The sequence below is a fragment of the Physeter macrocephalus genome, chromosome 10, assembly GCF_002837175.3.
Source record: "Physeter macrocephalus isolate SW-GA chromosome 10, ASM283717v5, whole genome shotgun sequence".
Taxonomy (NCBI): domain Eukaryota; kingdom Metazoa; phylum Chordata; class Mammalia; order Artiodactyla; family Physeteridae; genus Physeter; species Physeter macrocephalus.
The window spans coordinates 16,351,180-16,423,109 of record NC_041223.1 but is presented as its reverse complement, the minus strand read 5'-3'; the positions used below and the strand labels follow the sequence as shown (position 1 = coordinate 16,423,109).

The 71,930-nt window shown below is 46.1% G+C and overlaps 2 protein-coding genes across 2 annotated transcripts in view; both read right to left on the bottom strand.

The window, feature by feature from the left end:
- Positions 1-19,686: 19,686 nt before the first annotated feature.
- On the bottom strand, positions 19,687-43,673 carry ZC3H12D (zinc finger CCCH-type containing 12D). The gene is made up of 5 exons (XM_024122424.1): positions 43,369-43,673; positions 29,778-29,917; positions 24,825-25,059; positions 21,750-21,856; positions 19,687-20,387 (listed from the first exon to the last, which is right to left on the bottom strand). Exons 1-5 carry the CDS (start codon positions 43,671-43,673, stop codon positions 19,687-19,689), a joined length of 1,488 nt encoding a protein of 495 aa, XP_023978192.1.
- A 25,268-nt stretch (positions 43,674-68,941) lies between these two features.
- Positions 68,942-71,930, bottom strand: part of PPIL4 (peptidylprolyl isomerase like 4) — a 34,999-nt gene continuing 32,010 nt past the window's right edge. The window contains exon 13 of the mRNA XM_007107918.4: positions 68,942-69,472. Within this exon, the coding sequence (XP_007107980.1) occupies positions 69,221-69,472 (252 nt within the window). The 3' untranslated portion in view covers positions 68,942-69,220. The remainder of the gene's footprint in view (positions 69,473-71,930) is intronic.

The following is a 71,930-nucleotide window of genomic DNA, read 5'->3' as shown; positions in this document are numbered from 1 at the left end:
GTCTTGGGCTTTGAGAAGCAGGGGGTTGTTAAACAGAGTGGATGCCTGGTCAGGGCTGCCTTATCAAGAAGCTTGCTCTGGCGGCAAGTGCAGAGAATAGACTGGAGAGGGCAGCAGGCTACTGTGGGGGCAAAGGTCATGAGCAGGCAACTCACAGAGGAGGAAATGCACAAGGGGAGTGATACTAAGCCTCCCTTGTAAACAGGAAAGTGCAAATCAAAACCGCAGTAAAATGTGATTCACACCCATCAAGTCAGCAGCAGTGGAAAAGCTGTCAATACCTTTTTGGTGAGAATGTGGGAAAACAAGGCCTCAAACCCTGCAAGAGGACAATTTAGCAGAATCAAATGAGGTTGCAGATGTGTTCCGTCAGCAGTTCTACTTGTAGGGAGGTGCCCTGTGGACACCATCTGCATGTGAGAGAAGGTGAGTGTAAGAACATTTGAGTCCGCCTGCCGATGCAGGGGACGCGGGTTCGTGCCCCGGTCCGGGAAGATCCCACATGCCGCGGAGCGGCTGGGCCCGTGAGCCACGGCCGCTGAGCCTGCGCGTCCGGAGCCTGGGCTATGCAACGGGAGAGGCCACAACAGTGAGAGGCCCGCGTACCAGAAAAAACAAACAAACAAACAAAAAAACATGGTTTGTAATGCAAAAAGGGCGGGGGGCGGTAACTTAATGTCCACCAATACGGGAACAGATATGTAAGTTTATACCGTGGAATCTGTACAGCAATTAGAATGAACTGGAGCCACACATGCTAACAGAGCTACATCTCAAAATATAATGTTAAGTGAAAAAACCAAGTTGCAGGCAAAAGATTATGTGGCATTTGGTATCACTTATATAACACTTTAAATGCATAATACCCTGTATTTGCAGACTTATATGTATGTTGGAAGTATAAAAATAGAAGGGAGGCCACCAGCTGTAGAACACTGGTTACCCCTGGGGAGAGAAGATGGGTGACAGGATTTAGAGTCATAAAGAGAGTTTCAACTGTATCTCGTATTCTCATTCTTTTAAAAATGTGATGCATTTAATGGCTAATGTTAGCATTTATTAAGTCTGAGTAGTAGGTTGCATAGTTGTATACCATAACTTTTTTTTTTTAATTTATTTACTCATTTATTTTTGGCTGCGTTGGGTCTTCGTTGCTGCACGCCAGCTTTCTCTAGTTGCAGCCAGCGTGGGCTTCTCTTGTTGCGGAGCGTGGGCTCTAGGCCCATGCTTCAGTAGTTGTGGAGCGCGGGCTCAGTAGCTCCGCGGCATGTGGGATCTTCCGGGACCAGGGCTCGAACCCGTGTCCCCTGCATCGGCAGGCAGATTCTCAACCACTGCGCCACCAGGGAAGTCCCCACGTAACATTTTATATGTTGAAAATTCTTTATTAGGAAAGTTGGGGAGGGGCGAATGATTCAATAATCCAGGAGAGAATTCACAGGAACAATCACAGTGGAGACGAAGAAAGGGCAGGTAGGAAGCAGAATGGACTAGCTATTTGATAATATAAAGCGGAGAAGGAAGTTGGTCAAGGATGTCCCCCAGCTTCTGGCAGGGGCAGCCAGGTAGACAGTGGAGAGCATGGAAGGAGGCGGGTGTGCAGGGAGAGCAGATAGCTGAGCAGGGAACACAGATAAAGGGGATTCGAGGGGAGAGTCCTGACATCAGATGTGAGTGTGCTGAGTCCCAGGCACCGGTGAGTCATCCAAATAGAGCTGTCAGGGGGCGGTTGAAGCCCAAGGTGTGTTCTAGGCTGGAAAGGCAGCTACTTGTCAGTGAGGATCAAGCCCGTAGTAAGATTGCCAACAGAAGGGCTGTCAAGTGAGAAAAGGACAGTCTGATAAGTACTCCTGCCCATCACGGTCAGGCAGAGCAGGAGAAGGGGGTGGGGTAATGAAGTGCAGGGTCCCCTGCATTACTCATGAGGGGGTAGATCTGCACGCCTTTTTGCAAAGCAGTTGGGCAATAGGCATCGGAGACCTTAAACTATGTGTTACTTTGCTTGTGCCTAGTAATTCTGCTTGATGTAAATTCTGGAACGGTGAAAGAGCTTTATGCCAAAGATATTTATATTCATAATAGCAAAAGAGAGGAATAAATAATGTGCAATAAATTAAGTAAATTATAGTCTCTCCACTGCAAAAAATATGTAGTTCTAACAGATGATGTTTACAAAGTTTATAATAAGAGGAAGAAATGCTCATGCTGTAATATTATAGGAAAAAAACAGGATTTTAAATTATATCTGGAGAATGATCTCAACTGTACATCTGCAAACAAACAACAGGAACAAAAACTTATATATTAAAAGCATATGAGAAGGAAATACACCAAAATGTTACGTGATTGATTTGATTTTTTTTCCTCGTCATTTTTCTGTATCTCCTGTGTCTTCTATAACGAATATGAATCTCCTTAACAGTGGAAAACACATACACATTATTTTCCAAAGAAGAGTTGGTGTTAAGGAGTTGCACGCAACATGTGGATGTCTGCATTGTCTGGTGAAGAAGTGAGGTGGGGCACAGTCCCCCTGCTTATGAGAAGGGAGCACGAAACAGAAGAACCTGCGGTGGTGGCCGCTCCGGCTGTCATGTGACTTTTCACTGCATCATGGTTTGGGTTCAGCTGCCTATTTATATTTCCGCAGGGAAGGCAATAGTCTTTATCGCATTTCCCGAAGAGTCCATTCAGGGGAATAGAACACAGGAGATAAACCCCGAGCAGCATCACAGTTTGGCCAGCACCAGGCACGCAGCTGGACTTTGTGTAGGACAGCAGCCATGAGCCACGTGTGGCTATTTAAATTTATAATTAAATTAAGCAAATTAAGTAAAATTTAAAGTTCACTTCCTCAGTCACGCTAGCCACATTTCAAATGCTCAATAGTCACACATGGGTAGTAACTACTCTCTTAGAGAGGAACATTTCCATCACTGCAGAAATTTCTACTGGTCCGCACTAATGGAGAAAATTAACGGGCTTTTCCCATATGCAAAGATGGCTCAACATTAATAAATTATCAAAGGAATGCACATTAACAGATTAAAGGGGAAAATTGAATCATCTCAGTAGATGCAAACAAAGTATTCGGAGAGTTCAAGATTTATTCATACAAAAATAAATACACCAAGAAGAGACTATGGGAAAATGGAAAGAAAAAAAGAATTCATTTATAATAATAATAAAGACTACAAGGTGTCCAGGAATAATTTCAATAACATATGCACCCACACCTTTGCAGAGAAAATTGCCAATTATTACTAAAGGAAATAAAAGACAACCTAAATAAATCTAGATATATGCCATGTTCCTAAATGGAAAGATTCAGTATTATAAAGATGTCAATTCTCCATGAACTAATCTATAAATCTATAAATTCAAAGCAACTCTAATAAAATTTCCAGTAAGGATTTTTGTGGGACTTGACAACCTGATCTTAACATTTATCCAGAACAATTAAGGACCAGAGATAGCTAAGACACTCCTGAAGAAAAAAGAAAAAATGAGAAAAGAGATTTGCCCTACCATTTATTCATTCATTCAACAAATACTTACTGAACACCTACTATGTGCTATAGCTTTAGATGCTGGGACTATGACAGTTAACAAAAAGGTCACTGATTCCTGCCCTTGTAGAGCTTAGTAACATTCCAAATGTCAAGACTTGCTCTAAAGCTGTAGTGATGGAGATGGTGTGTACGGGCACAGGTGCAAACAAACAGAATAGAGAGCCCAGAAACAGAAACTTGACATGGAATGTGGTTTGATAGAGGAAAAGGACATCCACATGGAGAAAAAAATTCCTCACCACATACAAAAACCAGTTATAGGTGGATTAAAGACCTCAAGTGAAATGTAAATTTTTTTAATTTTAGAAGAAAATGTAGAAAGATACTTTGGTGACCTCGGGGTAGGGAAATATTTCTTATAAGATGTGGAAATGTTGATAAATTTGACTACATAAAAATTTACTTTTGTCTGACAGAAGTCCCTAGAGTTGAAATAAGCCACAGATTGGGAGAAGATATTTCCAAAGCATGTAACTGAAAAAGAATAATTATCCAGTATATGTAAGAGACTGCTACAGATCAATAGGAAAAGACAGTACTTTAGAAGATGAGCAAAGAATATGAATAGGCAATTTACGGAAGAGGAAATGCGAAAAGCCAATAAACACCGAAAGAGAGAAGTTAGGAAAATGCAAATTAACACAACAAAATAATTACACAAATCAGATTGGCAAAGAAAGGAACAAAATTAAAGAAAATAATATGGCCAAAGAAGAAGTCTAGGGCTTCCCTGGTGATGCAGTGGTTAAAACTCTGCCTGCCAATGCAGGGGACATGGGTTCGAGCCCTGGTCCAGGAAGATCCCACATGCCATGGAGCAACTGAGCCCGTGCACCACCACTACTGAGCCTGCGCTCTAGAGCCCACAAGCCACAACTACTGAGCCCACACGCTGCAACTACTGAAGCCTGTGCACCTAGAGCCCGTGCTCTGCAACAAGAGACGCCACCGCAATGAGAAGCCCATGCACTGCAACGAAGAGTAGCCCCCGCTCACCGCAACTAGAGAAAGCCTGCGTGCAGCAACGGAGACCCAATGCAGCCAAAAATTAATTAATTAATTTAAAAAAAAACACATGGTTTCATTTTTTAAAAAAAAAGTCTACACGCCACTGGTAAGAGTGTAAATTGACTCAACCACAGGAGGCACCATAAAGCAAAAGTTGAGAATTGAAATACACATGCCCATGGCCTTTGCAATTCCACTCTTCCAGGGAGAACTTGCACGTGAGCACAAAGAGACCTGTGTAAGAATAATCATTGCACAGAAAGTAGTTAGTAGCTGCCTGGATGGCCTGGGCCTGGAAATTAATGGAAAATGGGCATGGGGCCTTATTGGGATGACAGTGAAATGTTTGAAACCTGGATTGTGGAAATGGTTGCACAACTTGGTAAATTTACTAACAATCAGTAAATTGTATACTTAAAGTGGATAAACTATATGGTATGCAAGTTATACTCGAATAAAGTTGTTTTAAAATTGTCATTGCAGCCTTATCTGCAATGAGTAAAAAATTGAAAACAGCCAATAATTTTACAAATTGATTGCTGTAGAGATTCACTTGAATACAATAAAGTGGTCCAAGTAAATGAGCCAGAGCTACTTATATCAACATGAATAAACCTCCAAAATGAAAAACAATGGTTGAGGTAGTAAAAGCAACTTGCAAAACAATACACATAGTGCGAATGGTAACATTTACCTAAAAATTGAAAACACCCAGAACGATACTATATAATCTCTATGAGTACATATAAATACAGTGATGGCATAGAAATACACAGGAATGAAAAACACCGAATTCAAGATAGTATTGTCTCTGGAGAGCCAGCAATGGAGATTCAACTGTATCAGCAATGTTTCATTTCTTTAAAACAAACACTGAAACAAACATGGCAAGATGTTACAGTTCAATTCAAATGTTTCTCATAATAGTCTCTGCAATTTTCTGTATATTCAAACTAGTTTACTATGAATTTAAAAATACAATGTAAAAATATATTTTATTTGCCTTTCCTGATGTTCGTGATACCCACAGCTCTTACATCTTCCACTAACAAGGAGCTATAACCGCCAGAGCGCAGTGTAGTGAGTTTTACCTCTATTCTGTAAACACTGTCCACTGTTTACTGGTTACTGGCCTCAGGCCGGGGAATGCTAGATGGTTAAAGCTGGAGCACAGTCAAGTGCCTGGAGTCCAGGTCAATACAAGTTGTGTGCAACAGGGACACCTAATGGTCAGAGAAGGTACTTACCTGCGCTCTTGGGTCTGAAGGACTGGGTAGCAACAGGCCAACGCTACCAGCTGTACTTGGAGGCCCGTTCTTCCGGCAGCTAAGTAAAACAGAACGAAGGATTCTGGATTGGCGTGGATTACAGTTGGTCAGCTCCCTTCTCAGCCGAAGCAGATGAACACACCCCAGAAGACCTAAACTAATTCGGAGAATTTCGATGGTGCTTTTCCTCTCCTTCCAAGAGCTGAGCCAAGTCCTAAGTCGCGAAGAAGCTTTCTTCCGGCATCCTCAACAACACCAAGGCAGCGTCTGGAGCCCTTTGAAAATAATGTCTCAAACCCACATGTGAAGTGAGCTTTGAGGGGAAGAAATGTTTCTGTAGTTGGGTAGGAAAGACTGCATGGGGTAGGGACATGTACTTTTGTCCATTTCAGAGCAAGCTGGTTAGTGATGCTACATAAAAGCGGAGGAAGTAGTTTTCAAAAATCGTGGAGTGTCAGGGCCAGACAAGACCTTGGAGCTCATGTTACCAACTCCCCACAGACACTGGATGTCTTGAAATGGCTGAGAATGTACCTGTGACCAAGAACAGAAGTAACTCAATAACACTAGTATTTCTAGCACTACACGGAGGACCAGTGACCTGTGTGTTCCCCCAGACAATACCCGCAGATGCGCCAGCCTTTCTCCTTCCACAGCCACTTGTATATCCTCTAAGTCTGCACAGTAACAGGCCACAAACAAAACTGACTGCTTATTTGCTTTGACATTGAAATCATCACCAGCCTGAGCCTTTCCAAATTACTAAAAATCAGCATCTCCATTCGAAGGTCGTTAAGTAGTTAGTGCAGGGAGAGAGCTAAATTCATCAGTATGATAAAGGTTCTCCAGAGAAATAGGACCAGTAGGAGAGAGAGGAAGGGAGAGAAAGAGAGAGAGATTTATTATGCAGAATCAGCTCCCACGATTATGGAGGTGGACAAGCCCCAAGGCCTGTAGGGTGAGTCAGCAAGCTGGAGACACAGAAGAGCTGATGAGTTAGTCCCAGTCTGAGTCCAAAGGCCAGTAAGCTTGAAACGCAGGAAGAGCCAATGTTTCAGGCAGAAGGCTGTCCAGCAGGAAGAACTAGGGGGAGGATCAGCCTTTTCATTCTTTCTAGGCCTTCGCCTGATTAGATGAAACCCACCCTTACTGGGGAGGCCCATCTGCTTTACTCAGTCTCCAATTCCAATGTTACTCTCATCCAGAAGCATCCTCACAGACACACGCAGAATACTATCTGACCAAACATCTGGGCACCCTGTGGCCCAGCCAAGTTGATACATAAATTAACCATCACAGTCAGTAAGACTTAATCCCCTGGAGAATGAGGGTAGGCGCTGAGAGAGGCAAGTGCCCACTGCCCCCCAGGTGCCCTGGCCAAGGGCCTGATTCCCTACGGTCCAGCTTCTTGTTGTTTTCTGTTCCTGGAAAATGGGTTGCCAGGCTTGTATCAAAACCCTCCTCTTTCCCTTCTCCAGGACACATTCCAGTCATTGTGGATATCGGAGCAGAGGAGGGTGAAAGCCAATTCTTGTAGCATTTCCGGAATCTTTTGACCTGGCAGTTTGCCTCAGGGGTCATGGATTTGTGAGGAGCTGGGGTGACCAGCTCTCTGGTTTGCCCAGGACTGAGGTGTTTCCTGGGGATGTGGGCCTTTCAGTGCTAAACCTGGAGCAGTCCTGGGCAACCTGGATGACTGTCACCCAAGGAGCCCCGCCTTTTGCCTGAGGGGTTTCAAGTGGCTCCAGGTTCTTTGTCTCCTTTGGTTTAGATACCTTGTCAACCCTGGACCCACAGAAGTGTCCAATGGTCTTGTGGTCAAGCGACTCTGAGAGCGGGGTCAGCTGCAACTTTGGACCCCAGATGTTTTCTTGGTGGTGCAATAGTGATGGAGGTTTGGTGGCTGCTTCAAGTCACTGCTTGACGTGCAGCCCTTGATACTGTGATGGGGCAAAGCCCTGCCCACAGCCCACAGCCAGGCTCAGATTATCGCCAGCAAAGTGCCCACTCCTGGATGAGACCGGGCTGTGCCTGTCTCAGCTCCCAGACAGGCTGCCACCACTTGCTTATTTGGGAAGCATGGGGCAGTCGGTTCCTTGCAGATGCAACTTTAACAGGAGCCCTGAGATGTTAGAAGCAGAAGGGACCCAGGATCTCTTACAGCCAAATATTTCCATGTGGTCCCTTCCCCACTGAGAGATGCAGGAAGATTCAGGATGTTACGCAGACCAGCTTTCTTTCTTTTCCTTTTCTTTTCACTTTGTAACAGCTTTAATGAGGCCATACAACTCACCCACTTAAAGTATACAACTCAAGGTTTTTAGTACATTCACAGAGTTGTACAACCAACACCATGATCTAATTTAGAACATTCTCATCATCCTAAAAAGAAAGCCCATACCCTTTAGTTATTATCCCCTTACTTCTCCCGACAGCACCCCGTTCCCCAGCCCTAGGCAACCGCTAATCTACTTTCCATCTCTATAGAAATATCTTTAGTTACATAACTCTTTCATGTGTACTGTAAAAAATGTAGCTAACATATCAACCCAGGACCTCACAGATACTGCTGCTTGGAAAATGCTAGATAAAAATGGGTAGGTGTACAGACACAAAAATAAACTCCAAATGGATTAAAGACCTAAATGTAAGATCAGATAGTATAAAACTCTTACAGGAAAACATAGAACACTCTTTGACATAAATCGCAGCAGTATCTTTTTCAATCCATCTCCCAGAGTAATGAAAATAAAAACAAAAATAATGGGGCTTCCCTGCTGGCGCAGTAGTTAAGAGTCCGCCTGCCAATGCAGGGGACATGGGTTCAAGCCCTGGTCCAGGAAGATCCCACATGCCGTGGAGCAACTAAGCCCGTGAGCCACAACTACTGAGCCTGTGCTCTAGAGCCCGCGAGCCACAACTACTGAACCCATGTGCCACAACTACTGAAGTCCGGGCGCCTAGAGTTCATGCTCCGCAACAAAGAGTAGCCCCCGCTCACCACAACTAGAGAAAGCCTGCGCAGCAATGAAGACCCAAAGCAGCCAAAAATTAGTAAATAAATAAATAAGTGAACAAACAAACAAAAATAAACCACTGGGACCTAATTAAACTCAAAAGCTCTTGAACAGCAAAGGAAAGTGTAAACAAAACAAAAAGACAACCCACAGAATGGGAGAAAATATTTGCAAACAATGCGACTGACAAGGGAGTAATCTCCAAAATTTACAGACAGCTCATGCAGCTCAATATCAAAAAAAAAATCAAAAAATGGGCAGAAGACCTAAACAAACATTTCTCCAAAGAAGACATACAGATGGCCAAGAGGCACATGAAAAGATGCTCAACATCACTAATTATTAGGGACATGCAAATCAAAGCTGCAATGAGGTATCACCTCACACCAGTTAGAATGACCATCATCAGAAAATCTACAAACAGTAAATGCTGGAGAGGGTGTGGAGAAACTGGAACCCTCCTACACTGTTGGTGGGAATGTAAATTGGTACAACCACTGTGAACAGTATGGAAGTTCCTTAAAAAACCAAAAAAAGAGCTAACATATGATCCAGCAATTCCACTCTTGGCATATATCCAGAGAAAAACATTGTTCGAAAGGATACATGCACCCCAATGTTCATTGCAGCTCTATTTGCAATAGCCAAGACATGGAAGCAACATAAATGTCCATTGACAGAGAAATGGATAAAGAAGATGTGGCACATATATACAGTGGAATGTTACTCAGCCATAAAAAGAATGAAATAATGCCACTTGCAGCAACATGGATGGACCTGGAGATTATCATACTAAGCGAAGTAAGTCAGACAGGGAAAGACAAATATCATATGATATGTCTTATATGCAGAATCTAAAAGAAAAAAGAAAAAAACAATTCAAATGAACTTATTTACAAAACAGAAACAGAAACAGAACTCAGACTTAGAGAATGAACTTGCAGTTACCAGGAGGGAAGCGGCAGGGGGTGGAGAGGGTATAGTACAGATTGGGAGTTCTGGATTGACATATACACACTGCTATATTTAAAATCAAATGCCTTTCCATGAAAAAGAAAGTATGGAATAAAATAAGAGATTAAAAGAATGGGTAGGCAAATGTAAAATAGAAGCAGCTGCATCGTACAGGGAGATCAGCTCGGTGCTGTGTGACCAGCTAGAGGGGTGGAATAGGGAGGGTGGGAGGGAGACGCAAGAGGGAGGAGATATGGGAACATATGTATATGTATAGTTGATTCATTTTGTTATACAGCAGAAACTAACACAGCATTGTAAAGCAATTATACTCCAATAAAGATGTTAAAAAAAGAAAATGGGTAGGTGTAAAATCAAGTAAGGAGAAATGCCAAGTAAACACTAGTACTGGTACTCTGGCGAATGGACTGAACTGGGAAGCTGGTATTTTCTCGTGCTTTCTCCTTTTCTGCTGTCACTTTCTCCCTTCCCTGCTCCTCCCATTTTCCAGCTATTCCTGGAGCACTTACTTAAGAAGCTGCCTGTGCCCCACGTTCCTTGTCTTTCCACCAAATCTCCTTCAGTGTATTTCAGTGCTGGGCCTGAAATGAGAAGGGCTGCCACTTTCAGGAACCTCCCCCCCGCCTCCACCAAGGTGTCCATGAAGGGCCAGAGAAAAAAGGCCCTGGATAGCAGAGCAGGGACTGGACAGGGGTCAGGAGAGCGGTCCAGCAGCCCAGCCACAAGGGGAACCGCCTGGAGGAGTGGGCCCTGTGCTCCACGGAAGGCCCGGCAGCCCTGCGCTCTCTCCACAGACCGCCCCCCACGTGCCCCTGAGCCTTAGATGGACCCACCTCATTCAGTGGGGACACACAGGGCAGGGGCCCCTCCTGCTGGACTCCGTGCGGGACAGAGAGGCGACGGGGTGAGGCTGGGAGCCAACTCACAAGACTCACAGTGAAAGCCGGTCTACATCAGACCCTCCAGAACTAGTTCTTTTGGGAACACATTTCTATGCAGTTTTTGTTTTTCTTCTAAAGTGTTTTACCAAAATATAATTAACATACTACAAACCACACATATTTAAAGTGTACAATTGATGAATGTTGACATCTGTATGCACCCACGAAACCATCACTGCAATCAAGATGATGATGTGTCCATGGCCCCCAAGTTTCCTCATGCCCCTGGGTAATCCCTCCCCCTCCCCCTCCCCACTCCCTTCTCTCCAGGTAAAGTTGCATCTGCTTTCTGGCACTAGAAATCAGATTACATTTTCTAGAGTTCTGCATAAATGCTATCATACATTATGTGCTCTTGTGTGATGGGCTTCTGTCACAGCCTCCTTTGAGATTCATTCATGTTGCACAGACCAGGAGTTCATTCCTTTCCCCTGCTTAGTGGCGTCCCATCACATGGTTATGCTACAAATTGTTTATTCAGTCACCTGGTGATGGGCATTCAGGTTGTTTCCAGCGTTTGACTATGAAAAATGAAAGCTGGTATAAAAATTTATGTGAAAGTCTTCATATGGATATATACTTTCATGTCTCTGGGGTAAATACCCAGGAGTGAAGCGGCTGGATCACATGGCAGGTGAGTGTTTACCTTTTTTAAAAACTGCCAAACTGTTTTCCAAAGTGGTTGTACCATTTTATTGATGGTACATTCCACCAACAGTGACGCAGTTCCAGTTCCTCCACGTCCTTGCCAACACTTGGTATGGTCTATCTTTTTTATTTTAGTCATTCTAATAGGTGTGTAGCGGTATCCCATTGTGGTTTTAATTTGCATTTTCCTAACGACTAATTATGTTGAGCATATTTTCATGTGCTTATTAGACATCTATACATCTTCTTTGGTGAAGTGTCTTATTCACTATTTTTATTGGTCTGTTTATTATTGAGTTTCAAGGGTTCTTTATATTATCTGGACACAAGTTATTTAGCAGGTACATGTTTTGCAAATGTTTTCTCTCCGCCTATGGCCTATCTCTTCATTCTCTTAATAGCATCTTTCGAAGAGCAGTCCAATTTACCAATATTTTCTTTTATGGATCATGCTTTTGTATCTAAGAAGTCTTTGTCTTAAAGGTCAAAAAGATATCTATGTGTTTTTATAGACATGAAACTAGAAGTTTTATAGTCTTAGGTTTTACATGTAGGTCTACGGCCCATTTTGACTTAATTTTTGTATATGGCACAAGTTCAGAAAATGATCTGAGTTTGAGTTTTTGTTTTGATTTGGTTTGTACATGGACATTCATTTGCTCTAACACCATTTGTTTAAAAAACTATCCTTTCTCCACTGAATTGCCTTTGAACCTTTGTCAACAATCAGCTGTCCTAAACAGGGTTTCGTTTTGTTTTGTTTTCCGTTCTGTTCTCTGGAGCTGTTTGGAGCCTCCCTTAAATCACAGGGGACGGCGGCCCCTGCACCAGGAGCAATTTGGTCTTTGCTACCTGTTGTCCAGCCCTCGTCAAGGCCCCCTCCGACCCCAGCTCTCCTCACTCCTTCAGTGAGAACAGCGGTTTTCCACATGACCGTCCGTCCCCGTGATGAAAGTGGTCTCTGACTCAAGCAAACTGCTGCAGCCACACGGCGGGGCCCCTAAGAAGCTCCCTCCCGCCTTCCCGAAGCTTCTGTCCGCTCTTTATGGCCTCCATGTCCCCAGAGGTCCCAGCAGACAGCCACGCTTTCTCCTTCGCAAAGAAGAGAACGATCGGTCCCTGCCCGGAAGGGTCCTGGGGCCGAAAGCTCCCCTGGGCCTTGAGCGAGCCTCTCAGGAAGGGAGCCCCTGGGAGTTTCCTTCCAGCTCCATCCTGATGGGAAAGCACCACGTCTGGTCCACCAGCCGCAACGGCTCCAGCACAGCCCTCACCTACAGGCCCCAAGAAGGAGGCCCGAGCCACCGGAGTCCGTGGGCACCACAGGCCCTGGCTGTGCTCCCAGGCTCTTTAATGAGCTGACCCATCAGAATCAATACAAAGTCGTGTGGCTCAGGTCCCAGCGAGGAAAGAGCAGGTGTAGAAGACGCCGGGGACGAAGCGGGGCTGCAGGCGGCAGCCGCACGGTGAGATGCACTGCGCTGGGAATCTCCTCGGGGGCTTCTGGAAAGGGGTTAAAAGCCGGAGACTATGAGTGATGTGGTCCAGGGAGTCCAAAGGACAACTGCCTCTCCATGTATATGAGGCTGAGCTCCGACCAGGGTGTGAGCCCTGAGGGCAGGGGCCACGCGGTCAGGTCCTGGGGCGGAAGCGCTAGGGAACCCTTCTTGGCACTGCAGCTCCTAAACCACTCTTGGTAAACAAGCAAAGGGAAATTTCCCCAGGGCCCCAGGCAGGGACTTGCCAACAAATCAAAGGTCAGCAGAGCCACAAATCAACTGTATTTGCACCAAATAGTTTGTGAAGAGTTATTTTAAAAATGCCTTGGCCAGAAAAATTCCCTGGAGCTGAATCAACTCAAAGAACACAAACAGAGAATGGGAAATGCCCTGCTTCCTCCTCTCCCAGGCGATCAGCTGGACAGTGAGAGCTGCCCCCTTTCCCCCGCAATAGCACCATCCCAGATGTAAGTGTTCGTGGCCCAGGGTGCCCAAAGGTCTTCATGCAACAGCCACTGCGGCCGGCAGACACGGAGCTTGGGCGGGGCCTGCCCAGATCCTTCAACCTTCCCGGGATCCAGGGCCTGCACGAGATGCTCTGGCAGTGGAACCAGCATGAGGCTCTGCTCACCTGGACTGTGAGGTCACTGACATCAGCCAGGTGTGACCCGGGCCCTAGCCCATGAGGATCCTCTTTCAATTAAATATGCACGCATGTATGGAAAGAGGTCTGGAAGGATCTACACCTTGGTGTTATCAGATGTCAATTCAAGATGCCTGAATTTTCTGAATCTTTTATAATGGATGTGTATTTTTCTTATCTTTTTAAAGGCAGCATTGTTTAGCAAGAAATTGTTTTCTTGTTTCCAAAGTTATTAGCTATAGAAGATTTAGAAAACTACAGCGACCAAAAGGGGAAGAGGGTCACCTGTGATCATAATCCCCCCACCCGGATATATTCTCTTGAACTTCTAGTAAATTTCCTTTGGTTCTTTTCTATAAATATAATATGCATTTTTCACACAAAAAAAGAGAGATCATATGGTATATTCTTTTTATAATCTACTTTTCTACTTCATAATGTATGCTCAACATTTTCTGTCCTCAACATCCTCCTACGATACCATTGCAGGGGCTTACAGTGTTCTATTAAATGGATGTACCATGCTTCATTTAATTTATTCCTTCCACTGACTGAGGTTTTCAATCAACAAACATTTCTCTCTAAGCCACTGCAGGCAAATTGTCATAGTGCTGTTCTACAAATATGCCTACCATATAAAGACATACAGCAAAATTGCATTTTCCTGCCCTGGGGAGTTAGGTGTCATCATGTCACTTGTTTTGGACAATGAAACGTGAGCAGTGATGAGCCTGGGAGGAGCTTTAAGCGTCTGTGCCCATTTGAGAGCGGTCTGTGCACGCACAGCCCCAGCCCACCTGCAACGGACACACAGCACAGTGGGGAAACGAGCTCTGTGGTCTTAGCCATTGGGATTAGGGACCGTTTTGTTTCTGTAACGTAACCCCTCTGGCCTCGACTGCCTGGCCTCAGGGCTGATGGAGAGACAAGGTTAAAGACAGAGTCCCAACCCTCCAAGTGTGTGTGGTCTCGTTGGGGACGTCCAGCCTGAATACAAGGAAAGAGTTCAACGATGACCCGCCAATCACCATTCAGAGCCAGGGCGCCGTGGAGCAGACGGGAAACGTCCAGCCCCTGAAAGGACAGCAGGACGCCATCTGAGCAGATGTGCTGGGACGGCCGGGCAGGCTTTGGGGAGGAAGCGTGAAGGCTGGGGAGGTTTGAGGGCAGGGGTGGGGGGCAAGAGGTCAAGGGCGGTGGGAGAGCAAAGGCGTCATGATCGAGCAAAACACAGCAGCGCCCAGAGGACTGCTGAGCAGGTGTGAAGCAGGGGTTCTGAGCAAATGGGGGCTAAACACTGTCAGAGAGAGAGAAAAGGGCCCGTTTGGGAGAAATCACTGCTGCAAGGAGAGACGTTCCCATTCTTCCTTCGGAGAAAACATGCCTCCATAACCTGCCTCGTCAGGAATGGCATCGGTGAAATGAACTTTGGAGGTTTAATAGGGCTTGTTTTAGTCAAGCACGCACTTGATTTGAAGACAAGAGTAAGGTGACTTCAGATAAAGTCAAAACTACTGTGGTTTTCAAATCCTATTTGAGTAATCTCTCCCCACAGCTACAGGCGCTGCCCACACTTTCCATCTTATCAGTCAGCCAGTGTCAGTCAGTCAGTCAGTCGGCCAGTCAGTGTCTATCAGTCAGCCAGTCAGTCTCTTAATCAGCATCTGTCAGTCAGTCAGCTAGTCAATAAGTACAGCATTCATCTGGTTTCTGAGCGCCGTGCCCATTTGCCTCTATCTACCCAGCACCTTTCGTGTTTCTGTCACGGGGATAGGTGTGTCATTCCTCCACGACGACACATAGGTGATGTTGTCTCCCCCGGAATTCAGAACAAAGTAATTCCCCAGCTGGGTCAGGCCCTCAGCCCCTCATTTTCAGCCTGGCTGCCAGCTGCTAGGCTGAGCTGCTGGGATCCGGAGGCGCCCTGAGGGCATCAGCTCAGAAGTGACTGAAAGGGAACCAGGTCACCTTAGACTCTGCGGAGGCACTTCCCCCCCTGCAGGGGTTTTCGAGGCTTCCTACCTACGTGCTCATCTGGCCGCAGTCCCAGAACTAGAAAGATGAACACAATGATACCTCGGGTGCTGAAGCAGCAGGGCCTCCCAACTTCCTCCCACAGAAAGCTCTGCCGTCTGCTGGCTGTGGATGTGACTAAGGGGGAAGTGAATAAACACGGCAGCTCCTTTCTCGGGTGCAGCCAGTGTTGGGGGTGGAGGAGGGTGGGGACGTCCTAAGTCCTGGTGCACAGGGACCTTCCCCAGTGACAGACCCCCTGTGTTCCCCATTTCTTGCTTGTAGAAAAAGCTTTAGTCTCCTAGGCCTTCCCTGAGTTCCAAAGAACAGACCCAAGCAGTTAATGATTAGAGAAATAAAAAAGCAGAAACAAAGGAAACGCAGTCAAGCAAAAAAGTAATAATAACCTAAATAATAGGCCAGCCATAAAAGAATCACAAGACTCCGAGTTTCTCCTTGAGGGATATAGATAAACTTCTGACTCACAATTTTAGTTGTTTTTACAGAAGCCAGGACCCCACCAAGTGAAAACTGCTGACCACAAACACGTAGACCCTAGACTGGTTGGACCAGAAGGTTGATGATTGAGATTACTGAAACATCACACTGTTACCTCACCACCAACAATCAAAAAACTGTCCATGTGCTGTGCAACCCTCAGCCTTGATGTTGCCTTTTAAAACCCTTGCCTGAAAGCCATTGGGGAGTTCAGGTCTTTTGAGCACCAGCTGCCCATTCTCCTTGCCTGGCTCCATGCAATAAATGCTGTACTTTCCTTCCCCACAGCCCAGTGTCAGTAGATTGGCTTTGCTGTGCATGGGGCATTTGTTTTGTCTGCCTGGACACTGTCCCCGCTTCTTTGAGGGAACCACTCACCATCCCCAACTCCCCACAAACTACCTGGGTTCAGGTGTGAGCTGATAATCAGTGTGCCCCTAAGAGCCAGTGAACCAATGGTAGAACCTCACAGCAACTGGTTGGGATGGACACGTGATCCAAGCCAGGCCAATCAGAATTCTCCCCAGGATTTTTCTGAGGCTTCCTCTTGAGTCCTTTAGCCACAAGGATATGTGCCTGTCTGCCAACAGAATGGCTTTCACAGTGCAGGGAAAATCTTAAGGGAGAGAATAATCGCACATATAGAAGAAAACAGATGAGAGAGTCCTGACAGGGTTCAAGCCCCTAAATTCAGTCAACCCCACGGCTGCCTCCATCCTGGCCTCCTGCCATTTGGTTTGTGAGCCTTGCTTGTAAAAAACCACCTTGCCTGATACAAATGAGCATGGCTGCTGCCCTGTTAGAGCCACCCCTACGTACATCTGATACTCACTTGGAAGTGGCCAATCCAGTGTGCAGTTTGCCCAATCCCCTCGACTTCTCCTCTTCAGTCTCTTGCATCAGAGGTGGGCACTTAGAAGGGCCCCATGCTTGTTTCAATGCTCAGTTGTCAGTGTCTTGAAATTCTTTACCACTTTTGAACAAGGAGCCCTGCTATTTGATTTTACATAGGGCCCCACGAGTTAATTTTGCACAGGGTCCTGGCTCCATGCATTCCCTCGTGGTGGGATCTGCGATTCCACTTCGTTGCTCCAGTTCCCAGGGCCCCCTCCCCCATCACCCACTCCTTAATAACCCTTCCACTCACCCCCTCCCCTATGCTCTTCTCTCCCACAGGAGGCTTTTTTCCCAGAGGCAGGGAGCCATACCCGTGCCAGCTGGGAGTTGTCTATTTGCTCCCCATCTGAGCTCTGTGTAAAATCCTGAGAGCAGGGATTCACTTGATCTGGAACAATGCCGACATGAGTGGCTTCTCTTGCGTCTAGCCCTCGACCCCCAACATTCTGCAATTGTGTCTCAAACCACCTTCCAGAGGCCTCTGAGAAAGCTACACCACATAGTAAACAACAGTCCAGCACTGAGAGCCTCAGATCTGAGTGACGGAGGACTCTGCCTGTGACCTTGGGTACAGCCTGCTGAACATCCAGCAAAGGCACGTCCTTGCCTTGGGCTTTGCCGCTTCTCCTGGAAAAGGTGAATTCCAGCCCTCTCCCCACCTCCCCCAAGGGGGGAATAACACTGAATAAAGCAGCCATAACCTCAGCCTTCACACCCACAATACTTAACGTGAGAAAACCACCCTGGGGGGGAAAAGGGACACAAGAGAAACTGACATACAATTTGACAATGGAGAGTCCAGGTGTGGGTAAAAGTGATTTATTTTTGGAGCACAGTAATAGTTATGCAACTAGGAACATTTCATTCAAGCCCATCCCATTCATGTTTTGTGTCACAAAGACATACCAAGACTTTGGAAAAAATTCCAAAGGGGATTACATTGAAATGTGCTGTTTCTTCACTTGGTTTTGTGCTTGTCTTAATCACAGTGCACCAAATAAAATAGCTTTACAGCTTACTAAAACTCAAACCTGTCCTCAAAGGAAGCAGTTTAAACATTTCTAACTGTAAATCAGCAATGCAACAAGTCAGGACACAGACCCAAGAGACAAAAGCAGCTCTAACATAAAGCTTGTCTTGTCAAAAGAAAAAAAAAAAAAACCACAACACCATGAGGGAAATCCAATTTGCCTAGAAAGAGTGGGTCTTCTTCAGGACTGCAGTCCCAAAATATTAAGATACAATTGTGGGTGTCATCTTTGGGAAAAAAGAGGTGAGGAAGAGATCTGACCTAAGCCACACTAAGAATCTGGTTTAAAAAGATGAAAGGGCTCACAGGGGACACAAGGTCTCTGTATCTCCAAAGGAAGCATTTACCCCATTGAAGGCGGCAGGAGCAGATTCTCCGGGGAGGGGGTGGGGCGCACTGGGCTCTGCCAGCCATGTCCACAGGGAGTGCTTGCCAGTCTGCAGGAGGCTTGCCTGGCTTGGGAGCTGGTTTTCCACTGGGAGGTACCTCACACTCTCCTCACGACCAAACCAGCCAAGATCTGTGAGCTGGACTCATAACACTGAGTGAATGGGTGGACGCCACCCAGAGATGCCAGGGCCCCTGAAGACTCAGGGCCCGCGTCCTGGAAGCACTGTCTCATCTCTTGTCCTTTGCAAATGAGTGGGCCCCTTCCCCCCAAAATTCAAAGCAGTAGTTAGCTAGGAGAAACAGCCATGGTTGAAGGTGGCAAGAAACCTCCATGACCGAGGCTCATCCCAGCTCTGACCAACCCCCCAGAGGTTTCTGAGCAAAAGTCCTGACTCACAGGGCTTGGGCTCAGCTGTGAGGGGTAGCTCAGAAGGCGTGGCCAGTATAGGGCCTGGGCTGGAAACTGCCGTGATGGACGGCTGAAAAACAGGGACGCTTAGCCCTGAGTCAAGGGGCGTGTGTGTGTGTGGTGTGCAGTGTGAGGGCTCCGGCCAGATGCCCCTGCCACACCCCCACAGACCAGCACAGCCACGTAATCTCAGAGTGACAAGTGGAACCCACACGTGGAGGCTCGAACTGGGTTCCCCTCAAGAGGTTAGAAACAGCTCATGTGAAAACCTCTTGATGCCAACATCTGCACCGGCCAACTGCCTACCTATTTCAAACGTGATTTGATGTAATGAAATTCAAGGCCATTTACCAGTTTTCCACCTTTTGGCCCACATTCAGGTCACAAGGCTGCCAAGGGTACACGGGCACACCCGTAGCTAACAAAGGAGAGTTTCCCGCTTAGCCTGATTATGTGGGGTGTGTCTCTCTTCCACTCTATTTCGGGTGTCACCCACTAAACTGATCTTGGGACCCACTTGTGGCTCCCAGTTGCAGCTGGACCAAAACAGCCATGGAGTGTTCTGGACAAACCCCTGGAGCCCTAGTGGGCCTCTGTAGTCTAAAGGCACGAGAAACCACTCCCTCTACGGAAGGCAACCTTATTCTGCAGAACATGGACCTCCAGCAGCAGCCCCTGTGTGCTCAGGGAAGGTCACCAAGTGCCACCGTGGGCACCGCAGAGGGTGAGGAAGCTGGCCTCCTCCAGGGAATGGGCCATCTTTAAAGGAAAGGGGGCTCCACAAGGTGGGCCAGCCCAGGTGCAGGCTGACCACGGCCACCAGCCCGGTGGGGTCGCAAGGCAAGACTGGGACATCACCTGTGGTGGCCTCGACGAGCTCCTCAGGACTTCCCCACGGGCGCACCTGACCTTTGGAATCTCTGGATGAGGAGGATAAGCCTGGCGATGTCGGAGAGCTCGGGGAACAGGGCCATGACGCTGTCCACCTGGTGGGGCGGGAAGGTGCTGCAGAGCACGCTGCGCGCCCTGGCGCGCGAGTCCACCTCGGGGGCGGCGGCCTGGGGCACGGACCCCAAAGCCCCCCCGAGGGCGTCTTCATCCCGACGCGACCCCACCCAGGCCGAGCGGCCCGGGAGCCAGCCGGCCCCTGGAGGAAGGGCCCACGGGTCGGCGGGCTGCCGGCGCGGGGAACGCCGGTCGCTCTGCGGGGCGCCGGGGCGGTACCCACCCCGTAGGCCCGGCGGGCTCCGGGGGCTCCGGAGGCCGGGCGGCGCTGGCGGGGACGGCGCGGGCCCGGGCGCCACCCAGTCGGGACAGGGCGGCCTGGGCGCGCGGCCTCTGCCGGGGCCCCGAGGGGGCGCGCGGAGGGGCCCCGGGTCGTCGCTGAGGACGAGCCGCGAGAAGCCGCCTCCGAGAGTCGCCACGTCGGCCGCCCGCGCGCTCCCCCGCTGCGCCTCCTCGCCACCCGCGCCCCGCCAGGCCAGCGTTTGCGCGCGGAGCTCATCGGCCACAGCCAGCTGCGCGTGGTGCGGCCTCTCCGGGTGGTAGAACTTGCACTTGATGCCGTAGGTGCATTTCTTGCCTGGAAGGGGCGGGGCAGGGGGAGAGGGCTCCTGGTGAGAGACCTTGGGTGGGGAGGCCCGGTGTGGTCCGGGCAGTGCCCGCCCCGCTCGGCTTTTCTCGTTGGAGATTCCTCCAGGAAGGCCCCCGGGCCTGCTGCAGACTTGTCAGGTTTGGGGCGGGACGAGGTGGGGAGAAGTGCCCTGGGGCGCAGACAGGACGAATGAGGGTGCAGCACCCTACTCCTCGTGGTATTTTCCACCGGACACGGTACCCCAGTGTTAACCCACCCAGCGCAGGGGGTGTGTTGTCTGGAAGTTCCCATGACCAGGGACTGAGACCAAATCTCTGGATCCAATGACCTTCAGCCTCCACTTCCCCAGAGACGCTGTGGATCGGGCCAACCTAGTGGCGGGGGGTTGGGAGTGGGTGCTCATGACATAGGATTGTGCCTCCAGCGCTGACTCAGTTTACCCCATTGTCCACATCCCTTGTGCTAATCATTGCCCTCCCCTTACAGACTGTTTTTCACTCTCTTTTTTTTTTTTTTTTTTTTTTGCCTCTCACTGTCGTGGCCTCTCCTGTTACCGAGCATAGGCTCCAGACGTGCAGGCTCAGTAGCCGTGGCTCACGGGCCCAGCCGCTCCGCGGCACGTGGGATCCTCCCAGACCGGGGCACGAACCCGTGTCCCCTGCATTGGCAGGCAGACTCTCAACCACTGCACCACCAGGGAAGCCCCAGACTGTTTTTAACAGAGGTGATCAAATAATTTATCATCCAAACCAGGGCCCTTCTGAGAGTGGAAGGGAACAGGATGGGCCACCTGAATGTGTGTGTGATCACCTTAATTCTAACAAGAAATGACTCTGAATATCACTTACATAGGCACAGAAAACGAGGCCTGGGGACATTAAATAACTTGCCCAAAGCAAGCTAGTGAAAGAGCTGGCTAGAAAGCTGGTGTCCCTGGAGGGCTCTGGGATAGGATCCTTAATTCTTAATGGATAGCACCAACCAAAGTCCCTAAGGGTAGGTAGGGGTTTAGGTAAGACTGTGGGGCAGGATGTGGGCACAAGGTGCCAGGGGAGGGACTGAGAAAGGAGAGCGTGGGGTGCACACAGCATCCCTGCTCCCTGGATGTGGCTTTGCTCCGTGTGTGACCCCTGCATCCAGCCCTCACAAACCGCATGCAACAGGGGTCCAGGATGGCAGTTCATCATTACAATAACCCTGTCAGGAAACTGCCATCCAGAGAGGTTAAGTTACCTCCCCAGGGTCACACAGCTGATTAAGGGCAGAACCCGGGCTAGAGCCCAGGCTGCGGACCACCCAGCCAGTGCTTCTGACCTGAACAGGGCCCACTAGGCATGGGGCGCTACCCACCATAGGGGCAGTGTTGCCAGGACGGCTCTGGGGGCTTTGGCTTCCTGCTCAGGAAGTTGCTCAGGGTGGGTCCCCGACGGCCCAGGGGGTCATCAGGAGGCATGAACCTGGAAAACAAGCACAGGGGAGTGACTGCAAGGCCCACAGGGACTGCTGCTGGCCCTGCGCGGGGCGTGAGCCGAGCCGCCTGGGAAGGGAGGGGCGGTACCAGGACTCTTTCTCCCACCCGGCGGCTGTCACAGCGCGTTAGAGCACAGCCTTCCTGCACACTGACCCGCACAGAGCACGGCACTGACAGATCCCAGGACAGCAGCCCCTGGGCCTTGCCCAAGTTTTTCTCCTGCTGAGTCAGCACTGCCAGAATCACTTAGCAACTCCTGGAAACATGCAGGCTCCGGGCTTCACACCAGACCTGCTTAATCAGAACCTCAAGTTGTTCAGGAATCTGCATTTTAACAACTTCCCGGGTCATTTTTATCCACTACAGTTGAAGCATAATTGCACTAGGTCTCCCCTGGGACCTAGTCTGAAAGCGACTAAGCTGCATTCCAATATCCTCAGCAGGAGGCTGGAGACCTCCGGGGGGCCCGGGGGGCTCTCTGGTCCTGGGAGCTCCATTTCTCCTGTGTTGCCCCACAGCTCTGGGCCTCTCAGGTTGGGGATGAAAATTAACAAGAGTTCAAAACGCCAGCTGGTGGGTCAGCGAGGAAGCGGATCCAGGTGCAGCCTGCACACAGGTGCGGCGGCACACAGTCCCAGGGCTCAGTGTAGGCTCCACCCTCCTCTGCAAACCATGGGCGGGGGTCACTTTATCACTCTCCGGCACCACCCTGCCCACCCCCCCGCCTGCCCCTTCCCTTCCCTGGCATTGGTCTGAGGAGGAAGGGAATGCATCCTCGATGCCCGCAGCTCAAAAGGGAAAACAACATTCCTCAGAAGGAAAACTCCCTCGTTCAGCACAATCCACTTTTCATATGAATACTTTTGTTCCCAGGAGGCACTTCCAGCTCATACAAAGGTTCCACTAGAGGGGGAGTGGATTCTAATCAGGGGCTTGTTTTTATGGGCTGGTTTCCCCCTTAATGTCAAGGGTCACGCTGGGGTCCCACCGTGCAGACCACATCCACCAGGACGGCCCCGAGCTGGGTGATCCCTGGTCCCGGGTAGCCTCCGTGGCTCAGATCCCAGCTACACAGCCGGCTTCTCAGAGTTGGGCCCTGACCAAGAATCTGGGGAGCCACCCAGTGCAGTTATTAAAAATTCCCAAAGGCTTCACCTCCTGCTCTTTCCCGGGCCTCACAGCCAGGAGCTGGGCCAAGAGGGCCCTATGGACCTGCCCTGTGCACGGGGCGAGCGTCCTTGCCCACAGGCAGGCGGCAGGCTCTGCCCTCTGGCAGTCGGGGGACCTTCGGGCAGGCCCTGAGCAGAGGCCAGTGTGTCAAGAGGACTTGGCCTGGACCCTAGGCTGTCGCCAGGTCAGAGGCGGCCATGATCCATCAGACCTCAGTGAGGATTTTCTGGATCCAATGGTGCCAGCCTTGCCAGATTCCTCCGGGCCTGAGCCAGAGAGAGGGAGCCACCAGCCCTGCGAATGTGGAAATGACCATGGGGGATACTGCGGGGTAGCTGCTGTGACCATCCGCCCTGGGGCTTAGGAGGGTACCTCTGCCTCCTTGGCTGTGGGCCAAGGGGTAGTGGGGACAGCAGTACCCCCTGGAGGCACAGGTCCTGGCCTGGCCTGAGAATAACCGCACCACTAGGGGTACAGTCCTCTCTGGTCCTCACGACCATCTCAGAGGTAAGTGTGACTAATCCAAGGGCAGATTATTCAAGGCGAAGAACATTCAGCCCAGTGAGGTTGGGAGTTCTCCTCACCACACACAGCCAGTAAAAGGCAGAACCTCAGTTTGAAACCTCATCTGCTGCTTCCAAAGCCCTAGCCCTTTCCACCACACACACACAGCCCCGCAGGCTCCAGGGTCAGGAGCTGGTCTGCCGTGTGCAGATGGCCTGATATAGCGGCCACGTGGCCTCTGTCTCCCCATCTTCCCTACCCCAGGGCTGCAGCCATTTACACTCACTCACTCAGTAATCTACAACTAGTCATTGGGTGCCTATAATGCTCCAGGATGGCTGGAGCTGTGGCAGATAAGACACATACAGTCCCTGCCCTCACGGAGTTGGGGAGCTTGTCCCAAACCACATTCCTAAAAGCCAGTGAGAGAGCCCAGAATGAGGACCGAGCTATCATGACTGGAACAGAAACTGGAATGGGAGTGATGTCCCAGCCTGCTGTGCCCTCCCCATCTTGTCCCACCCTGCGACCATGCCCACCTTGCCAGGCTCTTCAGCATGCCTGAGGACGCCTGCAGTGGACCAGCCGTCGCGTGCTTCCCCCCTCAGCTCCGTCTAGGGGCCCTCACCCAGCACCTGCTAACTGGTCTGTGCTTTGTGACCCTGACTTCAGCCTCCTTCCACTGTAGCTGGTTGGTCCAGGGGGGACCTGACCCAGGAGAAACACCCTAGAGGACAGATGAACCAACCAGATTCTCTTGAAAGTGTCATCCGAGATGTATTAAGACAGAGACAGTTCCAAGATCTTTACAGCCCCAAGGAAAGGCGATGTTGCCCGCTCCCATCCGTAATTCAAAACTTTGAAAAAAAACAGACAGAAGCATAAAGTAAGTGAAAGGGAGTGCAACAAAGTTCAGATTCACCCCATGATGACAGTTCCAGTGCTCTTATTTGAAATGTTAAATTCTTCAAAAATAAAAACGAAAGAAAGGTCCCCCCCAAGGCCATGCTTGGCCCACTCGTCAGGCAGCTGCGTGCTGGCTCAGCTGGATGTGGGCGTGGGAACAGAAAGGTCACAGGACAGTCGGGACAAGACAGCCCCGTGGGGGCAATCTGGTCACGAAAGAGAGGAGACAGAGAGGGCCAACAGAGAGATGTGCGGCGGGGAAGGGGCGCGGGCGGCCCGGGGCAGCGGGGCTCTGGGCCCGTGACTAAGCCCCGCGGGGGCCCCGTCACCTCCCCGCCCCCTACCCGCCCCGGGACCCCACGGGCCACACGCACCGGTCATTGACGAAGGAGAACATGAGCAGCCTCTGCTCGATGAACCACTTCCACTCGGGGTTCTCGCTCTGCAGGTCGCGGTAGTTGTCGTTGGAGACGATGACCCCGTCCTGCTCGTAGGCCACCTTCACGATGTAGCGGTCGTCGTAGCAGACCACGCGCTTGCCGCTCACCTTGCGGGACGGCGTGTACACCAGCACCGCCTGCCTCTCCAGCTCCTCCAGCACGTGCTGCTCTGGGGGCCGCAGGGCGGGGGCCGCATGAGGCGCTTTCTCGGACGGACTCTCCACCCGCAGAGCCATCCTAAACTCCGGAGCAGCCCCGGCAGCTCAGGGCTCCTCCCCGATCAGCTCGCCCCTCCTCTCCTCCCCCCACCCCGCCCCCGGTCCCTCCTCCCCCTCTCCCTCCACCCCTCCCCCCTCTCCCCCTCTCCCCTGCGGCCCAGCCCAGCAGGCGAAGAGCAGGGAGGTCTCGAGAGGAATTTGCCAGCAGCCTGAGGTCAAGGGGGCTCTTGGCTTCTGTCGCGTCATGACAGGAGTCCCGAGGATGGTACCCAGCCAGGGAGACACACTTTGGAAGGAAGAGTGAAGCCACAGCTCTCGTCCTTGTGATGGTTGCCTGCCCCGCGCCCCTACCACGGTGGACACAGAGGCCTTCTTCTGGAGAAAGACATCCCTATTTTAACTAGGATCCCGGCACTTAGGAATTACCAGGAGCCCTGCATCCAGCTGGAAGAGTGCCGCCGGGGCCCGTAGCGGAGAACCACTGCCCCCCCTCCCATGACACACGAGTCTGCTGGGACACCTTCAGGACGGAGCTGCCCACAGCTGACAGCTCTGAGGGACACGAGAATGTCACGCAGAGAGGCCAGGATTAGGAATCTGCAGCCTGCATTCCGCTCTTAGCTCCAGCTCTCGGGTTTTTCACCCCTCTCTGAACACCAGGTTTTGCACTTATAAAATGAGGAAGATGACTCCTGCACCTGCCTCACAGCATCTGTGGGGCGACTGGACCAGCGCATGTGGGGCGAGCCCCCACGAAGCCTGGGAGGAGGGAGTGTGTCCCGGGAGCTGCAGACGCTACAGGGTCTCTTAGCAGGAGCTAAAATCTGCATCCCTGGACGGCCTACTCTTCGATCTTAGTTTTGCCTTCCGAGACAAAAGAAATCCCTTCCGCACGCACAAAACAGTTACTCCGCATGTGGAAGATTATTAGCATATTCGTCCCTCACGTCTCAGTCCTTTCCTATATGACATGGTTCCCAGACTTTTTAAAAGTGCATAATGCATGTAATGTACAAAGAATAATTTTTTTTAATGCCGTGTGTGTGGTGATCATTTTGTAATATATAAACATATCGAACTGAGACAGGAAGGAAGGGGGCAGGGCACAACTATTGAAAAAATGACACAACCATTAAGAAGAACGGGATAGGGCTTCCCTGGTGGCGCAGTGGTTGAGAGTCCGCCTGCCGATGCAGGGGTCACGGATTCGTGCCCCGGTCTGGGAAGATCCCACATGCCGCGGAGCGGCTGGGCCCGTGAGCCATGGCCGCTGAGCCTGCGCGTCCGGAGCCTGTGCTCCACAACGGGAGAGGCCACGACAGTGAGAGGCCCGCGTACCACAAAAAAAAAAAAAAAAAAAGAACGGGATATGACAAAAACTGGTTAGAATCTACTAGGCGCAAGATGGCAGAAGATTAGACTTCCCTAGACCTTGAGCCTCATTATACCCTTATTGTAATGCATTAGCTAAATGACACTATGACAGGCACCATGACAGTTCCAAGGCTAATCATAAAAGGCCCAAAAGTAGGGGTTCCCCAATTCCTAGAAACCCCTGCCCCTTCTCCAAGACAGTCAGAATATTCCTCCCACCCGTTAGCCCATCCCATAAAAACTAACCACTCCATATCGCAGGGCCGGCTCTCACCCTCTGAGATGGCCCACACTCTGTCTGTGGGGTGTGTAGCTCTCTAAATAAACCTGCTTTCACTTTACTATGGCTCACTCTAGAATTCTTTCCTGCCCAAAGCCAAGGACCCTCACTTGGTAGTCGGTCCCAGGGACTCACTCAAGACCTGGGACATGACTGTCCTCTTGTGCCCCATTTTTCCTGCAACAGAATCACTATGTTGTACATCTGAAATTAATACAATACTGTAAGTCAATTATACTTCAATTTAAAATTCACTAGTTAAATGCCATGTGTGTGGTACTCCCTCTGAGAAGTAGAACACGGCCCGTGCTTTGTAGTCCCCATTGCCCCTCGAAGTTTGCATCTCCCTCCACTCCCTTTAAGATAACCCAAGTTTGAGAACTTTGTGTTTATAATTCCCTTGCTTTTACTTTTTTAAATGCATATATATGTACCCTTCAAAAGCACAATTTCCAGTGTGATTATGAGCCTCCAGGCTTTACACAAATGGAATCATCTTGCACATATTCTTGGGCAACTTCTTCCCCCATTGAACATTGTGTGCATGAGGTTTGGCCATGTCATGACTGTCAGTTTTGCACTGAAGTCTCCTGGTACAGAAGGACAAGGGTTTCTCTAGGGTCTGTCTTAAGGAGTGATATTGCTGAGTTGTAGGGAAAGGCACTTTACAAGGTAATGCTGCATTATTTTCCAAAGTAGTTATATCAAGTTACTACCCAACACAGCGTCTAAGGCAACCTTGCCAGCACTTGGCATTTGCAGGTTTTTTAATTTTTCCCAATCTGGTGGGTGTAAAGTGGCCTCTTGTTGTGATTTTATTTTGCATTTCTCTGGTTACTAATACAACTGAGCATCTCTTCATATGTTTATTGGCCATTTGTGTTTTCTCTCTGTCAAAGGCCTATTCATGCCTGAGCACGTTTTTCCATATATTTGTCCTTTGTCTTGGTCTTATGAATTTGGATAAGTTCCCTATAGATTCCAACAGGAATCCTTCATCAGGGATATGTGATATATGGCCTCTCCCGGGTTGAGGCTTGTCATTTCGTTTTCTTGTTTTTGTGGTATCCGCGAATGAACGGAAGCTTTTATTGTAATGTAGGCAAATTTATGACTCTACTGTCTCTCTGCATTTGTTGTGGCTTCTTTAAAAATTCTTCCCTACCCCAAAGTGAATTCCCTACTCTTTATCCATTATGTATTGCACAATATAGATTGCACAGCTGTTGAAAGCCACCATTCTCCATGTTCAGACCATAAAGAATAATCTGGGACAACTGGTCCATGATGAACACAAGTGTTTATCCCCCCTCCGTCTCATAATCCCATTGAAAGAGAAGGGAAGCAGTACAGAAGGGGTAGAGAATCCATAAACACATTAAAAATGGGCTTGGGGACAGCAGCAAACCCAGGATTTTGACAACTTTTAGGAAGACAGAAAGCAGGTAGGATCAGAGACTTCCCTGGCGGTCCAGTGGTTAAGACTCCGCGCTTCCAGTGCAGGGGGTTGGGGTTTGATCCCTGGTGGGGGAACTAAGATCCCACATGGCACGCGGCAAAAAAAAAAAAGAAAGCAAGAAAGCAGGTAGGATCATATTGATCCTACAGTACAAAGGGAACCCCAGCCCAGAGTGTGCATGGAGGCTGAAGAGGAGGTAGAGCCCGTTCCCTGCAAAGTCCCAGAGCTCTCCAGCAGGACTGGCAAGTCAGCAGAAGTCGGATTATTAACTGAAGGGCTACCATGGGGCAGCTGCATCCACCCTTTCCGGTCCCTATCACTGTATGGGAAGTGAAGATATAACTAGGAAGGAGGAGGTTCCCATGTGGCCTTTGACCTCCGAAAGTAAAACCATCATCCTCGTGGCACTGGAATGTGTGGTGGGCAGGGCGTCCAGCTGCCTGCCTGCTCTGCGCAGGGTGTGCTGAAGTGAGCTCTTCTTCTCAGCACGTTCAATGGTCCGCCCTTAACTTTTAGGGAAAGATCCAAGTACCGGGAGAGGAAGCCCATGGCAACTGCACAGGTATGTATTTAACCAATCTGGTTCTTTTTTCACAAGTAAACACTGACAAGCAAAGGATCACTTCTGAGAAGAAGATTTAACAGCACAAAGAGAGAGAAAGAGAGAGATGAACAAAGAGAACTGACCCCAGAAAAAATAAATATGATTCATGGAACTTCAGAGAACTTTTTAAAAGTCTGTATTAGTATAGGAATAGTCAAGAAGATACCGTGTCTGTAAAACAAGAATAGCGTTTTACTTAAAAAATAGAATCAGAAAGAGAAGAAGCAGCAATTGGTAACCACTGATAGAACTGAAAACAAAACCCACAACTTTTGGTTAAAAGGCTGGAAGAAAAAGTCAATGAAACCTGCCAGGATCACGAAGAGGTCGGCCCCAACATTGCAGACTTGGCTGAGATGATACCAGCAGTGGCTCAGCATGTGATTTCTTCTCATAAGAAAGTCAAACAAACAAAAAACCCTGTTTATTTAAACCACCTGTTCTATTATTTGTAGCTGAAAATATTCCTAGCTGATATAAGAATTAAAAATAAAGAATTCCCTGGGTCTCGGTTTCCTTTGTTTTTTTTTTTAAATGAAGAGATTGAACTAGATATTCAGTTAATAAATATCACTGGACCGAATGGATGCCTCTTTCAGTACCTGTATTCTACTAGGGGTGGGATGTAGACCCAATCTTTCTGCAGAGTGTTAAAAGTTATAAGATTCTATTATTTTTGGAACTTAATCTTTCTCACTAAAAGAGTAAATACTTTGTTCATTTATCTATCAACAACTATTTATTGGGCACCTGCTATATGCCAGCTGTCACGCTAGGTGATAGGGCTCTGGCAGGGAACACTCATAGTCAGTGCTTTCATGGAGCTTATAGTCCAGTGAGGAAGACAGACATTATCAAACAAACGGTAAGCACATAATTGACTGTAATTTTCAGGAGTACTATGGAGGAAACGTGTCTAGTACCTCTTGAGAATGTACCTGCTCCAGCATACCTCTAATCGGGGTATCAGATCTTGGTGGTTCTTTCCTCCAGGAGGGGACAAAAACTTTGATGTAGGTGTGTCCTCTGTCCCTGAACCAGTCCACAGCCAGCTGGATTCCCCGGCAAGAGAAGGCTTCTTTATTTCCATGACTACAATGAGAAAACAAAGACATCTGCAGAGAAACAGGAAGGGTTCCTCAAGAGTGATTTTTCCTGGGAATAGCCTGGATCATAGTCTCATAATCAAAGGGAATCAGGCAAATCTGCATTTTGAAAATAGGTCATTCTTTGCACAAAATATATCCCTTAATTGGAACCAATTCGCTTGTGATAATATGTAGAGGGTCTCGGGCTCCAAGGGGAGTGCATTCCAAGGATTAATAGACAAGATCCTCTTATTAACTGAAGCTGATATGGATCCAGAGAGGGTTGTCAATGTGATATTGGTCTTCCCAAGTCCAAGTAAGGAGGCCAATGTGCCCCACAAATTCCACTGTAATCATCCATCAGTGGAGGCAGGAAGGAGAGAGTAGTGTGAGAGGAGGCCCAAGACCAGGCAGGGGGACTTGCCTGGTGGTCCAGTGGCTAAGACTCCGTGCTCCCAATGCAGGGGGCCCAGGTTCGGTCCCTAGTCAGGGAACTGGATCCCACATGCTGCAACTAAAGATCCCGCACGTCGCAACGAAGATCTTGCGTACCGCAACTAAGAGCCAGAGGAGCCAAATACATAAACAGAATAAATAAATATTAAAAAAAAAAAAGAGAGAGAGACCAGGCAGGGTCTTAGGAGCTAGAAGACCTGTCTACTCCTAAGAAGCATGAGAAGCCGTAGGATTTTAGGATTTTAAGACCGGGGGTATATGTGATGTGATGAGATGTGATCTGATGTATGTTTCAAAGAGTTCAACCTGGCAGCACAGAGGACAGTAAGTTGGAAGGATCCAGAGTAGGGGGAACACCAGTTAAGAAGCAATTGTAGTCGTCAAAGCAAAACCTGATGGTGACCTGGACCCAGCTGGTGGTGGTGAAGAGTAGGTGAACTTGAGAGATAGTTAGAAGGTAGTATCTCCAGAATGTGGTGATTGACTGGGTACAGGGGTGATAGGGGAAAAGGCATTGAGGAGACTTCTGACTTGTATAAGGGGATGGAGGGCTCCCTGAGACAGACCCTGTTTGGGAGGAAGACAGGATTTAGAGAAAACGATCCTGAGTTTGGTCGTGGACACATGGTGAGTTGGGAGGAGCCTTGGTGACCTCTAAGTGGAAATATTAAAGAAACAGCTAGGGTTCAGAAGAGAGGTCTGGGTGATAGAACACGTGAGTCATCTGTCTAAGCACCAGTTGGAGCCACCGCGAGGAGAGATTTGCCTGGACAGAGAGTGAGCATCCAGGGGCTGGACCTGGAGGAGCTCTGGAACTGAGCAGCTGGTTGCAGGTAGAGCAGGACAACCACATGAAAGGAACAAAGGCATCTCTCAGAAAAGAAGGGGGTAAAGCAGAAGAGGCTGCACCGTGGAAGCCTCGGGAAGAAGGCAGCCAGATGCTGCTCTGAGGGGCCAGGGAAGCCTGAAAACACCCCTCAGACTTCATCAGTGGAGGTCAGCGGCATTTTGCTGGAGGGGGAGACAGGTACATAGCTTTGAGACGCTGAGAATGCGGACTCAATGGGACTCGGCCATGGCCTGGCCTCAAGACTAGCTCACGCCCTGCTCACAACTTCCACCCAGCCACCCGCACTCCCTCAGCCCTTTGTCCTGACCATGCAACTCCCTTCACTCCCGTCACAGGGCCTTTGCACCAACTATTTCCACTCCTCTCAGCCCGGTCCGTTCCTCCTTCAGCCTCATCGTCACTTCCTCAGGAAAAGCATCCCCTCGCCTCTAAACCCCGTCAGATGCCCCTGTTACGAGTCCTCACAGCACCATCCTTGTCCTTCCTGGCACTTGTCACAGTTGGACATGCGCACTCCCCCACGGGATGAAATGGGCCCCCCCCTTTCTAGAGCATAGGTTCCTGTTGCTGTGCATTGTTCCCAGCACCTAGCATGGTGGTGCCTGATAATTGGCAAGGGCTCAACAAAAACACGTTGAAGAAATGAATGACTGCGAAGAAACAGGCCTTACGGGCAGCTGCAGGAGGGGCAGCCCAGGCACAGGGCAGGGCTGGCTGGAAGGACTCGGATGCAGGAAAGGCCTGCGTGTCTAGGGACTGAAAAGAGGACAGTGCGGCTGGAACCCGTGGAGCCAGCGAAGGGGAGGTGGGAGGGGCAGGGCTGGGTGCTTAGAGAGCCAAGGGTCCCCATGACTCCCGCATCCTCTCCACGTCCAGGAGAGGCTAACACATCAGATCTTCACATTTGTGCTTTCTCTTGTGCGTGGCTTCTTCCGCTACTTTCTCAGAGAGGATTAGGAGAGGTCCAGGTTTATAAAGTACAAAAGGAAGTCTTAGAAATGCTAATCAATGGTGTTAGAAGTTGGGCTTTGTGGAGATTCAAGAGAACTCTAGATTCCTGTAGCTCCAGCGACGTATCAGGAACCAGGCCTCACCCCCCTAGATCTGTAGGGTCTTCCAGCTTAGAGAAGATAGCCCTTTGGCCGTTGTCGCTGAGCTGTGAGGCTTATGCAAACAGTAAGGAGAGAATATCAACAGGGGGACTTCCCTGGTGGCACAGTGATTAAGAATCCACCTGCCAGGACAGGAATAAAGATGCAGTTGTAGAGAATGGACTTGAGGATATGGGGAGCGGGGAGGGTAAGCTGGGACGAAGTGAGAGAGTAGCATGGACATATAGACACTATCAAATGTAAAATAGACAGCTAGTGGGAAGCAGCCGCATAGCACAGGGAGATCAGCTCCGTGCTTTGTGACCACCTAGAGGGGTGGGACAGGGAGGGTGGGAGGGAGATGCAAGAGGGCGGAGATATGGGGATATATGTGTACGTATAGCTGATTCACTTTGTTATACAGCAGAAACTAACACAGCATTGTAAAGCAATTATACTCCAATAAAGATGTTTTAAAAAAAAGAGTTTGTAGCAAATGTAATTTCATCACGTAGAATTACATTATCTACTTAATCCATTATCACTGAACATTTAGGTTATTCCCAGTCTTTTGCCATTATAAATAATGACATAGTTAACATCTTTGTGCATAAAACTCTACTTGTATTTCAAAATTATGTCGTGACGATAGATTCCCTCAAATTAGAATTACTAGGTCAAAGAACATGAGTACTTTTATTAAGGGTGTTGATACACATGGCTAAATTATCTTATGGAGAGATTGTACCAATTCACATTCCCACCAGTGGTGTATTAGAGTACTGCGTCATTTCAACAGTTTGGTAATTTTATTGGCAAATAATGAAATCTTGCTTTAATTTGCATTCTTTGATTACTGATGAGATTGAACATTTAAAAAAATATGTTCATTAGCTATTGTTTTTTCTCTGTGAATTTTCTATTCATGTTCTTTGCTTATTTGTCTATTGCATATCTTGGGGGATGTCTGTTTTTTCTTTTACTTGTAAAAACATTTACCTATTAACGATATCAAGCTTTTGTCATATTATTGCCAATGTTTTTTCTACTTTTGCTGGACATGTAATTTTACAATTCTTGATATGCAGAAGTTTCAGATTTTTACATATTTAAGTGTACCTATCTTTTTCTTTGCAGTTTCTTTTTTTTTAAAACTGAGTTTAGAACATTATTACTGATTCAAGGATATGATAAATAATCAACTTTGTTTTCTTGAGTTTTATGACTTTTTCATATTTATCTTTTTAGTATTTTAGAATTTGTTTTGTGGTAGAATGTAACGTGCAGCTCTAAGCAATTTTTTTCTTTCAAAGTAGATAGTTGGTTTCTGTACACAATTGATTGAATAACCCAATTTCTTTCCCATTGACTGGTGGCCCTTTCTTCATCTTACATTACTTTCTTATGTAGTCAGGGGTCTATTTCTGGGGCATTTCTTCTCCAATGGTTTGTGGGTTTTGTTCTCAAGTAATACATTGTTTTAATTATTACAGCAATAATACTATTTTTATATCTTCCTACAGTTAATATCCCTTATTTCTAATTCAGTATTTTTAGTTAGACTAGGGTTTTTTTTTAGAAGAGTGTTTAATAAAAATGGTAACAGTAAAAAAAAACAAAAAAAATAAAAGAATCCACCTGCCAGTGCAGGTGACACAGGTTCGATCCCTGTCTCGGAAAGATTCTACATGCTGCGGAGCAACTAAGCCCGTGCACCACAACTACTGAGCCTGCGCTCTAGAGCCCGCGAACCGCAACTACTGAGCCCGTGTGCCACAACTACTGAAGCCCGCGCGCCTAGAGTCCATGCTCCGCAACAAGAGAAGCCACCACAGTGAGAAGCCCGTGCACCGCAACGAAGAGCAGCCCCCGCTCGCTGCAACTAGAGAAAGCCCATGTGCAGCAACGAAGACACAACACAGACAAAAACAAACAAATAAATAAATTTATTTTTTTAAAAAATCAGTGGGGCCGTCTGTGGTAAAAAGGAAGAGGAAATGGAAAGCTAGTCCCTTCGGCCCCAGCAGAAGTTGCAAAACAAGGAGATGGAGGGAGAATGAGGGGCCACTCACAGCGTCCTTACCCTGCCCCCAAGGCCTGCTCCACTCGCTGAGCCATGAGGGGACGGGAAGGCTGGAGACACCGCGATGGATGCGAACAGGAGGCTGAAGGCTTGTCTCTCAGCACAGCCTGGGCCTGTCGCAAGCCTCTCAGAGAAATCCTGGTTTCAGCGGGTGCAGCCTCCCGCAGGGCTGCAGGGCTGCCGTGGAGGAAAGTGAAAGTGGCGGATAGGTGAACCGGAAGAGACACCCCTGGATCCCTTGCTTCCCCAGGCCTGGAGGATTTCGCGCAGCCTGGGAATGGACAGCACTTTAAGCCAGCATGGTTCCCCAAAAGGCCAAATGGGACCAATGACCCTCTCCGTTGACCATTCCGGAAGCCAGGCCAGCCCATTCCTCTGCAGAGGAGCCCGGTGAGAGTCCCAGACCCCTCTCCCAGACAACACCAGGTCTCAAAAGCCTCCAGATGCCATTTGGGAGAGGAGCAGGGGAAGGGAGAGGAAACGCGAAGCCTGAGTCCTCCAGAAGACAGAAGACACTGAGCTATCGCAGACGGGCAAGTGTAAAGTGTGCTCCTTCCCACTACCTAAAAGGTGGCGAAGAGATTTCACCTATCATAGAAAATAAGGTCTGTGTCTGTGCATATTGCAGCAGTGGTGTGAACATCTGATGATACCCACACTCCCACCCCGCCCCCGAGCACATGTATCTCTTGGCCGCAGCAAAGTCTGCCCACAGTCCATTCTCAAGAGAACATACCGTTGCCACAATTCTTTTAAAATTTGTTTCTCTGACGTGCCATGTGGCATGCGGGTTGCAGGATCTTAGTTCCCCGACCAGGGATAGAACCCGGGCCCCCTGCATTGCGAGCGTGCAGTCTTAACCACTGGACTACCAGGGAAGTCCCTAAAATTTGTTTCTTGACTGCTCTCTTTTCTGAGACTACCTATCTGTCTTTAACTGTTCAAAAGCCAACTTTCCATCCCTGATGCCTTTGATGGGTGTGTGATTTGGGGCGGGGTTGGGGGCTGTAAATCACACACTCAATCCCTGTGAGTGGGCAATGGTGAGCAGGGTGACAAGTTCCAGCGACTCTGGAGGCAGGTGCAGGGGAGGCGGTTGGAGGTGCAGAGATTCAGGAAGAGAAAAGCTGAGGAATGGGGCCACCGTCAGCTTCATGCAGCAGAAACTGGCCGCACGGCCTCTCAGATACAAGACTCCAAGATGGCAGACCCCCAACCAAGAGGCTCCAAAGGACAGATACGTACCCCCCAGACCAGTGGAAGGTGGAGGAAGTGTACATCTCCCCATCAGTGCAGCCAGTATCTTCCCTCTCTCCCTCAGAGATGCCCTCTCTTCCAGCCTGAATTCCAGGCACAAGGAGGTCGGGGACTGGCTCTGAGAACCCCTAAGTTGGTCTCTCTGGAATGGAGGATTTTTCGTTCAGGTCCACCATTTTGCACACACTCTACCCCAGCCTCATGAGCCTTCTGGTCTCTAGAAATGTGAAGATTATCTATGTTCAGTCCTTGCCATGTCTTTTTTTACCAACCTCAAAACCTCATCATGGCTGCCCTAGTCCTGGCCACAGAAAGCCCTGAGCAATGGCAGGGTTGATGCCACAAGCAGGGGTCACATCCTCATCACGTGATGCTCTGTTTCTAGGAGACGGCAGAGCTCTCAGTCAGGTAATAAAGCTCAGCAGTCACCCTAGAAGCCCACACCCCACGTACAAATGGGAAGTACGTTAGCCAGAGGCACCCCTTCCCCTGGGCTTCTCCTCCACTCGCTCAGCATCCAGCTGTGAACATCTCCGTCAGCAGGGCGCTGTGCTGGGGGCCAGGGGAGCAGTGAACGAGGCAGACCTCACCCCAGCTTCTTGGAGCTCATTCTTAACAGAGTCCTGTGTATCTGACCACTTTGCACATGTGCATAATTTAATCATTGCAAGAAGCCCTTGAGGAAGTGACCTTGGCCCCATTTCACCCTTGAGGAAACTAAAGCAAAGCCATGTGCTGGCTCGCTGATCTCAGAGCCTAATCTGTTGGGCTGCAAACTCTTCCTTCCCATCTCCGTTTATTCCTGCCCCTCTCCAGTCTCTGCTCCTGGGATCCAGACAGCAGCTCCTTTGGAGCAAAAATTACCACCTGTCCACAACACTGTAAATCAACTGTGCTCCAATCAAAACCTGAAAAAAATTACTGGCTGTTAAAATGCTCGAGCTGGGGGAGGGACCTTAGCGCTTATTAACAGCCACTGAGAACCCGTTTATCAGGCAGCGGGCTGAGCGCCAGGTCCTGGGAAAAGGAAACAGGAGTGGTAGGATTTGAGCAAAGGGAGGTGGAACGGAAGTGGGTAGGTACCTGAGGTAAATCCTGCCTGACGAGGGTGCCTGGACGGCCACCATCAGCACGTAGCTATTTACACTAACTGACAGCCTAAGTGAACGCCCCTGTATCATTAACCGTTGCCCAGGAAGTCTCTGCAGAAACCAGCAGACGGTCATATGAAGAGCGGGGCGGTGGTTTGGGGGTGGGACGAAAGGAAAGACAAGCGTTGATTCCTTTGGGGTGTGAGATGTAAAGGCCCAACACTGATTGACTCTGTTGCTTACTTGGGGTTAAACTGCAAACACCCTGAACCTGGAGTTTCTAGCCCTTCCACCAAGAGATCTCCCCAGCTCAGGTCGGCGGGGAGATAGGGGGTGACCTCTGAGAGAGGGTGCTCCCTCATCTCATAAAAGGAGAAATGGGTGCGAACCCAAGGCCAACGTTGGTTGGAGTCCATTCCGAGGCTGAGGAGCAGGTTGGAGCCCCAGCCCAGGGGTGTGGCCCCTACACCCACTGAGAGGGGCCTGATGAAAACCCCCCACTGCCAACCTCAGCTCTCTCATCGTTGAAGATTTGTTTCTCCAGAATACGCCAGATTCTGTTAAGGTTTTTAAGAGTTTAAAAAGGTAAAAAACAACAAGTCAAGCAAAAAACCCTGTACACCCCCGAATGAGGAAACACTCAAATGAAACCCTTGTCAAGGCCAGTAAGAGGATGTGAAATCATCAGGTGGTTTTTCCCCAGGCTGAAAGCCTTCAACTCACTCCTTTCCTAAATCTGCCTACAGAACATACACCACTGGTACTTGTCAGTACGTGTGGGTATTTGTGAGTTTGCCAGGCAAGAAAATGTTGGCAAGAGTTGGCAGCGAGAAACAACATTCTTCCCAAACACCACGGTGCAGCCGGTCACATGCTTTCAATGAAAGTCACCTTTTTAAAACCTTCTGGACATCTTTCTTAAGGCCAAGCGTACAGCGACTCCAGCGCTCAGCTCATAGCTTTCTCTTTCCTGCACATACACACATGCACATACACGTACGCACACACCCCTGAAGGTGCAGGGACGGTGCCTGAAAATCCGTCTCTGTGCTGCTGGTCAAGCAGAGCCACCATTCAATGCACATGTGACCTTCTGAGGGTTCCCAACAGGCTGGCAGCTGCAGGAGGGGCATCCTGGCCCCTGGTGAGGGAGAGGGGTCTAGCGTGTCCTGTCTGCAGCGGGCACGTCTGGAGCTCGTCATGCCTGGGGAGGACTTTGGGCAGCACAGGCAGGCTCTGGCCCCAGAGTAAAAGTCTATGGGGTCAGGGTCTCCCTCTCTGAGACCAAAGATACACGGAATCAGCAGCCCAAAGATACACGGTGCTGGGGAAATGGAAAGAGCGCTGAATCCAGAGCCTGGCACTTATTGCTCTGGGACCTTTGGCAAGTTGCTTACTCTCTCTGAAACTCTGAAGAAGAAGAGACATTCTTTTATACGAAAAATGCATTTATTTCTTTCACACATGCATAAAATAATCACCCTGAATCCTAGAATGTTAGAGATGAAAAACTACATAAAATTATTATTATTCAATCCAACCTCTTAACTGTATAAAACAGGGCTCAAAAAAGTCAGGTGACTCTATTTACAATAGCCAGGTCATGGAAGCAACCTAAATGCCCATCAACAGACGAATAGATAAAGAAGATGTGGTACATATATGCAATGGAATATTACTCAGCCATAAAAAGGAATGAAATTGGGTCATTTGTAGAGACGTGGATGGACCTAGAGACGGTCATACAGAGTGAAGTAAGTCAGGAAGAGAAAAACAAATATCGTATAGTAACACATATATGTGGAACCTAGAAAAATGGTTCAGATGAACCGGTTTGCAGGGCAGAAATACAGACACAGATGTAGAGAACAAACGTATGGACACTAAGCGGGGAGAGCAGGGGGTGGGGTGGGGTGATGAACTGGGAGATTGGGATTGACATGTATATACTGATGTGTATAAAACATATAACTAATAAGAACCCGCTGTATAAAAAAATTAAATTTAATTTAAAAAAAAATTTTTAAAAAGGTCAGGTGACTCATGCCAAGGTCACACAGTAGGTGAGGAGCTACAGCTGTACCGTCCATTATGTAGACACTCACCACATGTGGCTATTTACACTTCAAGTTAATTCAAAAGAAATAAAATTGGAAATGCAGCGCCTCTGCCACACCAGCCACATTTCCAGTGCTCGGCAGCCCCGTGTAGCAAGCGGCCACCATATGGACCACCATAATGCGGGTAAAGAACTTTCCATCCTCACAGGGAGCTGCTCTATTGGGTAGCCCTAGGGTAGAGGTCAGAACTCAGATCTTCAGACTCTAAGCCCTATGTTCTGTCCCCTGCTTCTGACCTCCCTAGCTTCCTACGTGAAATACAAGGATTTCAGCAAAACTACAGACAAGCATGAGGCCTGCTTCCCAGGCCCCAATCTTACACGCCCGCCACTGCAACTTAGAGTTCACGGTGAAGTTGACCCACCACTTAGGAAATGATAAATGAAGCCATTGTTCCTGCTTGTAAGAACCAAATAGACTCCTTTTGTTGTTACAGTGAGGAGATGGGAGGTTTTTGGAATTGGGTGGTATGGTCCTTTTGAAACGACTTGAACAGAATGCGTGCTCTGAACAAATACATTCCCGCTTATTTTAAAAAGCACTTGACCAGTGACACTCACTGCCGGTCTCCAGAGAGCAGCCACCCCAGGCCTACTGGGTTCAGCCACTACAAATAGACTTGGGCTACACATTCTGAGGCTCTGGGGAGAGGAGCCCGTGGAAACTTCTAGAGTGATGGCATGGTCAGAGTACAAGGATGGAGGCCAGGGTCTGATGGAGCCAGTGTTGATCTTGGCCAAGCCCTTCTACGCCCTTCCTGTGCTTTTTCCTCTCTCAACTCAGATGGTCAGAGGCAAGGACAGATGACCCCCCTCTCACATTCTCTGTGCTAACGGAGAGGCTTAGCACCCTCCCGTAAAGCATGACATTATCTATAACTGCTCATTCTACATCAGTGGTTCTTTACGTTTGGGGGATCACAGACCTTCTAAGTAGCTATTGGAAGCTGTGGATCTTCTCCCAAGGGAACCAATACATGTATACAGATTCCACTTTTTGTAAATCATTTCAGGCCACTGCTGGCTTTGAAGCTGGAAGGGGCTACAAGCCAAGGAATGCAGGTGGTCTCCAGAAGCTGGAAAAGGCAAGAAAACATATCATCCCCTAGAGCTTCCAGAAAGGAACACAGCTCTGCCGACACCTTGATTTCAACCCAGGGAGACCCAGGCCAGACTTCTGACCTCCAGAACTACAAGACAGTACATTTGTGTTGCTTTAAGTCACTACATTTGTGTGGTAATTTTGATACAGCAGCAATAGAAACGAATACAGATTTTTTTGGTCTTTAAAGATCCACTGAAACACAACTTCCCAAAGATAATGAGAAAAAAAAAAAAAAACATGGCTGAAAAGTCAGGCTCTTGTTCTCTGTGGGCAAAGGCAGACACAGTCCCAGGCTCCAGGGGACAAAGCCACAGTCGGCAAGTTGGCAACAGGCACCCTACAGGATGCTGCTGCCAACAGAGGACACGCTTCTCACCTGCCCAGGGCAGAAAGGACATGCACCCCAACCTGTCTTTTAGGCTCCTCCCCACTCCTTCCAGGACCAGACAGCACATGAAGCAGCAGCATCTTCAAAAACAGAGAATGGCAATGCCTGCGATACTACAAAACCTCAGCGAGGGAGAATTTTCAGAAACCATGTTTCTGAGGTTAACTGAGTTTTGAGGTCAGCAGATAACAAGTAGACACCGTGCTGGGTTTCAATTATCCGGCCCCTCTAAAGGTGCGTCCCACACTGGGAGCTATCCTTTACAAACGAGGATCCGGCAGAGCCTGAGGTCAAGGGGTCCTCTTGAAACTCTGGTTGGAGGACACAGGAGGTGTTATTGTAGGAGAAGGAGCGGGGGTGGATCTGAACATCAGACCCCAACTCTCTCCCAGACGTGCCTTTGAGAAAATTAAGTCCCACCATCAGGGAGCTGTGACATTTCTCTTTTTGTTCCTAACTAAGGGGATGCAGGGGGGCAGGGGAGGGGATGTTTGTGTATAGCTGCATATATGTACGTACACACCCTGAGAACACACACAAATACATGTGTTCTAGGTATCTGAGGTGCTTTTTAGGCAGCACAAGTCTGAAAGAATTAATGTCCTGACACATTCTTCATAATAAGCCTGAGAGATGGTTTCCATTTGTAAGCCACAGACTAAATTGCAGTCGTAGGAGGTGGGACTAAATGGATTTACCCAGAACACGTCTAGGTCATGTGCAAATAGAGGACGTGGTTTAAATGTGAATTCCAAGCAGCAACAGAGACTTTCATCAAAAGAAAACCCTCCACCATCACCCTATTGTAGCCATTCCTAAAAAACGTCTGGTCCCTAGGGCCTCCCTGGTGGTCCAGCGGCTAAAACTCTGGGCTCCTAGTGCAGCGGGCCTGGTTTCGATCCCTAGTTGGGGAACTAGATCCCCCATGCCGCAACTGGGAGTTGGCATGCCTCAACTAAGAAGATCCCACATGCCAGAACACACGTGGCAATGAAGATCCTGCATGCCGCAGCTGAGACCTAGTGCAGCCAAATAAATAAATAAATAGAAAAAAAAAAAAAAAAAGTCTGGTCCCCAAAGAGAGAATGCTTTCCTGTAGCACCTGAAGTAGTTGTTTTACCCTGAAGCCATTCTGCTCTTTTGATCTGGAATCAGAGAGCTCATATAATCTTAGGACTGGAAAGGTCTTCGATTTAAGCAATATCATCTTACTTTAAATATAAGCCAGGGACTTCCTTGGCGATCCAGTGGTTAAGATTTTTGCCTTCCAATGCAGGGGGTGCGGGTTCGATCCCTGGTAGGGGAGCTAAGATCTCACATGCCTCACAGCCAAAAAACCAAAACAGAAGCAATATTGTAACAAATTCAATAAAGACTTTAAAAATGGTCCATATCAAAAAAATCTTTACATGTAACCCACGTCTTTCTACTGATGTCCAGAGATAGAGACGCCTCATCCATACCAGGCAGAGGCCAGGCCCCCTCTCAGAACCCAGCACACTTTCTTCCTAGGATGCTCAGAATCTACTGGATTCTTAAAAATCCCTTTAACTCCCCCAGAGATCTTGAATTAAGCAGGATTTCAGAGTCTCACCCATCTGGTGCCTACACAGAGCATGTGTGAGAATGCTTTCGAGACCGAAGGACCAGCTCCTAGGCCCCAGGGAAAAGGCAGGGCTCCATTGCCTATTGACATAATCAAGCCCAGGGAGACTTGGCTGGCTAAAACTTGAATGAACGCTTGAATGAACTTGTCCTACACACCAAGCAGGGCATACTGGAACTGCCCCCAAGCCTGGGCCATCTTGAGTTAACCTTTCCACACTTCTGTCCTGCAGCGCCCAATCCAAAGTGAGCCCAGGGACTTCCCTGGTGGCGCAGTGATTAAGACACCACGCCCCCCAGTGCAAGGGGACCAGGTTCGATCCCTGGTCAGGGAACTAGATCCCACATGCATGCCGCAACTAAGGAGCCTACCTGCTGCAACTAAGACCCGGCGCAACCAAATAATAAATGAATAAAATTTTTTTTTAATTTAAAAACAAAACAAAAAAAAAGTGAGCCCAAATTTTCAGGGAAAACCACTCGACCTGTCAGCCAAAGAATACCCTGTTGACACATTCAGCGCCGATAACACTGCTCTTCTCCATCCACCGTGGCTCAGCTTTTGGAAAAGGACGTTCATCTATTTGCAGTTGTGAGTGACCGACTTCCTATGGCTCTGCCCTTTGCTGGGCTGCAGCTAAGCCAAACAGTGAAATAATGCGCTTGTTTGGGCAAAGCCTCCTCCTTCCCCAGGGGGGAGTGTGGGTGAGGCTGCAGAGCTTCTCTCTCAGCTGAACTTGGCCTCTCCAGGAAAGATGAGGCAGGGCGCGAAGCTCTCATCACCGAAACACACAAAGATGCCAATACACCAGTATAACACTGCCTCGACGGCTCAGGGGCCGCAAGCACACCTCCCGCGCCCAGCTAGGGAGCCACTCCACCACCAGGGCCGCCACCAGCACGGCTCACAACCCCCAGCAGAGGGCTTCCGGCACACGGTTCAAGTATTACGTTTTCCCATCTGCTTCTCGTAACCTTGAGGGAAGTAGAAGAGTTCTCTCTTGACCTGTGTCACAGAGGAGGAAGCTTGAGATACCCCGACTTTCCCAGAGTCGCACAGCTGGTCAGGGACAGACTCCAGACAGAAAGCCGTGCTCACCAAGGCCCAGCCCTAGGCTCTTCCCCGATTATCCCTGAGTTAGTACGATAAAAGCTGCCGTTTGTTGAACACTTACTTTGTGTCAGCACTGCCCTAGGCATTTCTGTGCAGCTCCAGTTCTTACAATTACCTTCTACGGAGGTTGTAGACCAACGTTACAGGTGCAGGAAGTGAGGCTCAGAGGGGTTAACTGACTTAGTGAAGGCCACACGGCTCCTGAGGGATGGAATGGGGCTCCAAAGCTCCTCGGACCGACCCACCGAGAAGGGGACAGTTCTCCCCGCCCGCGGCTAGGGGACGAAGAAAGCTACCTCATTGCCACGTTGCTGCCGTCGATTACTATGGGTCGCAAGGAACTGGCTGGGCCTCCTCTGTCCTCTTCCGGCTCCGCCCCCAGCCCGCGCTGGGCAGAGTCGGGGTTCCCACAGGAGCCCCTGGGAACGAGCAGGGGCGTGGCGCCGCCCTCGCGGGCGCTGGGCCGGCTGCCCGTCTGGATCAGCTCCTGCAGCACGTCGTTGACCAGGGCGTCCTCGCCCAGCTTGCCCAGCACCCTGACCACGTCCTCCCGGCCGTAGCCCAGCTTCTGGAAGAACTCCATCTTGCTCGAGCGCTCCATGCTGTGCCAGCTGGGCCCCCGCGTGGGTCCTGCCGCCGGCCTCCTCCTGGCAGAGCCGTACCGGCCGGCATGAGCTAGAGAGAAAAGGCATCCGTCAGGGGTTTCCTGGGCAGAGGAGGTGAATTACGGGTGCTCTCTCCCCCCGCTTATCTGTCAGGAAGTCATGTCGGGGCCTGGTCCCCTGAGGAGCTTCAGTGGCTCCGTGTGCTTGAAGAGCCGAGATGCAATCACAGTGCCTGTACTGGTGGCTCTCCCAGGCCTTCACCCAACTCCCGGTCCCCACAAGGGGGCCAGAGGGACCCAGAGCAGCTGAGCAGGCCGCCCAGCCCTGGGGACATTTGTGCACAGGACAAAGAAATGTTTTTGAGGCTCTGCTATGGCTGAATTGTTTCCCCCCTCCCAAATTCATATGTTAAAGCCCATTCCCCCAGCCCCTCAGTATGTGACTATTTGGAGATCGGGTCTTTAAAGAGGTGATTACGGTAAAAGGAGGTCAGTGGAGTGGGCCCTAATCCAATTAGACTGGTGTCCACATAAGAAAAGGAGATTTGGACACAGTTGGGTTCAGAGGGAAAGCACAGGGGAAAAAGGCCAGCTGCCAGCTAAGGAGGGAGGCCGCAGAAGAAACCAGCCCCACCGACACTGTGACCTCAGGCTTCTGGCCGCCTGAACTGCGAGGAGGTGATGACAATAATAATAGTAGTAATAATTATAATAATAAATTAAATTTTTAAAAATGTACCTATGAAGTCATCCCTTGGTTTTGGGGGCGGGGGGCAGGCTCCAGGACCCCTGCAGATACCAAACTCTGTGGATGCTCAAGTCCCTTATATCAAATGCCTTAGTATTTGCATACAACCTAAGCATATCCACCGGTATAGTTTAAAGCCTCTCTAGATTACTTATAATACCTAATACAATGTAATGCCATGTAAATAGTTGCCAGGGCGTGGGAAATTTAAGTTTTGCTGGAATGGCCCAGGTCTCGGGCTTTGGGAACTCTTTGAGTTTGGTTAGCTGTTCAGGGGAACGGGGGTTAGCCTAGACAGAGGAAGCAGCAGCAGGTCCAGATTCTCCCTTCCTCCGTGGGTCAGTCTTGCCCCTCAGCCATGCCCCACCAGGCCAGGAAGGAGGACAGGTGGCAGGAGAGCTTCTCCAGGGCCAGAGCAGGCGAGGGGCTCAGCCTTCCAGGGCCTGGGTCTGGGAAACTTCTGGGATTTGTTTTCGAATATTTTGAATCCACAATTGGTGGAATTCGAGGATATGGAGGGCCGATTGTATACATATTATATGTACATAAAATAAATACCAAGTCTGTGGTATTTTGTCATGGCAGGCCTGGCAAACTAATACAGCTCCTCAGCTTAAATAGGGGAGGACCGGGGCACAAACCCGTGTCCCCTGCATCGGCAGGCGGACTCTCAACCACTGCGCCACTAGGGAAGCCCCCTTGTGATTTTTAAAGCCAAAAATTTTGGACCATCTCCTTCTTGAAACTCTCTTCTCCCTTAGGTTGTACAACTTGGCCTGGGTCTCCTCCTAAGTCTTTCCAGCTCTTTCCTTAGCCTCTGCTCCCTTGTTCAATGTCAGGGCCCTGCCCAGGCCATCTTCCCTCCCCCTCATGACCTCCACCGGCCCCTAGATCGATGAGCACACAACTGCACTTCTGGTTCAGACCTCTTGCTAAGCACCAGGCACGCATAGCTGTAAATCTAGGAGATAAATGCCCTGCAGGCTATTCGATAAAGTGCTGTGGGAACTCAGAATGCTGTCACTCACCAGACATTTGCTGAGCCTGCTTCAGTGGTTCTCAAAGTGGGGTCCAGGAGGAGCCCAGGACCCTTTCAGGGAGTCTTTAAGGTAAAAACTATTTCCATAATAATGCTTAGGTGTAATTTGGGTTTTTTTCACTCTCATCCTCTCATGAGCGTACCATGAAGTATCCCAGAGGCTACGTGTCGTTGTGATATTGTGACAGCTTGAATGTGGAAGCAGATATGAGAAGCAAGTGGGCTTCTATTAAGCTGGCTGTTAAAGAGATTTGCAAAAATGTAAATCAGTGCCAGTCTTCTTACAAATTTTGGGGGTTTTGGAAAATAGAGTTCTCTTTCCTAAAATACATCATTTATATTAATATAATTGGTTTATTCTGATTTTAAAATAAATGAATATTTTTTAATTTCATAGTTTTAGTTTCTAATAAGGTACATATGCATAGATAGCTATAGCCCACATAAGCAAAATTTCTTTGGGGGTCCTTAATAGTGGATGTCAAACCCTTCAGCATGAGAGGCAAGGCCCCTCACAACGGCTGCAACCCCTTCTCCAGTCTCGATGGCCACGTACCGCTAGTCCAGTCTCACCTTTTCCCTGACCAGTGGCCAGTCCTTTTCTCTCAGGAAGGTTGTTCCCTTGGGCCGGGGTCCAGCTTTGGCCCAATGTCCATGGAGGAAGGGGACACTCACCCGCCTGGCGGGCCAGCCTCACACCAGGGATCGTTCACTGTCCCTGAAAGACCCTGGTCTCCCAGGCCTGGAGGCCTCCCCTCGGGCTCTTCCCACTGCGGAGCGCCTGCCCCTCCTCCACCAGACCGAACCCCACTGTCACCTCCTCCGAGAAGCCTTCCCAGTCCTGGTGGCCCCAGTCGTTCCCACCTGCACCCCTCCCTGCTTACGCCTGCTCTGTAGCACTTATTTGGGTTTGGAAGAGAGAGAGAAGGGAGGCTTGAGAGGACGGATGGAAGAAAGAAAAGAGGGAGGGAACACAAACGAGAGAAAAGGAAAGAGAAGAAAGACAGTACAGGCAACACGAACGTAAAAGTTTGTATTCACGTTGTTCTTCGTTTCCACATCACTTTCTTGTAGAGACTCTTACTTGGACTTCCCATCATCCCTGGTGGTTAGACAGGGTAGATAAAAGTACTCCCTTCTCACAGATGAAGAAACTGAAGTTCAGAGTGGTACAGAGTAAAGGCCATACAGCTACTAAATGGCAGAGATTGACCATAAGTAGATACCCAAAATAATGGGTTGCTCTGAGTTGTGTTCAGGACGGAGGCAATACCTTGCCATCACAGAAATGGGAAAACCAAAATACAACTGCGTCAGGTGACTTCTCTTGGGTCACCAAGTAACAGCTACGAGGAGGGTCCACATTTGTTTTGTGACTTGGCGTTCTGGTATGACAGAAACATGAACATTTGCAAACTGAAAAAACCTGGCCCTTTCCCCTGGGGCAGGGGAGAGGGAGTGTGACCCTGACCTTGGCAGCTCCCCGCAGAACCCTCAAGTTTCAACAGGGCTTCTTTTCTGAGCAGACTTCTGAAAGGCTATGTGTGGGACAGGAGGGCTGTCTTTACACGCAATTAACTGAAAGAATTCACCTACTTCAGAGGCTTTTCTTCCCCCCTTGAGACTTTAAAATAACTTCGTTTCCTCATAAAATTTCCAAATAAGGGAGAACACGGGGGTGGGAGGCTGCTCTCCGCAGCCTCAGGTCACAACCCTCCCCCTTCAGCTGTGAGGGCCTTTGAGCTGCACCACTGCCAGCAGCTACTTTTTCCTTCCTATTTTTAAGACCTGAAAGTATGAACAATTTCATCTTAGTTTTCTTCCTCAATCTTGACTGAAAGTCACAAACAGCACAGATGATTAGTAACACTTTGAAAAGCTTCCCAAGTCTCCTGAGCTCTGACAACGGTCAGCATGGCACACTGCTCTGTGCTCAGTGTCAAGGCTGTGGAGGTGGGTTCAGGACCTGACAGAACAGCAGGAAAGGAGCGGAGGGGCACTTCACAAGCGGAACAACGGGGTCAGATCAGGTCTTCTAGAATCAGCCAATCCAGAGGGAGGGGCTCTGGGCCAAAAAGGCTGTAACCTCTGGCTGGAAGAGCCCCTAAGGAAAAAAATAAATGAGAAACAGAAGAATGAGAAAATGAGAGGGATAAGAGCTGTAGAGAAACAGTAGCTCACATGGGCACTGTGTTTTCTAGTTACAAGTGCCTGCTGGTATGTCACCTTTGGGAAATCCCAAAGTCCCTGGGACGTGGAAAGAGCTCCTCACGTTGCAGGTGACAAAACTGAGGGAAAGAGAAGTTTTGATGGTGTACCCAGGATCCCACAGCTCATGGATGGGAGAGACTAGACTCCCAAGGGCGTCCCAATTCCTGCCAGAGGGTGCAGACCAGGGCCGCTTGGCGGCCACAGAGCAGGGCCAGCCCTCATTCAACACATGACACTGACCCCCAAGTCCGTTCCTGGGTCGCCTTTGCCGGCTCCAGAGAAACCTACCACAGACACCCATCAGAAGTCACCCACCATGCTGAGGAGAAAGTTCTAAACAGAGTCCACGCCGAAGTTTTCTGGTTCAGCTCAGATCTAGAGTCCCTCAGGGAAGTTGTCAGAGTTTGAAGAAGTCACAGAGAGGCAAAGACTTCAGCCCATGAGACTTGTGGTTTGCGTCTGGCCTTTTGTTTTTTTTAACGGAATTATAATTTTTTTAAATTGTGGCAAAATAGTCATAATATAAAATTTACCATTTTAACTATTTTTAAGAGTGCATTTCAGCGGCATTAAGCCACCATCACCACCATCCATCTCCAGAGCTTTTTCATCTTCCAAAATGGAAAGTTTCTCCCCATTAAACACTAAGTCCCCACCCCCTCCCTTAACCCCTGGTAACCACGCTTCTACTTTGCGTCTTTATGAATCTGACTGCTCCAGGTACTTCATGTAAGTGGAATCATACAGTATTTGTCCTTCTGTGACTGGCTTATCTCATTGTCATAATGCCTTCAAGGTTCATCCATGTTGTAGCAGGTGTCAGAATTTCCTTCCTTTCTAAAGAAGGAAATAATAATACTCCATTGTGCGTATATAGCACATTGTGCTTATCCATTCGTCCATCCACTCAAGCAACCCAAGTGGCACTTGGGCTGCTGCCACGTTTTGGCTGTTGTGAATAGTGTAGCCATGAGCCTGGGTGGGCTGGCTTGGCCTTTTCGTTTTCCCCTCAAACTTGTCTCCTGCTCTTGTGTGCTGTCGTAGGTTACTTCGGGCGTACACACAAGTGTTTACAGTCCTGATCGATATCCCAGGGCAACTCTGAAGCAAAGTTTAAAACAAAACCCTCTACTAAATGCCACTCCCAGACACAAGAGGGAGGGGATATGGGGATATAAGTATACGTATAGCTGATTTACTTTGTGATACAGCAGAAACTAACACAACATTGTAAAGCAATTATACTCCAATAAAAATGTTAAAAAAAAATGCCACTCCCAACCTATTCATGTGCCAGGTGTTGGCACTCCCATCTTGGCAACATCTGGCCCTGGAGAAGAGGTCATATCTTAGGGTTCATGGCCAAGCGTTCTAATGGCTCCAAGGAACTGGCCAAAATTACATTCACTGCCATCAGGTGAAGACTTATTTCCATGTCCTCATAGGCCTTCTTGAAGCCCACAGGGTCATCCTCTAGAGGAGATGGCATGTGGGGCCACTGCCAAACGTTCCTGATCTGCCAGGAAACTAGACACCTGCCAAAAAACATCTAGTTTCGAAGATACTTTCAAGAGCACGGAGACAGGTTCCAGATGTGCCTGAGAGTTCTAGTTCTTCTGAGTTCATGAAATTAAAACATCTTCAAAGACCACAGCAAGACTTTTTACTTAAACTGAAGAGTTTCCTCTCATTAGTCTTTCTCCCACAAAAGCCCTCTTTTTAAAAATAATAACAGAAATATTACTGAGAATTTTTTTACGTACTAGACACGGTGCTCACACTTGACAAATTCTCATTGGGTCCTATGACAACCCTTCAAGGGAGGTACACAAAAGCCCTCTTGACATTAACTACAATTTTGCTAGAATGAGCCAAGAGTTCACCCGAAGGAAATTAAAGATGCTTACCTAATTCTTTTCCGCCGAGCCCTCAAAGTAATTGAAGGAGATGATATTGCTAGGATGCCATGCGTCCAAGAACTGCCCTCCATCCTGCCCCCGCTTCCCTGTGTGCTCTGTCTCTCTCCTCCCACCCCTGGACCCAAGTCTGACAGCGTTCTGTCACACTGAAGGATGGCCAGGGGACATGCACTCACCAGCAGGCCGTGTCGAGGGCTCTCACGGTGGATGCTGTGCTCCCCTCAGCAGTGGTCACACGCTGTCCTCCCAGCTGGCCAGGTGTCCCCGAGGCCCGGGGAGCCACCTCAGGCCAAAGCTCCACTTCCTTTCACCAGAGTCACGTTCAGCTGCAAAGGTAGTTTTGCTTTGCACTAAAAAAAAAAAAAAAAAAGGAAAGGAAGAAAGCAATCAGATGAGAGAGGGAGATAAAGCCTGCGCCGCAGCATGAGTCACTGAATCAAAGTTCAACAACCACATGCAAAATGCGATCTGTGAGGGCAGGGCTGGCCGCAGACAAGAGCATGAGCTCTCTGGCCTCCGACAGTGGACACAGCTGCCCCCACTTATGCCTCCAGAGGAGAAGAGCAGCTGAACCTAGATGCTCCTTAGGAGGGTGGGTGCTCACAACTTCACAAACAAAACTACAGCATGCAGGAGCCAAGAGGGGGCAGGGCAGGGAGAGAACAGACATGGCCGTGGAGACTCTGTGCAGGGGGGTGTGGGCAAGTCCCTGCCATCACAGGGGTCCCAGGCAGGTCACAAAATCCTTCCAGCTCGAAGATCAGGGCACTGGCCTCTGTTGGGGATTATATGACCCTGGGCTCCCCTCTCTGCAGCCCTGTATGGGGTGTGCAGCTGCTTCTCTCTCACTGTGGCAGGAGGAGGCTGACCCTGGACACTGTGACCCCAGCGTCCTGCAGCCCAGCTTGCTGCAGCCTCAACGGGTACAGGCAACAGACCCCGAGCTCTGTGGTTATTTCCTGCATTGGAGGATGCCCATCAGGGGTCAGAATAAGAGGAAGGAACACAATCAAATCCCACAGCAGCCCGCCTGCCAGCAAATGACAATGCCCCTAAAGTGACTTGTCCAGAAATACACAGTCAGCCAGATGGTCAAGCTGAGTTTAGATCCTGGGAGTTGATGCTGAGGAAATAAAGTCACAAGTTACCAGACTTTTGCTGCTTTTCTTTATTTATTCCCCACCTGTCTCCCCCAGAAGATTGGACGCAGTCTGGAATATTAAAGCACCTATAGAATGGATCATCTAAATTTAAAAAGTACAATCAGAGGAGGGGAGGGATAAATTAGAAGTTTGCGACTAACATCAACACACTACTATATATAAAATAGATAAGCAACCAGGACCTACTGTATAGCACAGGGAATATACTCAATATTTTGTAATAACCTGTAAGGGAAAAGAATCTGAAATATATATATATATATATATACATATATATATATATATATATATACACGTGTATATATATATATGACCGAATCACTTCATTGAACACCTATATACTCAATATTTTGTAATAACCTGTAAGGGAAAAGAATCTGAAATATATATATATATATATACATATATATATATATATATACACGTGTATATATATATATGACCGAATCACTTCATTGAACACCTGAAACTAACACAACATTGTAAATCAACTATACTCCAATTTTTTTTAATGATGAAAATTCATAAAATAAAAAATAATAAAGAATAAAAGTACAATCAGAAATCATTCAAAGAAAAAAAGAACATGTACTAGAACCTGGATGAAAATAGCCACTTCATTTGAACACTAATCATAGCTTTGAAATTTTGGGCACAATGGATTTTCTAAAAACAACTGCCATTTGTTCAGCCCCTGCAGTATATCTGCTACCTTTCCATCAGAGTTTCCTAATCCCCACAATAGCTCTACGCATAGGAATTATTATTCCCATTTTTGAGATGAGGTCATCAGGGTTGAGGAAGGGTCACTAAACTGCCCAAGTTCACTCAGTAAGTGGCTGAGTCAGGACTGAAACCCAGGCCCATCAGGCTCCAAAACACACTCTTTTTTTTTTTTTTAATTTAGGCTGTGCCAGGTCTTAGCTGCGGGATCTTCATTGCAGCATGTTTAGTTGCCGCATGAGGGATCTTTAGTTGGGGCATGCGGACTCTTAGTTGCCACGTGTATGTGGTGTCTAGTTCCCGGACCAGGAATTGAACCCAGGCCCCCTGCATTGGGAGCACAGATTCTTACCCACTGGACCACCAGGGAAATCCCCAAAATACACTCTTTACATGGTCACGTGTAGCCTCTCAGCTCCCACACCCCTAGTAAAGCATGCATGGTTTTCAAGAGAAGTAAATATTTTCCTGGTACTAAATTTTAGGAGCGATCTAAATCCTTATGTTAAGTAACATATCAGACAACATCTTCAGCTCAAGTCCTGTAGAAGATGCATGGGCCGTCAAATGCCCCTTCTTTACTGGAAGCCTCCGTCAAAGCGGAGTTGTCACACCTCAACTCAGGAGAGGGTTTCTGTGGGGAAATGACCTAACGTTGTCCAAGAGCCTTGTTCTCTGACTGTCTAGCCAAATAAAGCTATAGAACTCAGAGCCACACACTGCAAAGGGGCTCCTTGGACCATCTCTCCCAAATACTGGATTCTGAGCCACAGTATTTTTACTTACAGGATAGAAACCCATCAAGGAAGGAATTCTCTGCGGAGATTGTCAAGTGCCACCATGCTGTGAACTTAATAAAAGATGAACCTGGGCGGTGAACCTTATGAATCCTGATCTGTATCAACCCCAGGTGAATGGCACCTCTGCACAGGACAGGCACCACAGGGGCCAGCAGCAAACAGTTTCGCCAAAAAGATGCCTGAATCTGCTCAACTATCAGACAAGTAAGTATTTGGCAGAGATCCTAGAATTCTGTGTCTGAAATCTTGGAGATGTTATGTAGACCAGAAAAAGTATTACTTAGCTGGCTTCCTAAGAAAAGAGCCACCAACTGGTGACTTTACATAACATAATCTGATTTAAAGAAGTCTCACCTTGATTCCTCTACAGCTAAAATGACTTAGCTGCCACCACTCTGAGAAGCCAGAAGATTTGCACCACTGTTTAGGTTATTTCTCCCCAGTTGTAACTTGCCAGAGGTTACAATTTTAGGTACTGTATCACTCACCCCAAACTGGACTCTGTCTACGATAGACTGAAAAGAGGACAGCAGCTTCCCACTTGCAGAGGTAACTGGGTCCGTGTCTACATGTCTCTAAAGCTATTAGACTTGGAGAACAGGGGCACACTTCCTTCTTTCTGCTCTGTTTAAGATTGGCACTGAGTCTGCCCTGAGGCTATTTTTTCTGCACTCTGGCCCTTGTGGTAAGAGACAGAGGTCTGTACTTTCAGGAAGCAGCCTGGAGGTGTTGAGACAGTGTTCCTAAATGTGGGGTACAGAGCCTCCCCAGGGAGGAACACACGAACGCGCGGGCAGATGGCATGGGCTGTTTCAGTGGTTCCCGGACTCTGGGAGCCTGCGGATGGACCCAGGGCAGGACCCCTGGCTTGGCTACCTCCCGTCTATGTATAGCATCAGTGAGCACAAAGAACAGTCTTTTATTGTATGATCTGTTTTCTCTGTGAGCTGAAACAGGGTGCAGCTGTTTGTAGCTAGGGTGCCCAAAGGCTCAGCCCTGCTGGAGGTCAGCCAGCTTCCTCCCCAGAGACTGCCCGGCTGGCAGCGCGTGGGGGTTCTTGCTTCTCTGTCACCCCACGAACATTTGAGCCTGTGAGACTCTTTGCTTGCCAAGCTGATGTGTGAGAAATGGTATGTCACTTCTCATGGTTATTTTAACTTTTATTTCCCTGATTACTAGCGAACTTGAGGATTTTTTCATACGTTCATGGAGAGTACAGTTCTCTTCTTTTTTCCCCTCTATTGCCCATTTTCCTACCGCGTAGTCTTTTCCTTATTAATTGGTATTAACCTTCATATATTCTTCCTACTAATCCTTTATCTTTTGTATATGTTTTGTATATGTATATCTTTTGTAACTTTCAGCTCCCAGTCAAATGCTTGTCTTTTTAGCTCTGTTTATGATGTTTTGGGGGCCTGCAGATGCTTTTCCTTTCAGGTAGTCAAATCTACTGGCTTTTCCTTCATCATTTGTGCTTTTTGAATCTTGTTTAAGAAATCCTTCCCTATCCTGAGATTGTAAAGATATTTTCCTATATTGTCTCTAAAGTTGTAAGTTTCTATTTTTTATAATCGGATGCTTTTATCATGATCTGGATTTTTTTTTTTTTTTTTTTTTTTTTTTTTTTTTTTTTTACAAATTGTATGAGAAAAGGCCTAAGCTTATCAGGATAGGCAGTTTGGTGTCATGAACTTGAAGTCAGGCTGCCCTGTCACTTACTAGCTGTGTGACCTTGAGCAAATTATCTAACCTCCCTGTGCCTCCATTTCCTCATATGTAAAATGGAGATAATAATTACACCTATCTCACAAGGATATCCTGATAATTAAATTAATTAATGCACATAGAGTGCTTAAAACAGTGCTTGGCATAGAGTTAAGTGCTTAATAGTTAGATGTTATTATTATGAGCACAAATTTTAATGAAGATAGGATTACCAGAACTTATGATGGCAAAGTCTAGCACCCAGGGAACACTGCAAAACTGTCAGAGGGCTACAGAGACAAGGAGAACAACCGCCTGGGTCATCAACAGGGAAGTGTACGTCCACTATCCACACAGAAGCAAGTGGGGAAGCTGCTGTCATTGTTCTATTGCTTAGCCAATAATCTAACCTCAGTTGTTATTGGCTTAGCCCAATAATCTAATTTAAAACAATTGTGCACTTAAAACAATTTTTGTTATTAAATAAAATCTATGTGTCACTTTCTTTGAGTTCCACCTGAGATGTTACCATAAACAATTGCAGGGATCAAGGCAATAAAAACATTGCTAAAAAAACAAAAAAATTGCTAAATTCATTTCAGTTTCATTTCACACCACAGCAGCACCGGGCTGAGAACATAAACACCAACTAAACACAGTTTCTGCCCCCCTGAGTGACATGATTGTCAACAAAGAACGACAGAGACACTGTAAATGTTAGCGTGAAGCAGAGTTAGACTAAAGCAACCTCGGCACCATTGAGGTCATGGGCTGGATAATTCTTTGCTGCGGGTGCTGCCCTGTGCAGGGTAGGACGTTCGTCTGGCCTCTACCCACTAGATACCAGCAGCACAACCCTCCACATGGTGACAGCTAAAAATGGGCCCAGACATTGTCAAGTGTCCCCTGGGGGTAAAACCGCTCCTGATTCAGAACGGCTGGACTAGAGGTTACATCAAAGAGGAAGTACTGACTGCATGAGGGGCAGAGGAGGCCTTGTGGAGGAGAGGGTGGCTTGGTTGACTTTGAAGCATAGGCCAGAGTGTCCCGAGGGAAGGCTGGGTTCTCTGGGATATTCCAGATGGAGGGAAATCTAGACAGAGGCTCCGAGGGACGGGAAGCGTGACCAGCTCCCTGCGGCTGAGGCTCAGGCTCAAGGGGAAACAACTCAGCTCAGGAAAAACTTAACAAGCTTTTTTTTTTTTTTTTTTAGGAAGCATTTTCATTTTTAAAAATACAATTAACTGAATCATTAATATGTTCTTTCACACATGGGTTGTTTTGTCGTGATTTCCATTTCTGGGCCGTCATGAAGCTACCAGGTTGGGAAAACCGAGGGTATCATAGAGTACTCGACAGATGGAGGGAAATCTAGACAGAGGCTCCGAGGGACGGGAAGCGTGACCAGCTCCCTGCGGCTGAGGCTCAGGCTCAAGGGGAAACAACTCAGCTCAGGAAAAACTTAACAAGCTTTTTTTTTTTTTTTTTAGGAAGCATTTTCATTTTTAAAAATACAATTAACTGAATCATTAATATGTTCTTTCACACATGGGTTGTTTTGTCGTGATTTCCATTTCTGGGCCGTCATGAAGCTACCAGGTTGGGAAAACCGAGGGTATCATAGAGTACTCGAAGTTATCAAGAGAAGAGCCTGGCCTTTCAAAGGTCGTCTAATCTTTGAAGCTTCTCAGACCTTCTTTCCAACCAGAAGTGAGAAAAGTAACGGTTTTCCAGGGCACTGTCCAGCTGACTCTATTCTTTTCTCCAACCTTGGTTACCAAATTCGTAGCCCTATTCTTTAGTGTCTGAGTCGCTGACTGAGGGCCCGAATGCCTTTGTGTTTGGTCCTGGAGACAGTCTCTACTTAGATCGTGAGATTGCATCTATGTAATTGTAACAAGTTGGCATTTTGGAAAAGCTCCCTAAAGCTGCTGCAACCACAGTTACAGTTTCAGTTGACTCTGGGGAACCCAGCTTTTCTGGAGTCCGGAGTTCTCTCACAAAAAGCCTTGAGCAGGGGCTTCCCTGGTGGCGCAGTGGTTGAGAGTCCGCCTGCCGATGCAGGGGACGCGGGTTCGTGCCCCGGTCCGGGAGGATCCCACGTGCCGCGGAGCGGCTGGGCCCGTGAGCCGTGGCCGCTGAGCCTGCGCGTCCGGAGCCCGTGCTCCGCAACCAGAGAGGCCACAGCAGTGAGAGGCCCGCGTACCGCAAAAATAAATAAATAAATAAATAAAATAAAAAATAAAATAAAATAAAGCCTTGAGGGAAATATGAGATGGTCTAACACTCTAGCCATCGCAAGGAAGCGAGACCATGAATCAAAAGGCGTGAGGTCTATGGGAAACAGGTAGAGGAACCCAGGTTAAGGGCATAGAATGAGTGCCGATACATGTGTTAAGATAAAGCACTACTCTGGGGCTAATGACAGCAGATGTAAGTGGTCACATTTGGACACCTGCAACACATTCTGCGTCTAGAAACTTGGGCTCGAAGGCTCAGCTCCATATTCTCTTAACAGCATCTTTTCTGGCCTCTGGCCAAAGTGCCGCAGAGGCTTTTCTTGAACTTTGCAACACCTCACTCCTTGCAGTGGGTTGAATTGTGTCCCCCCCCAAAAGATATGTTCAAGTCCTCACCTCCAATATCTGTGAATGTGGCTTTGCTTGGACACAGGGTCTTTGCAGATGTAATCCAGCTAAGATGCTGTTGCACGGGATGAGGGGGGCCACTACATCCAGTGACTAGTGTCTCTATAAGAGAAAAGATCTGGATACAGAGACACAGAAGAGCTGCAGGGTGGAAGGCCAGGCGAAGAGAAGCAGAGATTGGAGTGATGCAGCTGTAAAGCACCAGAAGCTAGGAAGAGGCAAGTTCAGATTCTTCCCCGGGTCCTTCAAAGGGAGCACGGCCCTGCTGACACTTTGACTTTGGACTTTCCAGCCTCCAGAACTGTGAGAATCAACCTCTGTTGTTTTAAGCCACCCAGTTGGTGGTAATAGGTAATGGCAGCCCTAGGAAACGAATACACCCCTTAACCCCCCAAACGCCTTCCCTCAGGGCTCTCAGCCGCGGTAACCGCTGACTAAGCTAAGCACACTCCTGTGTAGCGGGAAGAGTTGAGTCCTTACGCCCGGGGGCCGGTTGGCCGGCCGAGGAGCGGCTGTCTGCACATGATGCAGCACGGCCTGTGCCTGCACACGCTGGGGGTGTGCAGCGAGAAGACATCTAAGCAAGCCTGAAGATCAAGCAGGTTTTACGGGGATGCCTGTCACATTCTTTCCCATAAGCGCACGCTAGGGGAAAAGGCCATGAATGTGTGTCTTTGGTTTATTTTCAGAGAATGAGTATTATGTTGATAATTATCAACATAATAATGAAACACCACTTACGATAAAGTTAAAAACACATTACTGCCATCTGCTGAGATCGCAGAATCTGTGGGCTGGCTTCCCGCTGAGGTGAGGCACTGTCCTGCGTGTCAGATGTGCAGAGATGAATCTGACGAGGTGTCTGTTCTCAGGACGATCCCAGGCTAGCCCTACGCACACATCCCACCAACGCGGTACAAAGTGAGCGCCCCTCAGCCAGGGGGTCTCCATTCCGACCCTACACCGTATCAAAGGTTTACTAAAAGCATGTCCATCTACCACCATTCCCAAGATACCTGAATTGCTTTCTATAATGCCCAGTGAGTGATTATGTCGCCCAGACAGTATGACTTTTACAAATTTTATTGGGCGGCCCATTCCACGTTCTGCACCAACTTGGATATCAAACGCAGAAGGTGTCAGCGAATATACGTCGTCTCCCCCGGGAAGCCTGCTTTGATGTAAATCTGGATTGGGGGCTATGCGTCAATAGATGGCAAATGAATCATATGCAGTGTCATCTGAGGAATTTGGTGCCAACCCTTGAGTAACTATACACAACTCCCAGAGTAACTTTTTCAACTATCCCAGTGCCATTTCCTTTGTTAGGAATATGTTTTACTTCTCCACTGCCTGGCAAATCAAGTCCGAGCTTCCCAGTTTTGCATTCAGCTCACTCCCTTCCCTAATCTCCTCCCGCCTTTCCATGCTCTCTGCTTCACAGTCCTCTGCTTTAGTCAGACCACCATATTACTCTCCCTTTAGTCAGACCACCATATTACTCTCCCTTTAGTCAGACCACCATATTACTCTCCCTTTAGTCAGACCAGCATATTACTCTCCCTTTAGTCAGACCACCATATTACTCTCCCTCCACCTCTTGCCTTTTGACTTGTTTTCTGACTTGGAATCCCAAGCTCTCTCCACCAGATCACACTGCCTGGAGGACACAAAATTAAACAAAATTTTCCTCTTTTTCAGGAACCAGAGGTCATTGTGGTCTTTTTCTAGATTCACAACAACAAAGAGGCACTTTTCTAACTTCTCATTTTATGTAAGCTCTCTTGCTCGTCAGTTACCATTTTTTTGATTCTTTATGTATCTTGAGCATCCTAGTGTCCTAGGTAAAATAAATAATGGCAATACAACCTTGTAATTGCACATAAAACATCTCTCATAAACTCTGCCCCGTCTGCCCATTCAATGCACAAGGAATAGGAGAGGAAGCAAAGATAAAATTAAACCTAATTAGCAGTCCCGGGTGGGTAAGATAGGGTAAGAACAAAGAGTGTCCCATTAGAAGGAATAATTGAGGTTACTTGCTTTTCAAAAAGGGCAATTTTGAAAATTAAGGGGATCTCCATATTCTATCATTTAACAACAGGAAGCACAAGCTTCTCTAAAATTTCCCATCAAAACATGGTTTCATACCAACAGCTACTGAAAGGTAAGTCTTCTGTGATTTCGATTTTACTATCTATAATGCATTCTTTGTGACTCGATCTAGGTGGGTAAGAAATGTCAAAGTCAAGATTAAAATTTTTTTATGATGAGTGGAAAACATAGGTATGAAATGTATCTTTCAGTTATAAAAAGCAACCAATTTACTAAAAGACGTTTGTAAAGTATGGACCTATTTAAATTTTCTCTTCTTTTAGCCTTTAATAGTTCTGATCAAAATCTTTGAAAATTCAACTGGTAAGGGAGATCAAACCTGAAACTTTACAGCAAAGTTACAAGGAATGAGAAATTTTGCCCCCAAATAACTATTTTTTTCCTCTTAAAGATAAAAATATATACCTACAGCTCACTTTTTTTTTTTAAGCAAAAGTAAGATATTACTGGAGCCTGGTTTTAAGAGTTCGCCTAAAACCTAGAGAAGCAAAACAGAAGAAGCAGGAAACATGGTCACTTTACCCTACTTGTTAGTAATACTAACATAGCACCACGGCTGCCCTGTATCTAGTCAAGGAGACTTGATGGACACTGTAATTAGAGGTCATCACCATTAAAAACACTTTCTGATTAATAGGACTCAGTGTTTGCATACATACAACTTTGTTAAAACTAGAGTCTTTCATACCTGAGATATCAGCTATTGCAATTAAGGATAGTTTTTCCTTGAAACAATAGGTTCAGAAATTTTTATGACTTTTATTCTTCCCGCTGTATCTACTGAATTCAAGTTTTAGTTATCAGTAAGCTATTTCTTCTCATGACTCCTGCCACAGTCAACAATCATTTCTCTCTTGCTTATTTATCTTTCAAACCACATTTTAGAATCTTCTGCGTGGATAATATTTATTTTTCTCTATTCAGGGTGATAGTTTCTTATGTCATGTCATTACAGTTTTCTTCTATTGGTGGCTAAGCATTATGTATACTAGCGGAGAGACATCTGCTCTTAGCAGTGTGGTGGACTGGATATTCTGAACTGTAACCACTCAGATTCCCCTCTCCCTACTCCCTGTAAAACATCCACATGCCAGATAAACCCAGATAAGTTACAGCAGTCGTACTTTAAATGCATTGATGAGATGGTAAGACAGTTGGGGAAAACTCCTCAAGATCAAAAATGTATGAACAAAATGGTAAGCAAACCACCAGCCCTCAATGCAGAGCTTTGGGGAGTAACAGCCTCAGGCCACAGTGATGAAAGACATTGATGAAGACTAGGCTTTAGGCTTGAAAGAAAGTTCAGAAACTGAATCTAAGATTTTCACATGAAGCCAGGAGATTAGAAGGGCTCACCATCAGAGAAGGGCTAGGCTAGAAAAAAAAAAAAAAAAAAAAAATCTGCAGGCATCTTCCCAGCTCTGCATTGATGGAGATGTGGATAGATCTTAATAATAGACTTATCTTCCCTAATATTTTGTAAACTCTCACTATATTCTGTGGTGCAAAAGTACACTATATATGCACATGGAAATAGGAAGCCAAGAAATTAAAATGGCCCCAGGTGATAGCATCACCTGGAGCCTAAAAAATAAACATAAATCTTCTTTGGAGAAAAGCATCCTCAATTTAGATACCTTGGGAGTCCCAAATTATGTATCCCCCATTTTTAAAAAAATCAGAAACACACAAAATAATCCACTATGCACAAGTTAGCAGAAAAAAACTAAAGATTCAAATTCTCAAAAAATTTAGATATTGGAACGGTCAAAAACACAATATTAAGTAACCATGGAAACAAAACAGAATGGAAATAAATAAGCAAGGAAAATTTAAAATAACCATACAGGCTTTTCTCACGTTCTGAGTTGGCCCACACTCTGTCTGTGGAGTGTTTCTCTCTAAATAAATAAATAAATAAATAAATCTAAATAAATCCGCTTCTTACCTATCAAAATAAATAAATAAAAATAACCATACAAATTTGAAAAAGAATTAAATGGGACTTCTAAAAATGAATCACTGAAATCAAAAATTCATTGGATGGATTAAATTGCCGATTAGGTTTATAGGAAGAAAGAAAGAATGAGTGACCTGGAATATAGACTTGAAGAAATTATTCAGAAAACACCATATGGAAAATGAGAGTTAAGATTCAAAGAACTGAATGAGAAGGTTTAACAAAAAACTGATTGGAATTGCAAAAGGAAAGAACAGAATGAATAGAGGAGAGGCAATATTATGGTAGAGAAGTTTCCAGAATGGTGAAAAGTATGAAGACATCAAACATAGAAATTATATACCAAGAATGGTAAATAAAATAAATCCATACCTAGACACATCATAGTGAAACTCTAGAATACCAAAGACAAAGAAAAACCTTTAAAAGCTGCCAGAGCCTTTTCAACAAATCATGCTAGAGTGCGTGGATATCCATAAAAGAACCTCAACCTAAGTATTACACCTTACTCAAAAATTAACTCAAAATGGATCACAGACTTCAATTTTAAAACTACAAAGCTTTTAGAAAAAGAAAGGTAGGAGAAAAACTTCAGGATCCAGGGCTAGACAATTCTTATTCTTGACACCAAAAGCACGGTCCATAAAAGGAAAAATTGATAAACTGAACTTGAATAAAACTAAAATCTTTTGTTCTGCAAAGACCCTGTTAACAGGATGAAAAAACAAGCAATACGCTGGGAGAAACTATTTGCAAACAACATACCCAACAAAGACCTAGTATCTAGAACATACAAGAACGCTCAAAACTTAAAAGTAAAAAAATCCAATTAGAAATTGGCAAAAAACCATGAAGAGACATTTCACCAAAGGGGACAAAATGAGTACATGAACAGATGTTCAACATCGTTAGCAATTAGGGTAATGCAGATTAAAACCACAGTGAGATATCATTATACATCTACCAGATGGCTAAAATAAAACACAGTGAAAACACCAAATAGGCAATGATGCAGAGAAACTGGATCACCCATACAATGGAAATGTAAAATGGTATGACCACTCTGGAAAACAGTTTAGCAGTTTGTTAAAAATTTATGCAAGCAATTACTATATGATTCAGCAATTGTATTCCCGGGCATTTATCCAAGAGAAATGAAGATTCCTGTTCCCACAAAAATCAATAGCAGCTTTATCCATTATAGCTCCAAACTGTGAATAACCCACTGTCCTTCAGTGGGTGAATGATTAAACTGTGGTACATCCATACCAGGAAACACCACTGGCCATAAAAACAAATGAACTATTGATGCATGCTATTGATGCATGCAACAACCTGTAAGAATCTCTGGAGAATTAGGCTGAATGACAAAGAAGCCAATCTCAAACGGATACACACTATGTAATTCCATTTATATAAAATTCTTGACATGACAAAATTACAGAAATTGAAAACAGATTAATTGGTTGCCAGAGGTTAAGGAGGTACTAGGAGAGGCAGGGCAGTGGGTGTGGCTATAAAAGGGCAACTGGAGGGACCCTTGTAGTAATGGGAATATTCTGCGTCTTCACTGTGTCAGTGCCGATATCCTGGTTGTGATATTGTACTACAGTTTTTTTGGTTTGTTTGTTTGTATTTTGGCTGTGTTGTGCGGCATGTGGGATCTTAGTCCCCCGACCAGGGATCGAACCTGTGCCCCCTGCAGTGGAACCACACAAGAGTCTTAACGACTGGACTGTCGGGAAAGTCCGTGTACTACAGTTTCACAAGATGTTACCATTGGGAGAAACTGAGTGAAGGGTACAAGCGTCTGTTTATTTCTTACAATTGGATGTGAATCTACAACATGAAAAGTTTAATTAATAACAAATATAACAATGTTAAAGCATTTCTTTAGAAATGGTTGAATATGCTTCTTAAATGTGATTATAGACCACTATAATTGTTGACATTCTTTTTAGAAGTTGTGAAATGTTACAACTTATGCTTATGTAGATGCAATCTTCTCAGTGCAGTTCAATAAAGACTATTTATACTAAATATAACAACAACAACAATAGCAACAAAAGCAACCAGAAAGAAAAGACACATTACCTCCAAAGTAATGACATTAGGAATAAAAATGGGCTTCTCCACAGCAATAACGAAAGATAGTAGAACATCTTCAAAGTGCTGAGAAAAAAAATAACTGTCCACTTAAAACTGTGTATGTAGAAAATCAGCTTTAAAGAACATAGGTGAACTAAAAACATTTTTGATAAGCAGAAACTAAGGGTTCACCATCAACAGACTGTCACCGAAGAAATATCAAATGTCGTGTTTCAGAAAGAAGGAAAATTACCTCCTATGTGGAAGATCTGAGATGCAAGAAGAATGGTGAGTAAAGAAATGATTAACACATGGGTAAATCTAACAACTACCTGTATAAAAAGAGTAATAACAATAAGGTCTAATTGCTTAGGTTAAAAATCACAAGCTTAGACTAAAATACTAGAGGATTATAGCACAAAAGTTGGAAGAGGCGTGATTGAAACAAAGATTTCTAAGATCTTCAATTAGAGAGGAAGGTGAAGATATTACCATTACATTTTAAGTATGGATGGTAAATTCAAAAGCAATTTCCCAAAACAGAGAAGATGAGGGGGAGGAGGGTAGATTTTATTTATTTATTTTTGGCTGCTTTGGGTCTTCACTGCTGCGCGCGGGCTGTCTCTAGTTGCGGCGAGCAGTGCCTACGCTTCATTGTGGTGCGCAGGCTTCTCATTGTGGTGGCTTCTCTTGTTGCGGAGCACGGGCTCTAGGCGCGCGGGCTTCAGTAGTTGTGGCTCGTGGGCTCTAGAGCGCAGGCTCAGTAGTTGTGATACACGGGCTTAGTTGGTCCGCGGCATGTGGGATCTTTCCGGACTGGGGCTCGAACCCATGTCCCCTGCATTGGCAGGCAGATTCTTAACCACCGTGCCACCGGTCAGTCCCTAGATTTTCTTTTTTTAATGTTTTAAATTAATCCAAAGGAAAATGAAGGGAAAACAAAAACAAACAAAAAAGCACAAAATAAGGTGATAGGAATAAATCCAAATATATCAGTAAATAATCAGGACTAAACTCATCAGTTAAGGTTAAGATTAGATTAAATATAATCCAATTTGCTATATGCTGTTTCTGGGACACACTAAAACATCAGGACCAAGTAAGACAAAATTAAAAGGGTAGTAAAAAATCTACCAGGTGTACTATGAGCATCTTCATGTTAATAAATTTAAAACTTCAATGAAAATGACAAATTCACAGAAAGATGTAGTAACAAAAATGACTGAACTTCTTTTAATTTTTTTATACAGGTCATTAGTTATCTATTTTATACATATTAGTGTATATATGTCAATCCCAATCTGACTAAACTCTTGAAACAGAAAGGCTAACAATTCTATAATCATTGAAATCTAATCATTAGTTAAATTTTCTCACAAAAGAAATACAAATGTCAGACAATTTTATAGGCACCCTCTATCCAATATTCAAGGAAGAGATATTTAAATCTTTCTCTTCTATTTCAATAGAAAAAAAAAGAGAACAGTCACTAAGTTATTCTATAACATGGACATCAAATCCAGACAAGAGCAACACAAAAAAGGAAGATTATAGGCCAATTTTATCACGGTACTAGAAATTTTAGCCAGCAAGCACTATAACAACACCACTATCACTTATTGCCCACATAAAAGACCCAAGAGGACTTCCCTGGTGGTCCAGTGGTTAAGACTCCATGCTTCCAATGCAGGGGGTGGCTGCAGGTTCCCTCCCTGGTCAGGGAGCTAAGATCCCACATGCCACAAGGATAGCCCAAGAAACAAGACAACACTATAAATTTTAAATATAAGACTTTTAGCAAAACGGCTGGATATAAGAGTTGTCAAAAATATAACTTCTTAGGTCAGGAAAAAGAAAAAAAAATGTTTTAAGGTATCATTTGTAATAGAACATAAAAGATAAAGAAGCTAGGACATCCCTGGTGGCACAGTGGTTAAGAATCCGCCTGTCAACGCAGGGGAGATGGGTTCGAGCCCTGGTCCGGGAAGATCTCACATGCCTCGGAGCAACTAAGCCCGCGCGCCACAACTACTGAGCCTGAGCTCTGGAGCCCACGAGCCACAACCTATTGAAGCCCGCGCGCCTAGAGCCCATGCTCCGCAACAAAGAGAAGCCACCGCAATGAGAAGCCCGTGCACTGCATGGAAGAAAAGCCCCCACTCGCCGCAACTAGAGAAAGCCCGCGCGCAGCAACGAAGACCCAACACAGCCAAAAATAAATAGATAAATACATTAAACAATAAATACATAAACAAGATAAATAAAATTACTCTTCTAAAAAAAAAAGGATAAAGAGCTAGGAGTAAATCTAACAAAAGATGCTCAAAAGCTTTAAAAGGAAACTTCTAAGAACTAAATGGAGGGGTATGCTATCTTTATGAATAGGAAGATTATGAACATGTTGTTTCCACAAACTAATCTACTGTTTGATTGCAAATACAACTGAAGTACCAACAGAATTTTTTGGGAAACCCAACAAGTTGGTTCCAAAATTGCACAGAAACAAAGAGCCATTGTATTCCTAATGAAACAGAAGTGGGGGGTTTACTTAAATATCAAGACTTCCTATAAAGCCACAGAAATGTAGATGTTTAGTATCAATGCTGGAATAAACAATGAACCAATGGAGTAGAGAGCCCATGAAACAAAACCCACATATATATAGAAACTTATATGACAGATCAATGGGGAATAGATGCACCATTCATAATAGATTTTGGACAGTTGGTTATATCCCTAAGTGGAAAAAAAAGTGAATTTGAATTCCTATTATCACACCATACACATACACACATACAATTCAATACAGATTAAAGTCAAATGTAAAAAACAAAGCTTTATAACCTTTAGAATATGGGAGAATATCTTTATTAAGGACTTCTTAAACAAAATACGAAAAGCACAAAACACACAGGGAAAGGCTAATAAATTTGACATTAAACTTAAAAATTTCTGTCTAAAATGCATAACCTAATTTCAATCAAACATCAAGACTTAATTTACAGTTTACATAAAGTAGAGAGGATGGAGGACACCATGAAGATACCATCGAATAATTCCAGAATGTGGAATATTCTACAAAGCAACTGGCCTGAATTCTTCAAAAAGTCAATGTCATAAAAAAATCAAAACAAACATGTGGTTGGGGTGGAGGGATGGGTAGGAAACTCTTTTAGATTAAGAGAATAAAATGACAAAAACAACATGCAGTGCATGAAGCTTGGTTGAGTCTGGGCTTAAAAACAAACCAAAATATAAAAATGACATCCTTGGGACAATGGGAGAAATTTGAGTATATACTATATACTACATATTATGAGATTACTGTTTAATTTTTTTCAGTGTGATAATTATATTGTGGTGATATAGGACACTTGCTTTTTCGAAAATGCATGGTGAAATACTGAAAGGTGAAATATGATGTTTTCAATTTACTTTCAAATTGTTCAACAACAAAATGTTACTGTTTAATTTGGATGGAATATATATGGATGTTCGTTATGTTTCTGTGTTGCTACACATGTATGAAACTTTTCATATTAAAAAGTTGAGGGAAAAAAGTTGGGGGGAATTTACAACTTGTGCCCTCCCAAGGGCATCAATAGGTGAAAAAATAACCACAAACTGAGAGAAAATGTTTACAACATATAACAGTAAAAATGGACTAGTATCCACAATCTATTTTTTTAACTCCTTAAAGAAATATATAAGAAAAAGGCAACAACGTAATATAAAATGGGCAAAAGACATGAAATAAGCTTTTCCCAGAGAGCAATCAGGAATGAATATAATATTGGTGAAAAGCAGCTCAACCTTGTTAGAATTTAGGCAACGCACATTCAAACAATGAGACTCCCAGACTGGCCAAAATGGAGTAACAGGGGCAGGATTTCCCTTCCCCATATTAGACAACGAAACACCCGTACAAAATACGTACAATGAAGTTTTTCAGACATTGGACAACTGTGCAGGACAGTGACTCTTGAGAGGAGAACAAACAGGGAAAGTCCTATCATTGCCCACGCTTAATGCAGGGAGAGCCTGGGCGTTTCCCTGGGTAGAGCATTTAGGGGCGCCAAGGTAAAATCTGTAGGGTAGAGTATTGGAGAGAGGAGCTACAGAGGGAGGATTCCAGATCTACAGAGAGTTCCCCCGAGGCTTTGGCTAATCAGTGTATGCACTTCAGAAAACTACCCCAAGGTGGGAAAGAACCAGAAAATAAGTGGTAAAATTCAAGTTCATACAGGGCTCAGAACAGTTCTCGTTCTCAATAGCCAGAGTGGAGAAATCTCATAGTAAACCACGTGTAAGGAAGATTATTCAGAAGGGTATTATCTCAGTGGTGAGCCAAATTAGCCTAGATTAAAGGCTGTTCTGGTCCTATCTCATTGAGTATAAAAGCAAGCTTTGAAATGATCAAATTATTTCTACATAACTATCTCCCAGAACAAAACTCAACATATTTAAAGGAATACAAAAAGCTCCAGCACCTAACAGTGTAAAATCCAAAAATTATCAGGCGTGCAAAGAAGGAAATTACAACCCAATAATGAAGGGGAAAAAATCAATCAATAGCAACAGACAAGAAATAACAGATGACAGAATGGTCAAGTACATTGAAACAGTAATTATAAATATACGTCAGATGTTGCAAAAAATAGAGGAAAGCAGGAGTCTGGAAGGAGAGACATGGAAGATATAAAAAAGACCCAGATGGAACTTCTAAAGATTAAAGATGTAATGTATGAGGTTAAAAATATACTGGACAGGATTAACAAGAGATTAGATACTTCAGGAGAAAAGATTAATGAGCTTGAGGACATAGCAATGGAAACCAATCTGGAACACAGAAAAATAAATAAATAAATAAAAAGACTTAAAGAAAAAATAAAACAAAACAGAGCATCAGAGTGCTAAGAGACAGTTTCAAGTAGCCTAACATACAATTAGAGTCCCAGAGGGAAAGAAATGAAGGACAGAGACAGCAAAAAATAAATGAAAAAGCCTCCAAAATTCCAAATTTGATGAAAACCATAAATCTACAGGTAAAGAGCCCCAGCAGAAGAAACATGAAGCGGGAAAAAAAAAAAAACTACACCAAGCACATCATAATCAAAGTGCTTAACAGCAGTGATCAAGAAAAACCTTAATTATACTCCAATAAAGATGTTTAAAAAAAAAAGAAAAACCTTAAAAGCAACTAAAGAAAAAGAAAAAAAAAGTTTCATACAGAAGAACAAATGTAAGAGTAATAGAAGTCTTCTTGCTGGAAACTACAATAATATACCACTTAACAGACACTGGATTGGCAAAATTAAAAAGTCTGAAATTAAGAAGTATTAGAAATGCTGTGAAACAAAGGTAATTCATATAGTGCTGGCAGGGATATGACTGGTACAGCCACTGCAGAATATAACTTGGCATTATCTTATAAAGATGAAGATATCCATATCACATGACCAAGCAAATCACTCCTAGATAAAGAATGTTCATAGCAGCATTGTTTGCAATAGCAGAAACAAACAAACCCCAAACATCCATCAACAGAAGAATGGATAAATTATGGTCTATTCATATAATATAATATAGCAATAAAAATGAATGACTTTCAAAAATCACTAAGCTGAAAAAAGCAAGTCACAGAAGTAAACGTACTTTACACCATTTATATAAAATTCAGAAACATACAAAACTTAACATTTAAGGATACATACATATGTTGTAAAACTATAATAACAAGCAAGAGAATGACAAACACAAAATACAGAATAATAATTATTTGAGAAGGAGAGGGCACTTTTAAAATGCCAGTAATATTCATTTCCTAAGCTGGCCAATGGGTACACGGCAGATATTATTCTTTATACCTATATATACACGTTTGTGTATTTTTGTAGGCATGAAATACTTCATTAAAAATAAAGACCAGGGGCTTCCCTGGTGGCGCAGTGGTTGCGCGTCTGCCTGCCGATGCAGGGGAACCGGGTTCGCGCCCCGGTCTGGGAGGATCCCACGTGCCGCGGAGCGGCTGGGCCCGTGAGCCATGGCCGCTGAGCCTGCGCGTCCGGAGCCTGTGCTCCGCGACGGGAGAGGCCACAACAGAGGGAGGCCCGCATACCACAAAAAAAAAAAAAAAAAAAAAAAAAAAAAAAAAGACTGAAAAATATGAAAGACTTTAAAAATGAAGACCACTATTTATGTATAACAATAAAATTAGTGTAAAAAAGTATACAAAGAAAATGTTCAATTCTTTATTTCTTTCAGTGCCCTGTACAATCAGTATTAATCTAAAAGGGCTATAATCCTACTGTGAAAAAAAAATAACAGGCAGTGTCTTTAACTGCTTTGACACAAAATCTGAACGTCTGGTACTCGAAGTTATACAAGAGCAAATATGTTAGCCACTCATGTCTGATTCTTCAACTTTCATCTGTACTTAGATTTTTCTTTATCTTTGGATTTCTTGGGACTCCTGCTTCGTTCTCTCTTTTTACTCCTTTCTCTTTCATAGGGATCTGTCTGGTATTTGGATTTGTGACTATTACTATAGTGGCCATCCCTTTCTCGAGATCGGCTACGACTTCGGTTTTGAGGTCGGTCTCTCTTTTCACTCTTTTGCATCTCCCAACAACTTTCTTCTTCTTCATAGTGACCAAAGCCCATTTCCCTGTAGATATCCTGTCAAAGGAATAGAGAGAGGTATAAGTGAATCAGTAAAATCATCATTCTGTACACACTATCAACAAAACTTAGACAAGTCCTCCATTAGCAAGCAGTTTTAACAGCTCAAATTTGAACACTACCACTAAGGCCAAGAATCTTGTAAGTTAAAAAGCAAAAATAATTCAGAAAGACTTAACCATTTTCTCATCAATCTCATTATTCTGTACTTACTATTTCAGCTGAACTGAAAGATCAGATCCAAAAACAAGGAACTGAAACAGCCCAATTGAAATAAGAAGGCTTTAGGGTGAAATTGCAATACCAAGAATTCTGGTTATGTGCGTTCACATTTCCACCTCCCCCTCTCCACTCCCCCAAAATGTGGTTCCATCACTGATCTACAATGAAACTACTAAAATCCCCATAAGAATCCTATAAAGAAGACATCATTTAAATAACATAGCCAGAAGATGTTTTAGACAGGTCAATCAGTCTAAAGAGGAGAAAACAGATTCTGAATACTTGGGTCTGAGCAATTATTTTTAAAGTCTTTTTTGGTAACAGCTCCTCTCTAAATCTCTAAATAAATTTTCTGGTTTAGACCAAGCTGATGTTTTTATTAAAATCATTACTGACATATTTCTTTAAAATGAGTTAAGAAACACTGAAATAATTCATTGCCCCAAAGACAACAAAGTGGGTACATTTAGTTCTATTCTCAATAACTAAAGAGCAGTTGTAATGTTTCCATATACAAAAAAGGGCTAGTTACAACACAACAATTCTATCTCTGCTTGTGTCTTATCCTTGATTAAAATGAGTACCTCCACACGTGGCTGAAATCTAAAGACACCAGAGCCAATGCTCTTTCAAGAATAGTTCATAAAATTCAACTTTCTTAAAAGATTTCTCAAAGGAAAGGCAAAATTCTAAGGACTGAACTCCCAGGTGGGCAACTCTATCACCTTAGACATTATTATGGTAGATGTAAATATCAAGGTTTAAAATCCAAGTGATGAAAACCCATGGTTAAGGACTGGGTTTTAAGCAAATGATTCACAATTATTCCATATACTATCCAGATACTGTACATTATGCCTGGCATAGAGATTGCAGTATGTGAAAACAGACCTAACATGATTGTTATATTCCGCAGTGTTTGTGGAATACCTCACTATAAACTGATTCATGATTTCCCACACAATACCAACAGTTCTTGTCATTCTATAAGAGTCCTGGAGGTAGAAAAAGAGTAGGTAGTTCAGCTTAACCTTTTATCAACTATTTTCGAGGAAAATGTGACATCCCTAGATAAAAGAATTTTTTGTGCTTCCTGTAACATACACAACATGTAAATATCTATGTACTATTCTGACTGTACACCTGGTACTTATTTCTGTACCGGTTGAGGCAAGAAACCTTTCCAATGGAGAGACTGTTTTAGCTGATGTATAATCCTATAAAGTCTTCAGCACATTATTATACAAACAGGCACTTAAATGCTTTGAGTGTTTAAAATAAGAGAGAGAGAGAAAAGATTGTGCAGTATTTAATTCTTTGAAAAAATTGACTAAGCTGAAAATCTGAAATGGACTGAAACCTTAAAAACCTCTCCTACTTGGCACAGTTTTCAAAGCTACACAAGCTTTGAAGTCGGGCAGCTCTAGGTTCAAATGGTCTTTGCCATTTAGGAGATGTGTCAAACAAGAAATGCTCTTGAGGTTAGATTTATCAGTGAAGGTTTCATAGAGACGTTATAACGGACTTGAGATGAGTCTCAAAGGATGAGTGGGTTAGGGCTTGGAATGGCTTCAAGAAGGCTAATGCAAGGAGTGTAAGTGAAAACTGAAAAGCAAGGAAGAATGAGTACTGTATGTGTGAAGGAGAAAAGTTTAGGCAGCTGGATGAAGCCATATTAGAACAGATCTAAGTACGTGCTTGCACAGTGCTAAGCGCTTTTGGAGTGCAGTATTATCCTCCTTCCAGATATAAGGAAACTGAGACTCAGGAGATCCCCATAGGTTGGAGATAATTATTTCATTGATCAGTAACTCTATACATAAAAATTGAAAAGGGGGTGGTATAGAGTAATGAAAAAAATAATACCACATCCAACTGAATTAAAATAAATGTTAAACTTCCAGTCCTCCCACTAAACTATAAGGCCCATGGGCTTGTGGGGTCAGGATCTTCATATCTAAGGTGAGGGAAACGAATCACACGAGCTCTAAGTCCTTTCCAGTATGGACTTTTAAAAATTCTATTTGTTTTATACGTTTAAGACATAAGACAAGATGATTAAACAAACAAGCAGCTGAAAAAAAGAAAGAAAGAAAGAAAGAAAAAGAACACCATAAAATGGCCAATTTAAGGCACTCAGCTTAACCGAGCCAATAATTTCATGTTTAGTAGTCAAAAATTTAAAAATCAACCAAAAACTGTCCTTGCTGAGGTCTCTGGGAGTAAATCAGAG

Excerpts from the sequence above, each read along its gene's own strand:
- ZC3H12D (XM_024122424.1), bottom strand. The coding sequence starts at position 43,673 with ATGGAGCGCTCGAGCAAGATGGAGTTCTTCCAGAAGCTGGGCTACGGC. Across the intron at positions 21,857-24,824 it reads TTCTCCTTCGTCAATGACCG|GTTCATGCCTCCTGATGACC; the intron begins GTGCGTGTGGCC and ends CTTGTTTTCCAG. Across the intron at positions 20,388-21,749 it reads CTGGCAACACTGCCCCTATG|GCAAGAAATGCACCTACGGC; the intron begins GTGGGTAGCGCC and ends CGCCCCTTCCAG.